The sequence below is a fragment of the Micromesistius poutassou genome, assembly GCF_964030765.1.
Source record: "Micromesistius poutassou genome assembly, chromosome: 23".
NCBI classification, from domain to species: domain Eukaryota; kingdom Metazoa; phylum Chordata; class Actinopteri; order Gadiformes; family Gadidae; genus Micromesistius; species Micromesistius poutassou.
The window spans coordinates 946412-1016411 of record NC_140293.1 but is presented as its reverse complement, the minus strand read 5'-3'; the positions used below and the strand labels follow the sequence as shown (position 1 = coordinate 1016411).

The window sequence follows — 70000 nt, the reverse complement described above, 5'->3', positions numbered from 1 at the left end:
TAGGCCTAATAACCAGGAACTGAATTGTAATTAATTGTGATTGAAGCTTTTGGAGCTACACACGCCTCTGCTCTGTAGAGTTGCTCAGGACTGACTGAGGAAGATGCTCTGAGGCTGGCCTTTTATATGTCCACGTTACCATGACACATCGAAAACGCTTGAGCTACTCAAATTCGGCTGTCTTCACCGACACCGTGGTCCCATCTCGATGTCATTGAACTCTAATACGACTGCTACACAACGGCATTGCGAGGGCTTCAGGTAGTCGTGGTGGCTTCCTAAGACAATCGGGCAGCTTCTTGTTTCCTTCGCGTTGTCTTCGTGAGGCGATGGCACCGATGATCACACAAAGTAAAGAGAACATGACACGACTTGACAAGATGCCATCACAATGGCCTTACGAAGGGCAAAATGGACACACAAATTCAACACGAAAATTAACTAGGGATGGGTCAGAATATTCGATTATTCGATTATTCACTCCTGAGGGTCAAAGTCGATTTTTAACATTTGGACCGTTCCCATTCAAATAAACAAGAATTAACGGACGGAACTAATGTTGGTTCTGTAGCACTATTAGGTTTTTTTTATTATTATTAATCATGTACAGAAAAACAATATACACAATACACAAGCATAAATATTAATATATACAACACAAACACTGATCACTGTTAAAGTTTGTTTTTTTTGCGTTTAAGATATTAAGTGATTTCTTGCCGATGATCCATGGCTGCCTTTGTGAATGTCGGCACACATCGAATAATCGATTATTCGTTCATACCACCCACTGATTATTTGACCATGAAAATTTTGAGTTATTGACATCCCTAAAATTAACCTTCACAAGGTCCTTTGGCAAATCTTTGGCATGCCAAAGATTTGCCACCGCTCACGAAGTTGCTGCCGGAGCCTGAGAAACTCCACCGGCGGTCATACGATGGCTTCAGATGCCTTCACGAATGGTCCGATGTTTTTACGATGTAGTGAAAGGTGTAGTGGTGTGAGTGTGAGTGTGTGTGTGTGTGTGTGTGTGTGTGTGTGTGTAGTGGTGCATGTGTGTTGTTAGTGGTGTGTGTTTGTTTCCTCTTAGTATCTTACGAGGCCTTGTAAAGTTGGACCGAGGGAGATCAACTTCACCGTTGTTGACACTGTAGCCGCACAACATGATCTCAAACACTTTCATTCGTACAGCAGCTCTTTGAAGAGACACGCACACCTTCATGTGATGGGACATTCCATTAAGACTGATAGGGGGTGATTGGGTTGAGATGTTGAAAGTCAAGTACGTGTTGAAAAACCTCCCAGGGCCCAAAAGACTTCAAACAGAATTTGAAACTGGGTTTTTTCGCATTTGGCAGTGAAACCGCTGTCGAACACTGATTTCAATAGGGTACAATACACTGTTTGTTGCATGATGTGAATCCCGCTGAAAGGAGACCCTGTCATTCCCTACATGGATTATTGATCCACTGCAGGCAGCGGCGTATTAGGAAGCGAGTTGGAAACGATTGACTGGGCAGAGTAGGGTTAGGGTTCACAAACTGAAGCGATCGAAACCTGATGCATGATTTCAGTTTGGTTGCAAACCTGCCATTTTAATCTTTTTTTGACTATTCATAGGCCCTTATAACCAGTGGCGGTGGGTCAATAGAGGGTGCTAGGGCGTCGCCCCTCCGTGAAGTATTCACTCGAATATATCTGCCAACTATGATGAATAAACCATTAAAAATACTAAATAAATCAACAAAAATACAAAGCGTTTATCCTAGTTTAATTGTTTGATAGTCCGTACTTGCCTGGCCAGCAACCATTGAAATGCGTCTGAATGTCAATTCTTTGGGCTAGGCTTGTTATTGGTCAATCAAAATAAAGTCAGGGGCGCCGGCCACGATGAAGTCTATGTGAGCTCACAAACTTTTTGCTGTCCATCAAGCAGAGACAGCTTTTCATTGGCGCATGAAAATTCCACCTCGGGTCGCAATTTTGTGCGCCCCAGACCAATGGCGTTGTTTTTCATATTTTTTTATCACCACATGATTGGACAATTCAGCGAATCAATCAAATAAGCTACCAGCAGCATTCACACATCACAACTACATGCAGAGAAGAGATAGATTGCTAACTAGCAGAGTTGTAAAAGCACTTTCCACACATTTCAGTGGAGGAATTGGACTCCCCAAGCAATGTTATACTTAAAAGGAGCAAGTAAGTTACATATTAATTTAGTCTTTAGCCTGTAGCATATAAACAAAATAAAGCAACTGTCCCATATTTCTAACTGCATTTGAAATAGACATTGACACTCATAATAAATGGACGCTATAGGACATTGATCATCATTTGCCTCAATATCAGAATAACAACAATGGGTAAGCTTGCAAGCTTGTCCAGGCCCTGCAAGTCAGGATGTAGGCTATGAACCTGAATGAATAGTAGGTAATAGGTAATGGCCATCCCCAAAATGCAGCAGAATACAGGAAATCAAATCTACCAAATTCATTTTTTTGGTAGATTTTTTTTTTTTTTTACTGCACCCCACCAACCATTTTTAGCACCAGCCACCACTGTTTATAACATCTAAGTTGTGAGCATGCAACAATGTATCAAATTGATCACTACTGACAGCTTTTGGAACACCTCGACTTACAGCTCAGGGTTACAGCCCAGTTACTGATAGTATCCCCGAAACAAACTGTGATGGGCATTTCTCTAATAACTATGAATACAGATTGACCTCCAAATGCAAAGAGAGCACAAGTATGATGCATTATTGAGCTCAGCAAAACAGCCTGCAGGCAGGAAAGCTAGCAAGTCTATTAAGCTTTTAACGTCGTTCAGTGGTGGATAAACCGCAATTAACACATAATAAGTGAGCTTGAGAAGTCTGAAGCATGAAAGATAAAGACTTCTTTATCACTCGCGAACAAGTAAGAACAAAGCCGAGTCGGTTTGACAAAGAACTGAAGAGCCTCTCCCTGGGCGTCTACCTATACCTCCATTCTGCCCGTACATCATCCATACATCATGACCTCATCCCATGCTCTCTTCCCTTATGTGGAGATTTACTCCGCTTTTTACCAGCTCCCATCAAGTATGGAACATGTTATCAACGCACATTAAAAAAGGTCAAGCCTGGGGTCATTCCCGAGGCCGTCGTACTAGAGGGAGTGGTATGATAAGATGATAAGATTACATATTATCATTAAATGTAAGAGTAAATCAGTTCCATCCTCTCCTCTCCGGCGTTTGCAACCTCATGCAACTCACCCAAATGCAACCTCAGCGTTTGCATTTACATTTTCTTTCTATATGATCTTTAATTGCTTTTTGTGCACAGTTTTTTTTCTTGTATTTGATGTCTTTTCAAAGTGTCTGAGTGTTTGAGTAATTAGAAAATAACTATGTAAGCAAAATCTATTATTATTATTGTGATAACGATTATGTGGGTTGTATTGTGTAAAATAAGTGACTTATCTTCACACGTTTCTCATTTCGTCAGAACTGTCTAACTGGTAAATTGGAAAAGTAATGACTGATAAGTGTATAATCCCTTATGTGCTGAATAATGACTGGATTGCTGGCTGTCCAGTTGTTATCTGATGGCTCTCTCTCGCCTAAAACATATCAAACCGACTCTCTCCTAACACATCAACCTGTGTCTCTCTCCTAACACATCAACCTGTGTCTCTCTCATAACACATCAACCTGTGTCTCTCTCCTAAATATATCAACCTGTGTCTCTCTCCTAAATATATCAACCTGTGTCTCTCTCCTAAATATATCAACCTGTGTCTCTCTCCTAAATATATCAACCTGTGTCTCTCTCTCGCCTAAAACATATCAAACCGACTCTCTCCTAATATATCAACCTGTGTCTCTCTCCTAACATATCAACCTGTGTCTCTCTCCTAACATATATCAACCTGTCTCTCTCCTAACACATCAACCTGTGTCTCTCTCCTAAAACATATCAACCCGTCTCTTTCCTATCTCAAACTGTCTCTCTCCTAACATACATCAATCGTACATCAGGGGTGCCCAATGAGTCGATCAGGATCACGGTCGTTCGCAAAGGTAGTGCAGGTAGATCCCCCCCCCCCACTATACATTATCTCGAGGTTGGGCGGATACCCCACCAACCTCACACTCCACCTCCTCCTCCTCTCCCACATCCCCCCACCTCCCCCACTTACATTACCTCAAGGTTGGGCGGGTACCCCACCAACCTCACACTCCACCACCTCCTCCTCCTCCTCCACCTCCTCCTCCTCTGTGATGCATTTCCCTGTCTCTCCCCCCGGAAGGTTTTATGTTCAAGTGCCACTTAGTTCCGCCAGTGTGTCTGACAGGGCCAATGAGTCACCTTGATTGAGGAGGAGACCCCCACGTGGAAAAAAAAACTGAATTAATTATAGTCATTTTAAAAATGTATCATCCCTATGGCATCTACCACTTGATTGGCGGGTGACGAGCCCAAAACATCCCGCTTTGAACAGTGAACCCATTCACGCCTAGCAGCTATAGAAAGCTACAAAAGCTATAAAAGCCACAAAATGACTCCATTATTGCAGGCTATGTGGAAAATGCGCCGACGTTGGCTCAGCCTGGCTCCGCCCTCTTCCACTACGTAGCTAAGATGGCTGCCGTTGAGTATGAAAAATGTACATCGATCCACACTTTGCAGTTTGACCGTTTTTGAGTACACCATCCGGGTCCTTTCAGTGCACTTCTTTTCGGCCCGTTCGTAATTGGAACGCCCTACGTACTCAAAGTATGGTAAGTATGGTAAGTATGGATAGTATGGATAGTATGGATAGTATGGATATCGAAACACAGCACTGGACTCATTTGTCGACAATTACTCACAAAGGAAAAGTATACAACCATGAGGAAATGTGCTACCTCCTTGACTTTATTGCATTATTTGGCTCTACTAATTAATGTGAGTCAGCCTTTTCTCACATGAAGATTACTAAGTGCAAATACCATTCCACCATCACTGATGGTCATTTGTCGTTTGTGGAAGCTTGCTTGGGACGAGCTACCAGCAGCTTCTGTCTGGACTGTGCAACCCTGGCTGACTCCATCCGGCGCAAGTCATCAGAGTGTGTACTCAGTATATATAAAATAAATATATGTTTAGCATTTTTGAATGTAGGTAGATCAAAGTAGCTCGCAAGCCGAAAAAGTGTGGGCAACCCTGCCGTACACACACACCGTACACACACTCACACACACACACACACATACGGTCGAACACACATACCATACACACACCATACACACACTCACACACAGTGATGAAATGCTAACATTCAATAAGCACAGCGGGCGACCAAGAGGAGGGCTATGTGTGCAGAACAGTAATGATAGCTGTGCTCTCTCCCCCTCTCTCTCTCGCTCTCTCTCTCTCTCTCTCTCTTTATCCCTCACTCTATCTCTCCATTTCTCAACCAACTAAAACCAATTTATTATTACATCTCCCTCTCTCTCTCTCTCTGTCTCTTATTTGAAGTCAACTTGTCCAGCATAGCAGATGAATATCAAAACCAAAGAAAAATAATGAATAATATTATCATAAAATGAACAGGCAATAGTACAAAATGGACTGAAGCAAAGATAAACGGTGTGATATGTCACAGTGTTTTTCATTTAAATTACAATGTTCAGGGATAGTTGCCACTAAATAGTGTACTGTGGTGCAGTGTGTTGGTCCAGCTTGACGTTTTGGTTTCACTTTCACTCTTCAAGGGGAAGATATGTGTGTTTATGGATAGATAGATACTTTAGGGTACTCCATTCACCCCAGAGGGGACATTTGGTTGTGACAGCATCATCACAGAAAATCAAACAATAATTAATAGATATTGAATATATCAATCTTAACATATCAATATAAGAAGGGTATTAATGTCCAAATAAAAAGGATCTGTTTCGTTCGTAGATTTGGTCATTTGTGCAGCTTCTTCTCTCTTTGAGCATATGTCCATTGGGATCGAGAAAGAGCTGTTGAATGTGAAGAGAGATTGCGGCTGGGTTCCGGTTTCGTGTGCGGCAGGCACAATGTCTGTCTTCCACTTGGACACCAGGCCGGAGTTTCACTTTCTTCTGAGGTACTTTGACGTTTCTGAGTTACTTCAGTGTGCAGTTACTTGCTATTTGTCTTACAGTTTTGTTTTGTATTCTGGTGGTGTGTGTGGTGGTGGTGGTGGCCAGAGCCTCAGGACATGCTGGCTGATAAAGTGTTTTTCGCTGTGTCTGTATCTCTATAGGAGGTGAATCATTTGTGTTGGGGTTATACGCAAATCAGGACCTTGGACAGCGATTGTTTGTTCACAGACACAGTTGAATCTGAGAAATGTTTGGTACACTATGCTGTTGAAAGGGTCCTCTCTTTCTCTTCTCTTTTCCGTATGCCTATTTCAGGGTTGTATCTCTCTCTAGGTGGGGTCTTATTTAAGGGTCTATCTCTGTTTAGGTTGGGGTCTATCTCTCTAGGTGGGGCTCTTATTTTGGGGTCTATATCACTAGTTCGGGGTCTTATTTTGGGGTCTATCTCTCTCTAGGTGGGGCTCTTAATTTGAAGCCTATCTCTCTCTAGGTGGGGCTCTTATTTTGGGGTCTATATCACTAGTTTGGGGTCTTATTTTGGGGTCTATCTCTCTCTAGGTGGGGCTCTTATTTTGAAGCCTATCTCTCTCTAGGTGGGGCTCTTATTTTGGGGTCTATATCTCTAGTTTGAGGTCTTATTTTTGGTTCTATCCCTCTCTAGGTGGGGGTCTTATTTTGAAGTCTATCTCTCTCTCTATGTAACAGGGGTACGCTTCCTGGTACTGTATATTGGACGGGACGTATCATAACTAGGGGCAACGGTGGTGCGCGAGGGAACGGAGAAGAGTAGGAAGAGTTAACGGAAAAAGAGTCAACAAAAGAGTAGGCGTAAAGACAGAGTGTACGACGCAAAATAAAGCAAAGTTAACGTTACGAATGCCCTAAGGAATATATTTCAACAAGTTGGTATATCGGGCAGTAGACGTCATCATACACTGTACAAATAGAATCTGATTATATTGTTGCATTGCTATTTCTATGGTTGAGTTGTTTGGTAATTGTATATTTATTGTAGAGTTTATAGTAAGTGTGAGTGAGGGGTATACTGTAATAGTTATTTAATATTTAGAGTTAGTATACTAAATTGTTTTTATCTATTTATTATATTTAATATTAGTCAATATATATATATATATATATATATATATATAATATCTTATTAAATATGTACTGGGCAGAATAATAAATGTTCTCTGCATTTTGCATTGGCGACCACAGATACTGGCCCTTGTGAGCAGTAGCGGTTCTACATTGAATTACGCCCCGGGCGAGACCCACATTCGTTTTTTTTTCTTGTGTGCTCGTGCCGCCCCCCCTGTAATGCCGCCCCGGGCGGCTGCCCGCTTCGCCCGTGCCTAAATCGGCCACTGCTTGTGAGTGTCTTCATTGATTAGGTTACACAGGTAACATACAGGGAAGTGGGGTCCCAGTAACACACAGTTTTAGTAGCGGATTAACACTCCCGCTACATCTCCGCTCTTATTTTGGGGTCTATATCTCTAGTTTGGGGTCTTATTTTGGGGTCTATCTCTCTCCAGGTGGGGCTCTTATTTTGGGGTCTATATCTCTAGTTTGGGGTCTTATTTTGGGGTCTATCTCGCTCTAGGTGGGGCTCTTATTTTGGGGTCTATATCTCTAGTTTGGGGTCTTATTTTGGGGTCTATCTCTCTCTAGGTGGGGCTCTTATTTTGGGGTCTATATCTCTAGTTTGGGGTCTTATTTTGGGGTCTATCTCTCTCTAGGTGGGGCTCTTATTTTGGGGTCTATATCTCTAGTTTGGGGTCTTATTTTGGGGTCTATCTCTCTCTAGGTGGGGCTCTTATTTAGAAGTTCTTGTTGTTGAGTGTGCTGCTTGTTTGTGATGTAATTTAAAGCTTGCCTTAGGATGGTTATTGTCATCATCATGCAGTTGTTGGTGTTGTGACTGAGTTGAATCCTAAATTGAGTTGAGGTATTCGAGCCTTGTGCGTGGCCCTCTATCGGAGCTGTGCGACAGATCCATGTGGTTTATGTTTTAACACCCTACTGAAAGTACATTCCTTCTTTTTCCTCTTCTTTCTCTGTCTGTGCTCCAACCCTCTGTGTCTGTGCGCCAACCCTCCCACACTATCGCTCTCTCGCCCTGCTTATATCGCTCTACTTCTCTCTCTCTCTCTCTCTCTCTCCATTAGTCTCCCTGACCCTCCCCCTTTTACAGTTTCTCTCCCTCCCTCCCTCCCTCCCACCTTCCATCCCTCCGTCCAGCACCCTCTCTCTCTCCCAGCCACTCTCCTCTTCTTCTTCTTCGTCCGGGCCTCTCTGCCCACCTCTCCTCTTCTCTCTCTGTCTCTCCAACCCCTCCTCTCCCCTCTGTTATTCACAGATTGAAATGTGGGTTGATGGGTGATCAATATCCCATCACCTGAGAGCTGGCTTTGTGTTTTTCAGACCGTGCATTAGTGTGGAGTACTCTCTCTGGGGTACTGGTACCACTGGGTATTCTGAATGTTATATTTCAGCAGTAGTGACATATACGAAATTGGTTGGGACATTCTCTCCCTCTCCACTCTTACTGTCTATCCTGTCTTTCTCTCGCTCTATTCCTCTAGCTCCCTATTAAGTTTTATTTAAAACACAAGTGGTACGAAGGTTAATTTGAATCCACGTCAAATTAATACAAACATGCATTTAAATTGTAAAAATTGATGTACCTACATATATTACAATGAGTAGTACTGATATACAAAGGCTGCACATTGTGTTGTATATAAGCACTTGGTTATCACAATGTAATCCCGTTATCTTATTTTGCCACCTCCTCACCCTCCTCCCCGTCGCCCTCCTCTCACCTCCACCACTGAACTCCTCCTCCTCTCCCACATCCCCCCACCTCCTCCCCCACTAACATTACCTCAAGGTTGGGCGGGTACCCCACCAACCTCACACTCCACCACCTCCTCACCCACCTCCTCACACTCCACCACCTCCTCACACTTCACCACCACCTCCTCCTCCTCCTCCTCCTCCTCACCCACCTCCTCACACTTCACCACCACCTCCTCCTCCTCCACCACCTCCTCACACTTCACCACCACCTCCTCCTCCTCCTCCTCCTCCTCACCCACCTCCTCACACTTCACCACCACCTCCTCACACTCCACCACCTCCTCACCCACCTCCTCACACTTCACCACCACCTCCTCCTCCTCCTCCTCCTCACCCACCTCCTCCTCCTCCTCCTCCTCACCCACCTCCTCACACTCCACCACCTCCTCACACTTCACCACCACCTCCTCCTCCTCCTCCTCCTCCTCCTCCTCCTCTGTGATGCATTTCCCTGTCTCTCCCCCCCTGAAGGTTCTATGGTCGAGCGGTGCTTAGTTCCACCAGTGTGTCTGACAGGGCCAGTGAGTCACCTTGATGAGGAGGAGACCCCCCCGAGGGGGGGTGGGGGGGGGGGGGGGGGGGGGGTCACACACTGCATCCATCCACCCTGGTCTGCGCTGCTGCACAGCCACGCACACATTTTAAAAAGTGTAAGCGTTCCAGCTCACATTGGATACGGCCATGAGGTGTTAACGAATGCAGTGCGACATCACGAAAAAAGTTGGAACGGTACAGTAGAGCAATGAATCAGGAGTCAGGGTCTAGACCCTCGAAGACATACTGACACTAACAACAAAACATGATTTTGGGGTGCACCGCACTTCACCGCCCAGATTACTAAATAAAAGAGTCACGGAGAAAAGCCCCTGGTGGGAACGAGGTAATTAATTATCCTGCCTGGCGCGCACACTGTTGGAGGGCAAAAACATGACTACTAAACTAAGCTTTGACAAGACTCACATACACAGGCCAGGGCAGACCTCCGAGTACTGAACGGATCCACGTCGGCGCAGTACGAAACAGTCAGTCAAGAAAGAAAACAGCTCTCCGGCACAGTCTATTTCTGCGTTGAACGTCGCTGCTTACGGATTACACATTGGCCAGTTTATAAGATAAGATAACACTTGGCTGGAACGGCAGCGGGGACTGAGCCAAAATGCAGAAAAGAGACCCAGCAGCTGGTCAATATCAACTAGCGAATAACAAATGGGTTCTCGGGCCCTTTTTGCAAGTGGGCATGGAAAACTCGATCAATACCACTGTCTTTATTTCGACTGAATAAATGATAAAGAGGACTTTTAAAGGATCAACCGGGTTAAAAGGTCAATACACTTGCACGGGGTTATTCGAGGCCCAGTCTGTTGATATAATGTTCTCCCATGGAAGCACGCACACAGCGCCGACACACCGAGCTGCCCGGAAGAGGTCGCCGGCCGGTGGTGAAAAGCACACGCTGTGTGTTCATGTGATCGAAGAGAACTTTATTGATCCGCTGATAAATCACAGGGGGGCTTCCGGGTAGAGGTGGGGGGGGAGAGTCCATTGCTGTACCTGAGGGATAAAGACCTGTAGGTAATGCTTATTGATGGGGTGCTACCAGCCCCTGGCTTATTGATCAGGGGGGAGGGGGCACTGCGCCAGGAGAGAGACCCCCAACGGGGTCTTGATTCTCGGCGGTAGGAAACTGTCCAGACCTGAGCGCACACACACACACACACACACACACACACACACACACACGTGAACGCACACTTGTGCTTACACACCTACAGACCTATCACACACGCACGCAGAAAAATTATCTTTCACTACCTCACACACAGACACACACACACACACAAACACGCACACGTGAACGCACACTGTACTAGCACACCTACAGACCTATCACACACACACACACACACACACACACACAGAAAAATGATCTCCCTCTATCTCACACACACACACACACACACACACAGATTTCCACAAGGGTTTGCCGCCCGTAAAAAAAGGTATTGGCTGGTGCCAAATGAAAACCACCAGCGCAAATATGATTTGAGAAGAAATAGCCCTACCACCCCGCCCAGCATGTCTCCAACAGCAACTTCTCAAACAAAGTGTTGAACTGGCAGAACTCCAACGTCTTTTGACTTTAAAAACACTGAATTACAACCGTAGCATCATTTTGCGTCATGCACTGCCTCGGGCCGCCTTAACCAAACTGAATATTTCCAGAAATAATAATAATCACACGTCTGGGACGACGGCTAGAGACACACACACACATCAGCAACGACGTCACCAAAACAAAAGCAGAAACCTACGCAGATCTGCCCTAAGAAGTGAAATAAGACGGGGAACTGACTGCAGTATAGAGGAAAAGTCAATGGGTTCTAACAGCAAATGACCCTTCACGCTCTGTTTCGCAGCATAGATTGCGAGCGACGCACAACCACTACAGTTAGCACTCAAGCTAGTGAAGTAGAGGCTTCTTTCCTTACTACTCTGACAGAGTTTGCACAAGGTTAAAGTAAAGGCAGACATGCTATGAAGTAGGACGTGACCGGATACACTCATTCTCTTGGTTGTTCAAGGGGTTTCATTTATTTAAGCGTTATACCTAGATATTTTTGTTTATTTTATGGTCCCAAATAACAGGAACAATTACAGATTTTGGTCATATAAGGTAACTTGTCGCTTACTGTACGGGGACCCATGGTGTTTACTGCTTATTCACCCCCTAAAGACCCCTCCGCTCCGGAGCCTCAAAAACCATGCCCCCCCACACACACACACACCACACACACACACACACCACACACGCCACACAGAAACACACACCAATCAGTCACCATCCTATCATGATTATGACATTTTTGGTCAGCCAATAGTATTAGTCATCAAAGGTTATGTTGTCTGATTGGTTCGGATCGAGAGATAGAGAGAGAGGGAGAGGGAGGGAGAAAAAGGGCAGAGGAACTGATAAGACAGAAAACAAGGAACACAACATTCTGAATACTGACACCTGACATCTAAGTGTTTTGGTTTATGTAAGCCTGTGTGTGTGTGTGTGTGTGTGTGTGTGTGTGTGTGTGTGTGTGTGTGTGTGTGTGTGTCACATACAAAGATGTGCTTGGGTATCTATGATTATGTTTTTTACATGTTTACACCCGTATGAGTTGTTGAACATATGTGTTGATGTGTTGGAGGGCATACGTATCCCCCCCTCCAGCTCTCACTGTAGTTAAGTCTGTGCTTGCGAGTTTGAATGCGCATACGTGTTTGCATGCAAATGTACATGCATGTCTGTGTGTTTTCATACGTTTGTTTATGTATCTGTGTGTGTGTGTGTGTGTGTGTGTGTGGGTCTGGTGAGCAATCATTGGCATTCTGTAAAATGTTATAAACACATGGTCCTGAATCTCCACCCTTGCCACTAAAAAACCTCCATCCCTCTCCACCACCGTCTCTCCCTCTCCACCTCTCACTCTTTCTCTTCAATGCTCTCTCTGGCCAGTCCATCCTCCTCTCCATCCCACTCATTATCTCTCTAATTTCTGTTCCTCCGCCCACCTTTTTCACCATCTAACTCATAACATGTATTTCATCCCCCCACCCCCCCCCCACCCCTCTCCATCTCTCTGAAATACCTCGCTTTATATTTTGGGGGGGGGGAGGCTGAAATGTCAGGCAGATAAAGTTGCTTGCTTTTCCGGTCAGTTATTCTGTCTGCTCAGTAGGCCACCCCACACACACACACACACACACACGCATGCACACACCCGCACACACAGTCAAAAGCTTGAAATGTTTCAAGTTTATCTGTAACTTTCTGTGTTTATCTTATTAAATCTTTGACCTGACGCGACACACACACACACACACATCTATGGGGTTGAAAGCAGCAGCCCTCTTGGCAGGATACTTGGGGTACCAAGCTCCAAAAGAGTTGTTTGTTGTTCAGTTTACTGCAACCACAGGAAAACAAAGATGGATGGAACGTGTTCGACAGGGCGAGGGGGGTCACGCTCCTGGCAAAAAACAGAAGACCATTATGAATCCAGGCCATTAAAAGAGCGGATTGGGGACCCCGTGGTCCTAAAGGCGACCAGACAATGCATCGCCCACGTCCTGTCTGGTTTGTTGTTTGCAAACATAAGCTAGCTATGTAATGAGTAAGTTAGCACTGTGTGTGTGTGTGTGTGTGTGTGTGTGTGTGTGTGTGAGTCATACCTATGATACTGAGGTGACTAATAGAGCAAATCCATTATTTTACTCTAATGAGGAGAACCGTCCATGGATGTTGACGTCTCATCGCACCCAAGGCAGCACAACAAAAGTCTGTGTCGTGTCATGTGAGCCCCTCAGTCACCACCGGTAATATCCTAACTGCATCGCTAGTTTAGCATCTGAGCAAATAAGCTTTGTTTGTTGGCTTTCTTACGGAGCCCCCCCCCCCCCCACTCTCCTGGGGTCACATGGTAGACAAAAGACCTTGATGTGTACATCCGTGCGCTCGGATTTGGTGTGTTCTAGCCCAGCAGGGATTCCCCTGTGAGCAGTGGGGACGGCGAACGCCATCTGATTCAGACCGGCGCTCTGCCAATGTACGCAGCATGACGTCTCTACAGTATGAATGACGTCGTATGAATCATGACGCGTGTAGAAGACCGCTCTATGTCATGAATGTTGTAACACGTCGATATTTCTGTTTCATTGTAAACCAAATATTGTTTCGTTTTTTTTTATATATTGTTGAGTTCTTTGAATCATGATGATAGTTGAATGTTTGCTAAAAAAAATGAACTAATCCCTTGACAAATCTGGGAGGGGCTCCGTACCGTCATGTTATTGCAATGTTATTGCAATGTTATTATTCTGTTCAGCTTGTTAACTCAACTCTTTAGCGCTTTGTTTGGTCGAAGACATGAAAGAAAGAAGGCAGGATGAAGTGAGGGCCCCTGTTACCGGCCCCAGGGGCCAAACTGAGGCAGGTCTTCTTGAGTCCTCTGATGGTAGACGAAGCTGTGAACACAGAACCTGAGGCCACACAGGAAGAGAACCAAAGACTGACGGAGCGCCTTGAGCGGTCCAGCACCGGGTTTCATTCTATAAAGCGTATTTACAATCATTGATTGCAGTGGTTGACAGTCATTGCAGGTTTTCATGGGGTGGTTGAATATTGTAAAAAGAAGCACAGTGGTGCTTAAGGGCGGGTCAGGCTACCAACAGAGGCCGAGCCTAAAGATCAGGGCTTCCGTTCTCCACTGTAAATCACTGTAAATCTCATAATAGCAACATCGCCATAGAACCGCCCACAAAGCTACTTCGACTTTGCGCTTCACGTCTGCATTTGAGACCATCTAACTAGGGCCCTGTGTGTGTGTGTGTGCGTGCGTGTGTCATGAACACATGGTCCTGAATCTCCACCCTTGCCACTAAAAAACCTCCATCTCTCTCCACCACCACCGCCTCTCTCTCTCTCTCTCTCTCTCTCTCTCTCTCTCTCTCTCTCTCTCTCTCTCTCTCTCTCTCTCTCTCTCTCTCTCTCTCTCTCTCTCTCTCTCTCTCTCTCTCTCTCTCTCTCTCTCTCTCTCTCTCTGCTGGCCAGTCCATCCTCCCCTTATTATAGGGTTAGTCAGAGTGTGGATCCACTGTTATGCTCAATATTTAACTTTGGCCTGGTCGGGATGCAGTGAGTGCAAACATGCCAGTGTTTTGGACTCAAAAGATAGGGCGTCAGTTTCATGCTGCTGCAATTTATGTGCGCACTCAATTAATGATTTTCCTCACGGGCTATATTGTTGCTCCCACAAGCAAAGATATACTGCTTGCGAGTGCAGTAAAAGTGCTTGCAATAATCATTTTTGAGCTCAGATGTATTCGTTGTCTGCTTGGCAAAATATCTTTTTTTTTCCCGTGACAGCTGAAAACCGTGAGAGTTGCGGGTTCATGCTGCCTAAGCTGTTTAGCAACACTTTCAACTGAGGAGTCCTTGCATTTTACAACCCACTGTGAAAGCTACTGCCCGTCATACGGCCCGTTCCATGTACGTTCTGTGCATCTTTAGTCACATCCTGTAGGTGTTCCCGCCTGTTGCAATCTCAATTTGCCATAGCTGGTTTTGAACTTCTCTTTAAGGCCAGCAGATGACAGGTCCCTAGCAGAGTGCCAGCGATTTCCCCACTGTCAAAGACCTAGCTAGCCCTATCTAGCTGTCATGCGTGTCTCTGTGGCTGTCAAAATCAATTGTGGTAGGTCGTAAATGTCAGGAAATTGTCTTGCCTGGCCTGATGTCGTCGAATAAGGGGAGGATAAACAGGCTTGACAACCAACAAAACCGACAAACAACAACCAACAAAACAAGGGAAGTGGAGCGAAATTCATTGTGCAAGCTCCTCACGTTTTATTGCAAAGGGGTTTAGCCTCTCGAATGCGTGCACACAGTAATGTTTGTAGACAAGAAACCCAGCTATACTCCATCTCCTTCACTTCACTCATCACTAAAGTCACTGATCTCTTCCCTGTCGCTATTTCCTGTTTTGACGTGGTACTGTTGCATCCTTGAAAGAACGACTCAGTTTTCTTTAGTTTGACAACTCTATTTTCCCCGGCCTGTAAATATATTTTTTCGGAAAAGGTTTTCACAAAGCAGCCAGACTTTTGTACAGCTTTTACAGTCTTATTCACGGTCAACTTAACACCACCGCATTTCAGGAACCCTGCCTGATGATGTACCAAGTCATCTACTTCCGCTTTTGAACAAGAAAATAAAGTTATAAAATAACATTTGTTCAACTTGTTAAACCATGTTTCCAATACATTTTTTGCTCAGTGAAACTCTGGATGTTATATTTCTAGGTCACCGCGGCACCGTCTGCCAAACTGTTCACATTTCCCCCTTTTCTCACAGCCTCTTTCAGGTTCATCTGCATTTGACTGGCCAGAAGCTTCTCGGGGCTGTGCTTCGGTTGGACGCGCTCACAAACTATCTATCCAACGTCCTGGGTGTCAAATGTATCACGGACGATGCGCAGTGAACAGCCTACATCACACTGCCTTAGCTTTGACCTGGGGACGGAAGAATAAGTTACGTCGCACAAAGGCACTGAACCCCCACCATAGCCGTGATACATGGCAAGCTCGGAAGGTATTCGCTGAGCTCAGCACATCCCCCCACCACCAACCCCCCCCCCCTCCCCCCGCTGCCCAGTCCAGGAATTACAGTTCCCCATCAATGTGACTCTTTTTTCCAATCGAGTAAACATCTCGCCCTTTCTCATGTCTGCTGCTGCTGTTGTTGTTGTTCAGACCCCCACATCGCCGTCCGATCGTCGAAGTAAACGAACCTGCTGAGTCATGACGAAAGGAAGTGACAAGTACATGCCCGGTGGCTGTCTTACCGCGTCGACGTGGAGATTAACTCTGCGTGCTGTAAATCAGACCGCCCTGGCGGGGCGTGGTTTTATTGGCCAGGGCGGGTTGTATTGCGGTGTCGTGTTTTTTTTTTTGCCGCGGGTTGCAGTTGTTTTATGGACACGTGTTGCCGTGAAGACGGTGTCCTTGGCGACGGCGGTCAGTCAGTGGACCGCACCGACGCAGTCCGGGGATTAAGAGGGTTGTTCATATCTCAGCTTTGATTGGTCCCCAGATTAGTCATCGATTGGACTGGTTTGAATGAGGTCCGACGTAGCGTGGTGGACGTTTACAACGTATCCATGGTGATCGCAGCCCCCGTCTCCTCTCTCTCACAAGCCTGTACAACCTGGAAGTCTCTCACCCTCCGAAGGGAAACAAAAAGGAGTATTTGTAATAGTATACAACCATATTGACTGCATTTATATAGCCCTTTTATCCAAAGCGCTTTACAATATTGCCTGACATTCAGCCATTCATGCACACATTCACACACCGACGGCGGAGTAGACCACGCAGGGCAACAGCCAGCTCGTCGGGAGCAGTGAGGCGTCTTGCTCCAGACTCGGCTAGGAGGAGCCGGGGATCGAACTAGCAACCTCGCGGTTACCAGCCATCCCGGTCTACCTCCTGAGCAGCATACAGTAGCATACATATAATATGTATACTTATTACACGGCTCATCTCAATGCTGTGGAACGCTCCGTTCACTTGCACGGGCCTTCCCGACTTCCGGCGGTGAATTATTTTTCAATAATGACCGTTGCTAAGCATATAATGACCGCTCAAGGAAAGTGGATTTTTTCACGTCTCTCGTATCACTCCACAAGTAGTCCGGTAACTTATCAACCCCAGCGGATTTGGTTGCTAAGCGACGTCAACGTCTTTTGCAGAATACTTCTCTGCTGATCAACACTACAAACTGGTAATTGTAAAAAGACACCGTGTGAAGTTATTTTTTCGTTTTGGCAAGTAACCGTGTAATAAGCGGGATAATGTATAGAACACAGGTCATTATCTAAAATAATCCAATTTCCAGATAATGACCGGCGTTCTATACATTATCCATTACATATATATAACATTTATAACATGGATACTTCACAGGCTTTCGGGCCTTTAATGACAGAACAGCAGGGCCCACAGGAACGTGGGTTGAAAGAGAAGGCGGGGCACCACCATAGCGTACGGCTACGGCTGGGAATCAAACCTCAACCCCCCCCGTCGAAACGGTTAGCGGCGCGGTGGGTTTGATCCGCAGTGCCATCCCAGAATGTTCTCTTCTTGAAGGGACCACCTCTAAAAGCCCGACATCACACACCTCATCCTCCCTCTAAAGCTGGCCGGCCGGTGCTCCCGTCAGATTCCCGTCAGACTCGAAATGCTTTCATCCCTGGGGTCTTGCCTCAAGCTTCTATCGTGCCCCAAAGTAAATTCAGGCTTTGCTCCCACCCCAGAGTCCACCCCACATGACTCTCCCCCCCCCCCCACCACTGTTCATTTCCAACCCTCATTAAACCCATCCAGGGAAATGTCTCCTCAAACCATCAATAATACACACTGTGGGTGTGTGTGTGTGTATGTTTGTGCATGTGTGTGTTTTTATAGGAATGTGTGTGTGTGTGTGTGTGTGTGTGTGTGTTTGTGAGCGCGTGCCAGAGTGTGAACGCAATCTGTGGAGACTTGACCGATGGGGGGCTAAGTAAAGGGGGGACGAAGTTTCTACTGAAGTTTTCCAACTGGTGCCAACAATAAGCAAAAATCGGACAGTTCTTGATGGAAACAGTATGCATTCACACCTTTGCAGCCCTGACGAATGGGTCCTCAGTTTCCTCCAACTGTTACCCTTAAATCACTATTTAATAGTTGTCTGTTTTCAAACAAGAATGTACCACACAGAAACGATGGCTTTTTGGGTATGTGTGTATTTGAGCTGAGTGTCTAGGTGTGAGTTATGTCTGTTTGGTCTATGTGTGTGCCTCAGCGAACGTGTGTTTGTGTGCGTGCGTGTTTGTGTGTGCGCGCGTGTGTGTGTGTATGTGTGTCTAGGTTTTTACCTTCAATTGAATGGCGTCTAGCTCTGAAAGTTGTGGAGGTTATTGCTGATTCCTCACAAAGCTGTACGAGGTCAGTCCCTCTCTGCGGTGAGAGCAAGAATAAAAAAGAAATGGTCGCTAGAACTGAAAGTATTTAGTTGTGCTTTGTTCATTCTAATGCAGTTGTGCTTGATGTGTACAAACTGGAATACATATATCTAAGTCCTCACTAGGATATATCATATGTATATGTATACATCATTTTTATATTATGAAAATATATATATATATTATGATCATCATATCATTTCCTGTTAGCTAGCCTACGTCCAAACTGTCCCATTCCAAACAAACCTAGCCTTCATTAGACGTTAAAAGATAACGTAGAAGGCCTGTCTAAGCATGGCCTTCTACGTGTTTGGTAACCATAGCTAGATTTGGCGGTTGAGATTCGTGCAGTGTTTAACTGAAAGTCTCACTGAACATTAAACACGGAGGTTTCAGGAGGTTCCCCGACACAAACACAGACATGGAAAAGGTATTTTTGAGTGTCCCTGGCTTTAACGTAATCTTAACGTTCGGGGGATAAGTCACAGTTTATACACAACACAGACACCGAACAATCAGGCCTGCATGTCTTCAGAATCTATTTTAGCTAACAAATAAAGAGGGTTGGTCTCTGTTTTGGCTGAGTGTGTTTTTCGGCTCTCTTTGAGTGTACGCAGATGGAGTGAGTGTTGTATTCTCCGGCAAATAAAGATTCTGTTTTGGTTAACAGATAGAGTGTGCCTGGTTCTATTTCAGTGACCATATACGGGGTACATTTGTTTCTGCTTTAGCTACCAGATACATACACATAAACGTTTGATTCTGTTGTCGCTAACAGATAGAGTGGGTTGTGGCTTGTGTTTTGGGGAACCGTTTGGGTGTTCCGTGTTGCCTCAGGTAACAGATAATGTGTCAGGATGATCTGGGACAAGACATCAATTTCGTTGTCGGGGGCAACCTTCCGCTGACGGTGAAAGGCATCGGAAGAAAAGGAAAAACAGCCGTCTTTTAAACAAAGTTTGTTTAGGTCGAAGGGTTGGTTTCATGACCCACACACACACACACGCCAAACACACACTCTTCAATAATCAGGTCCGAGTTGCCTTCAGTGGTTCTCATCGATCTATTGTTTTACCCAGAAATGTTTTCCAGGAACAAACTTCGATGCACTTTTTCACACGAAAATTCAGGCATCAAACGAAAATGGGACTCTGCAGTTTTAGTTCTAGCTCAGTCTCCCAGGAACAGTCTTGGCCCAGACACAAAATGTATGAAAAAACAATACTAAGAATTATTAATCTAGCTCTAGTCCTAGTTTTACAGATTGCCCGTTGCATTTCTAAAAGCTACAGGGAGAATTACTGCACTTCTCTCAAGCCCGACCGACACCAGATAAAAATCAATATTAATCCCCCCCTTTAATCCGTCTTATCCTTAAAAGAAAAACCTATAAAAGATATATAAAAAATGCAGCGCCAGAAGTTATTAACATTCTTAAGCTCACATAAGAAGATGAGAAAGGTTTTTTTAATAAGCGTGCGTGTGCCTTAATGCCCGGAAGGCGTGCGATTGAAGTTGCGGCGAAGCGATCTAAAATCACTATGGTACCCGCTGCCGGAATATTCCATCCAAACAGCCCCCTTGCGGTTCTGTCGACGCAATGCCCGACCAATCAGAACACTGATCTGGTCGGTTGGAATGGATCCAAGAATATACTGGAAGCCCTCTGATGGGTATGTGGTCATCAGAGGACTTTTATTGTGGTAGTCATGTATTGTGCGGGCGTTCAGCAGACTTTGGAGGACTTTTACTTTGGAGGGGAAAAACTCAGTTTAAAATGTTCAGACATCAGTTTAAAATGTGTATCCTTTGAGTTATTCAAGATAGCCTAAAGACATCCATACAGGCACAAACTCTCTCACACACGCAAACAAACACACACACAAAGACACTACATTACTATGCACAGACACACACAAGTACAATTTTGCTCAGGTACCAAGTTACACACATACAAGACATCGGCGCGCACACATTCTAATGACAACCACAGAAAAAACAACAACATTAAATTAGACTCATATATTAGACAGTACTAGGGTGCCTGCATGCACGGCTGAAACAGACAGACAAACACACACACACACACAGGCGCAACCTTGGCTACTGAACCAGAATGGTATTACTAATAACCTCTCTACACAATAGACACACCTGAATTATTCTTCATTACAGTGTGTGTGAGCGTGTGTGCGTGTGTGCGTGTGCATGTGTGTGTGTCTGTGTGTGAGTCTGTGTGTGGTTGGGTGTCAATCATTATCTCATTTTGTTTCAAATGTGATAGAGAGGGCCCGAAAAACATGATTGAACAGTCATTTAGGGCAGGGTAGCTAATAGACACTGTTTAAAAAACTCTTAACGTCACAGACAATATATTAACAATGCAACACAGAGAGAGAGAGAGAGAGAGAGAGAGAGAGAGAGAGAGAGAAACCTAGTATACCAACACAGAAATTTGCATTACCAGACTTCCTGCTTGAAGGCGTGTTGATGACGCGCTTGCCTTGAGTTGATGATACACCAACACACACACTTTTAATGCCTTTTTAGTTTTATATTATAGCCTACCGTAAAATCAGTTTGATATATGATTTGAGACATTGTATATATTTGGGTTGGTTCAGACTGACTGAACACACACAATGATAACCGCAAAGACAAATTAAGCTTGTAGTTTCCCCAGTTTTTTCTTCCTAATCTCATTGAGAGCAATTTATTTCAGTTTAGTCTTGTTTACTCATTGGGCAATGATGCCACACGATGTCCTTGATATTAGGAAAAAGACGCGTTGAATATCAATATCAGCAATCTATTAGTGTGAAATATTGTCTTTGGCCCAAGACTAATCCGAAAGAAATCTGTTCCATTTCACCAAGCCGAAGGTGAAGTCATCAGAAGTAAAACTTTCTTTTAAATAAAGTTTGTTAATAATAAAGTCAAAGCGATGTATTCAGGACACACACACACAGGCACACACACTTTTCCATTATCAGGTTAGAGTGCCTCATCGGTGGTTCTCATAGATCTGTTGTTTTACCCAGCATGCTCTCTGTCTTGCTTATATGTGTGACAGTAAACCCTCCTCCCCCTTAATGTTACAGATAGCCTTTGTGGATTTTCCTAATTCAACCTTCCATGAACACGCATTTTACACTTGAAAAAAAATTAATAAACAATTTCATAACCTAGTTTAAGTTTGTAGTTGTATTATCTTCCAGGAACAAACTCACACTTAAAAAGTAACTTAAATTAATAAAAAAAAATACAAATATATAAAATACTAACATTTATTAATGTAACTCTAGTCCTAGTTTTACAGATTGTCCAGCACAATTCTAAAAGCTACTTTATGTGGAACTAAATAATTTTATTTGCAACAACATATTTGGTTTTTCCAGAGAGTATCCTCAGACTAAAATCAGTGTGGTGCGCTTTAATCAAACCTCCATTACCCTTTTAAATTAGGCTTGTATAGTTATAGCAATGAACCAATAGTAAAGAAACGAGCTGTGGAGAACTCCTCCTTGCCTCATACAAACGAAGGCACAGTTTATTGTATCTTTATAGATAGACGTCGCCACAGCCCACTTGGAGGCGGGGCCGGCCCGCTTTGGCCCCGCCCTCAGACACGGTCCGTCCCGGGGCTCGGCACGGAGAGACTGACAGAGGGAGGTGGACAGTATTAAACCAGTGTACTGGAATAATGTATGTAGTGTATATGTGACTGCGCGTGTGTGTGTTGAATTATTGAAGCATTCATAATTTAGCTATTGACCGACTGATTTTCATACACCTCATTGTTTCACATCACTCGTGTCTTTCTCACGATTACAATTCTGTTCTTCCCGCCTTTGGGGTCCGGACGTTATTCTGATGTGGAGGAGGGGTAAATGGTAAATGGACTGCATTTATACAGCGCATCTCATTTTTCATACACATGTTCACACGCCGATGGCGGTGTCAACCATGCAAGGCGACGGCCAGCTTGTCGGGAGCAGGTGTCTTGCTCAATGGACGCCTCGACACAAAAGCTAGGAGGCGACATTATTGATCACCTCGACAAATGAGACATTGGTATGTGCCGTGTTCACCTCCCTGGTTACGAACGCACTATAGATAATGAGCAGGGAGCAGCCCACATTATCTTGCCCAAGCCTAAACTTTGGGACACAAACTAAGTTCCGTCCAACAAAGGCACTGAACACCGTAGCGGTGATACATCACATGCTGGAAAGGTATTTTTCACTGATCTATCAAATCACATTTAAATTAAGTCATTCATCAAGTACAAATTCCCAACATCTTCAGTTGCATTTGTTTCCTGGCCGCAAGTCTGATAAATGTGCCGTTATTTGGGAGATCTGATAGCCTCAATGATGAATCGATTAATCAGAGAAAATAATAATGAATGAATAAATAATGAAATTCATGGTGAGTTTGCAGCCCTGGTGATAAATAATAATGACTGATTTATTATGAGTGAACAGGGGAGTGAGATTCTCCTGAAGGACGTGTGAGGCGTTCTCCTAACCTGATTGTTCCATTGAGCTGCTCATAAAGCACTCTCCTCACCTATATCTTCCTCATCTCTCGCTCTACATCTCTCATTTTCCCTGCTCTCTTCTTCCATTCTCTCTCCTAACATCTCTCTTCCTCACCTCTCTCTCTTCTTCATCCATTGGCTCTTCCGTTTCTCTTCTTCCCCCATCTCTCTTCACCTCACTCTTCATTTCTCACTCTAATCATCTCTTATTCATCTCAGTCTCTTCGTCTCTCGCCCTCTCCTTCATCAACGTCTTCCTTCTCTCTCTTCCTCTTCATCATCTCTCGCCCTCTCCTTCATCAACGTCTACTTCCCGTGTCTCTCTTCTTCCCCTGCTTCTTCATCCCTCTCTTCCTCTCTACCTCTTTTCCGCGCACACGCACACACACACACACACCACACACACACATACACGTATCTGTGTAAGTTGTATTGGCTGTGAATGTGCAAGAGAGAGGGAGAGAGAGAGAGAGAGAGAGGAAACAGAAAGAGCAGAGACAGCAAGAGGGGACAGATGGAGAGAGAGAGGACATAAAGAGTGAGGAGATAGAGAGGAGAGAGAGAAAGAGAGAGAGAGAGATAAAGGAGAGAGGAGAGAGAGAGGAGAGAGAGTAAGGAGAGAGAGAGAGAGGAGATAACGAGTGAGGAGATAGAGAGGAGAGAGAGAAAGCGAGGGCAAGCAGACGATTATGACATGGCTTATTATGAGCACCCATAACACTGCAGTGTCAGTGCCTTGCTCTGCATTCTAATCTGAACAGGTGATGGAACCCCAAACCCTGGCAGTGCTAACGCCTTGCTCTTTCTAATAAGGCAAAGCAAGGACTGAACCAACAGGAGTGCTGTACGGGCAAATGGGTGTGGTTAATGTGATGCCAGCTGCCAATTGGCCCGAATGAATTGCACACACATCCTCTCCAGTCTGCAAGAAGGAAGTGCACCAGGGAATTGAACCAGCAACATGCTCCTAAACACACAGCCCCACATGCTCACAATGGCCTAGTTAAGTTTTCTCTCGCTCTCTCTCCTTCTCTCCCTCTATTTCTTCTCTAACCCTGCCTCCTCCATCCGTCCCTCTCATATCTGACCCTTCTTTCCTCTTTTCTGCCGTTTGTTTTTTCAGTATCTTAATCTGCATCCTTCATAATTCTTTTTCAATCCTGTCTCATTCTGTCTGTTCCAACCCTCGCTGTCTCTCTTTCTTTATCTGGGTTCTCCTGCCGTTCTGTGATTCACTCTTCCTCTCCGAAAATGGGTGAGAACTGATCCTCATCTAGCCTCTAGGGCATCTCTCTCTCTCTGATTTGTGGTGTTTCTTTAACCTGCAGTGATCTCTGTCTCTCGCTGATAGGGTTACACACACACACACACACACACACACACACACACACACACAAACACACACCAATGTTTCAAAAGTGTTGCGGCAGGCCAGCATCGTTCCATACTATAAATGATGATAATATAATATAATGCAATCATTTAAATAAATGTGTGCATTGATAAAGACTAAACAGTGGAAGTAAACATGAAAGGCAAAACATCAGGTCATTGTCGCCAGTTCAGACCAAAGGGTACCCTTTGGGAACCAAAGGGTACAAATGCAACACAGCCCCATGCAACGCCGCTCTATGCTACGCTACGTTGCGCTGCGCGTTACTTCCACCCGAGAAAATATAGGCTAGCTAGCGCTTTTAATGAGGAATGAAGTCTGACCTACTCTGTGTAAAATACAAGATGTAATTCAATCTTTCACTTAACGTATGCGTCACGAGAGTGGGCGGATGGCTGAGCAGACAACCGCGCCATGTTTAATAATGGATGCTTTGAACAGATTTAACAACCTCACCCTGGAAGTTAGTAAAAAAAAAAAAAAATTCTGGATAATACCAACACACACACACTTGCATTCACACACAGTGTGTGTGCAAATGTGTGTGTGTGTGTGTGTGTGTATGACACACACACACACACACACAATCACACACACACACTGACCAACAGACTAGGATGATATAGTAAGAGTAATTGCACTCAGTTTTGCCTACACATCGGTATTCAGATACAAACAAACACAAAAATGCAGACACATAATGGAAACACACACGCACGTGCAAAACTTTGGGTTCGTTGAATACCAAATAACGCTCGTTTTGATGGTCCTGTAGAAGGGGTTGGTAGAACGGAGGCCGGACCAGGTGCTTCAGCAGCAGCCATCTGGTCTTCCGGACGGAGAAGACTCAGGCACAGGTGCAGCATGGGCAGCACTGGCTGGGGATAACTTGCAGACTACTGGTGCAGAGTATAGTGCGTTTTATTATGGGATTGGACAATGTATTGCATTATTGAATTGTGTAATGTATTGTGATTGACTTGCATTGTGTTATTGTGTGATTGAATGTATTGTATTATGTCCTGTATTTGTGTTGGGTTTGATTAAAAGGATGTTGAAGGTCACACCTGGACCTCCGGTCAGAGATGTCTGAGGGGTCCGCAGAGACATGCCTAGACCGCGTGGTCTTAGCGGCAGTAGCTCAGGAGATAGAACGGGTTGGCTGGTAACCCCGAGGTTGCTAGTTCGATCCCCTAACTGCTGCCGACGAGCTGGCTGTCGCCTTGCATGGTTGACTCCGCCGTCGGTGTGTGAATGTGTGCATGAATGGGTGAATGTCAAAAAAAAATTAAAACGCTTTAGATAAAAGCGCTACATAAATGCAGTCCATTTCCATTTGGTCTTCTGGGGGAAGACCCGCTCCCCTGCTGTGTCCAGCTTCTGGGTCACGACCCACCGCTTGTGAAAAACACACACCGCTCTGAGGACCGGGCGGAGGGGCCGGACCCTCTCTGACCCGAGACAGAGTCGTCAGGAAGGCCCTGCCGCTAAGTCAAGTGGGGGGGGTGAGAACCGATAAGCTGATGGGGGAGCAGGCAGAGACCGCCCACCATGCTGCCCTCTGCTACAGTGAGCAGCCAGGGGAGAGAGCCCTTCAGAAGGCTGTTATGGACCTCCAGGGCTTATTCTGGAGGAGGGGTATTGATTGGTCTGAACACGGCAGAGAGAGAGAGAGAGAGAGAGAGAGAGAGAGAGAGAGAGAGAGAGAGAGAGAGAGAGAGAGAGAGAGAGAGAGAGAGAGAGAGAGAGAGAGAGAGAGAGACTGTTATGTATGTTGTGAGCGTGTGCAATGGTTAACTGAGTCAGGTAGCGCTGCATCGACGAAGTGTAAGTGGTGGGGACGGCGGCAGCAGGCGTTGAGGGGATAAGTGTTGAGTCGGCTCGGAGAAGAGGATCCTATAGGTTCAAACGTCTAAGAGGAGCACGGAGGGGATATAAAGGTTTAAATCAGGTATCAACCCAGCTTAACCCGAGACCAGACTTGAATTCAGATGGGTTTAAACACAAGGTGGGGAGTCACAACCCTACTTACAACTGTGTTAATGAGGACCACATGGAGTTGAAATCAGGTTAAACACGCCTTGAAGGCAGGAAGAAACTAGGTTGATGCACGGGCTACAGGGGCATAACCGGAGGGGTAATGTAGAAGGTTTTGCACCACCAAAGGACCCCCAGAGAGGGAGAGGTGTCTGAGGACTGAACCTGACTGGAAGGTGAACCCACAGCATGGGTGTTTATAGACAAACAAACGAAAATGAGTAAATAAGAATCCACTCCGAGCTCTTGTTCAAATGAAGGTGAGAGGGTGCTGAGGAGTGACTAGGGGTGAGCAAGAGGAGAACAGAGATTTTCACGTTAACGTGGAGTTGATGCATTATTTAGCACACGCCTTTATCCAAAAGCATGCAGTGTCTCGTGGGAAATATTTTTTCCCGCAGCTCTTTCTCAAGGGATGGCGTCACATTTGTCGTTGGGCTGATTGGCTAAAGGAGTGTGTCTGTCAAAACAAGTAAACCAAATATTTATGACACCCCCCTTGACCCAAGCCCACCAAAAGGGCAAGAAAAAACTCCCTTAATCAGCAAGGTATGCTACACTAGTCACATGACTAGCGTGACATCTCAAGGGGCCGTGGACAGAAGGACACACGCGGAAAAGAGTTTACAATCGGAAGAAGAGCGAGACGAGGGAGTGAAGGGACATGATTGGGAAGGCATCGCTGTCTGTCCACCAGGGCCTGGTGCAACAAGACACCCAGGGGCGACCGTGGCCTCGCGAAGCGGCCGATATTATGTCGGCCACCCCCTGGAGCGTCTCTCCCGGCCCTGTACATGTTGTTGTTTTGTTTCCTGGTGTGTGGCGGGTTGAACACCAGAGTGGGAACATCGCTAGCCCCCAGCCTCCCTCGCTGATTGAACAGCGTCTGTTTAGCATAATTAGCAATCGACAAAACCTCCCGTCTCACCTCCTCCTCTCCATCTCCGTGGGAACACCGCCTCCCATACACACAGACACACACACACACACATATTGCACGTAGACACGTTACCGCCCGAACACACGCGGAAACGCACACACACACACACACACACAAAATATACCCCCAACGTTCTTGTTCTTTGATGATAAATCTAAAAGAGAAAAGTTGTTAATCCAAAGTAATTAGCATCCGAGACAGACGCACAAGTATGTGCACAGCGGGGGGTGTTTGAGAGAGAGCGTGTGTGTGTGTGTGGGTATGTGTGTGTGTCGTTGAGTACAAATGGGTTTTTGAAAGATTGTCTGCCTGATTGTCAATGAACATTAATGATATGTATGTATGTGTGTAATGTGTGTATGTATGGTGGAGTGTGTGTGTGTGTGTGCTCTGTATGTATTGTTGGTATGTGTTTGTGCATGTTGTGTGTGTTGTATGTATTGTGTGTGGGTGTGATGTCTATATTGTGATATTGTGTGTGTGTGTGTGTGTGTGTGTGTGTGTGTGTGTGTGTGTGTGTGTGTGTGTGTGTGTGTGTGTGTGTGTGTGTGTGTGTGTGTGTGATGATAGACACACTACTTTCCAATAATTAATGGATAATTAATTAATAATTAGTGACCAACTTAAAATTAAATATAAACTATAACAGGACAAACAAGTTACCTTTTAAGTCACCCATGTTTCTGCGGGGGCACCAGCGTTGGTGGCCTGACCGGCAGCACTCTTACCTCAGGTAATCTGTAGGTAGTAATGTTGCTTGTGCTCATCCTCTCTCCCTACACTTGGCACTGAAACGCCCATCTTAGTGGCAGACTCATGCAAGCTCCGGCGGTGAAGAAGATTGATCTGACGATTATAATCATCACGGGAATAAACCCGTAAACTGTCTCCTGTCCCCTCTAGCGACGTCAGATACAGAGAAGATATGAAAGGGCGAGTTTAAGACGGATATAACGTTGCCTAAACGACCTGTCAGTCTTTTCATCCACGACAATGCTTGACAACCAAATCACCACCTAAACACCATCTAAACAACCTCTTATCCACTGACCTAATATATGCAGGAAAAACAACCACAGCATTGCATAAAAAACCAAAACACACACCAGATAGGGAAAGGGGAGTTTTAAACTGACATATTAACAGCTACTAAACAACTAGATCTGCCTTCAGAGAAAATATATACCAGAAACTAAATGACCACTTACAAATCTACAGAAAACAAAGAAACAAGACACATTAAAGGGTTTCATCCATCGGTCGGAGGCGACCAGGGGGGGAGAGATGACGAATGACTGCATGCATCTTTCAGAGCATCCATCTTGTTAAAAGACATGCAGTGTTGGACACACTACTGTTGTCATCTGACATAAACATGAATAAATATTGTCAAGTGTTGAGAATAACATCCATCCGTGTTTGATACAGTCTGCTATTCATAACAAATATAAATCATGTGTTAATTGTATTATTATTATTGAGTTTAGTGGTATTGTCTTCCGATCCGATGCAATACTTAATATGAAATGAATCCTCCTAGCTGGGATTTGACCATACCAGATACCGGTAGAATGAAAGGGGTGAACGGCTTGTTACAGAACGGAATCGTAAGAGACAGACCAAGAACTGGCTGACGTCACCGAATCACACCCACCCCTGCAATCTCTAAACATGTTCTCAGTGTTTCCCTGGCATGCCCCTTCTTCATCATCATCATCATCCTCCTCCTCCTCCTCCCCCCTGCTGGGCCCCGTCGCCCTCGTCAGGGAGTGTGGTGGAAACATCAGACACTCTCCGAGCACACTGTCATTGTTGCAATCGCTCCTGACACAGAAGCAGACTGGTGATACCTTGATCTCTTTTTTCTCCTCCTCCTCATCCTCTTGCTATGTCTACGGCCCAGCGCAACTGGAATTGCGAGGAAGGGTCTAGAAACATCTAGATCGACTCATCCAACAAGACCTAAAGGTCTGGGGGAATCCACTGGGTTTAGTTTCTAAAGCAAAATAGCCATGGCACACTTTTTGTAACCACATGCAGTCCCCATTTAGCTGTGAGCTATCCCAATTATTCCTCATTCAGTTCTTCACCAGTCACGGTCATTTAATCACATCCATTTGTTCATCCATCAGGTTGTAAACCAAGCACCACTATTTACATTTCAGTTGTAAATCACAATACGTTCAGCATTTAACCAATCACAATGAGTTTAGATTCCCTCTTCAATTAAAGTCATTCTCAGTCATTCTCTCTCTCTATCACTGTTAAGACCTCTGTGTGTGTGTGTGTGTGTGTGTGTTTGTTCTTCAGACATTGTGTGTGTTTGTGATGAAGTGCAGACATCACAGAAGCTGCTGCTTTCTGCTGCATTCTCCAAACAAACAATTATGTGGATTGAGTCCTACAGCCCAGACCGTATAGGGCTGTGGGTTTAGTCCTACAGCCCAGACTGTACAGGGCTGTGTGGGTTTAGTCCTACAGCCCAGACTGTACAGGACTGTGTGGGTATAGTCGTACAGCCCAGCCTCTTCTCTCCCTCTCCTCCCCCCTAACTCTGCCCCTGTCCTCACCCCCTTCACATCTTTTCCCTCTCTCTCTTTCCACTTTGCTATTCTCTCTTGTCCTGAAAGCTAGGGACTGGGGATGGTTCGGATGAACATGAAAGGGTTCAGTGAAGCATTAGGCTAGTGGGTAATGAAAGTGAGTAGGAATGGTGGGGTAGAGACACTGACTTGACTCCCCCCCCCCTCTCTCTCTCTCTCCCTCCTGGGAATGAGGGAGGAGAAAGAACATGAAAGAAGGAAAATGGAAATCTAACAAGGTTGTTGAGGAAAAGGTTGTTTTGTCACTCCATTCTTCTTCCAACTGTGGGAAATCCATACAACTACAAGTAGACGTGTTCACTGAACTACAACACTGAAATGTAAATCATACTACAAAAACCCACTGAACTACAAATTTTCATTATTTAAAACTACAACCAGAACATTCCACTGGACCAGAACATTCAACAAAACCAACCCTTCTACTGATCTACCAGAACTACCAGAACTACCAGAACATTCCACTGAACTACAACCAGAACATTCTACTGAACTACAACCAGAACATTCTACTGAACTACAACCAGAACATTCCACTGAACTACAACCAGAACATTCCACTGAACTACAACCAGAACATTCTACTGAACTACAACCAGAACATTCTACTGAACTACAACCAGAACATTCTACTGAACTACAACCAGAACATTCCACTGAACTACAACCAGAACATTCCACTGAACTACAACCAGAACATTCCACTGAACTACAACCAGAACATTCTACTGAATTACAAGCAGAACATTCCACTGTACAACCAGAACATTCTACTGAACTGTGAACAGAACATTCTACTGAACTCTCAACAGAACATTCTACTGAACTGTCAACAGAACATTCTACTGAACTCTCAACAGAACATTCTACTGCTTTACAACCAGAACAACTAGAACCAAAACATTTAATATAAACGGGTAATCAGAACATTTAATAAATTCAAGTGAAATACAACTACAACATCAACTATAGTCAATTATTAAAGCAACATTCCAAAAAAGAACAAACAGAACAGCCAGAATATTCAATAAAACATGTACAATAATTAACCGTTCATTAGCATTAGTAAATGCAGTAATAAGCATTAATTAACAATAAACAAATCAATTAAAAATTATTCAATGGTATAGTAATTTTAATAACGGTGTTCATGTTAACTAGGTATTAATTTATAGATTAAAAGAGTTAATAAGTTAATAAATGTTGTGAATACCTTAGTGACCATAAACACTATTACCTTGGTTAACATGAAAACTATCAGGGAAAAAACAAAACTGTTACTAAATTATTACTAGAACCATAGTTAATTGTGAATGCTTATTACTGCATCAACTACTGTTAATTCATGTTAAATGATTGATTCCTTATTGTTAGTGTGTTGCCAGTGTTACTACAACCAGAATATTAATACTAACCCTAATATTCCATAAGACTACTAGACTATTCCATAAATCTCTAAATAGAACATTCCTCAAACTGGTTACAATGGCCAATTAGACCATCTCTAGGGACCTATCCATTTCCAGTCCAATTGCCATCTGTGTTCATTTAAATAAAGTCACCTAGCCAGCTGGAACGCAAGGTGAACTTTATTTAAATGTGTTTGTGTACACGAGCCAGCAAAAGTTCCACATAGTAGATGCATATATATATATATATATACACTGTATATACATACACACACACACACACACACACACACACACATATACATACATACACAAATATATATATATATATATATATATATATATATATATGCATACACCTATAGGGAGATAGAGTCAGAGGTAGATAAAGTAAAGAAAATAAAGAATGAGGAGGTACGGAAGGAGACAAATGGAGACATGTCCAGGTCAATGGAGAGGCCGAGAGCGAGATAGCCATAGATAGGGAGGTAGAGTAAGCATGTTGCGGCTACCCGGCTGTGGTGCATGTTGTTGTGTTATCTCTTTGTATTCCTGCTGCGTCTCTGTTTGGGCCAGATAAAACACAGGCCCAGACATCGCAATCCCCGTCGGCATCATAGCTGTGTCTGAGATTAACCTCTTCTCAAACAAAAGGATAAGAGAGGGTTGAGGATGATGTACTGCAATCCTTTCTCTCTCACTCCCTCTCACCACATTGACCAACTGATAAGAGTCAGGGCAGAGAGTAAATCCACTCATGTCTGCCTTCTCTGAATCCGTCCCCTTGTGGTCTTTTCTCCCTCTCTCAATAGTATCTCTACATCTTTCCTTCCACTATCTTTACCCCAGATCTATTCCCCTCACACTCCCCCTCTATTCCTCCCCTCCTTTCATCTTCACCCTCTCTCGTCACCTCCCTCTCCTTCCTCCTACTTCACCTCTCCCTCCCTTCTTTCTCCTTCTCTCATTGTATCACCTCCCTCAACCTCCCAGGAGTGAACTCATCATGTTCGACAAAGAAAACCCAAACACAAATACAGTATAAACAGTATTCGTTGTTCACAAACAAGGCGGAACAAAAGGTTCAAAAGGCACACAACAACCTCAACAACGGTTTGCTTGGAACACACAGAAAAGCACATGCTAAAATACACGTTAAAAAACCATTGGCTTTCTCCCTCTCTACTGTTCTGTCTGTCTGTTATGGAGAGAAATAGTCACGGGTCACTGTAGGGTCTTCTCTCCTCTCGGTCATGTTCTCTGTAACCTCTCTCACTCAGCTGGTCTCTCTCTCTCCGTCTGCTCTCCTCCTGTGTCTCTCCCCTGGTCTCCCTCTTTGCTTTCCTCATCTGGCCCTCTCCTGGTCTCCTCTCTCTCTGTTCTCCTCCTGTCTCTCTCCCCTCTCAACCAAGAGCAGGTGTTCCTGTAAGGACAGATTGCTTTATGAAACCAAGGCCCACCCGTGTGTGTGTGTGTGTGTGTGTGCGTGTGCGTGTGTGTGTGTGTGTGGGGGGGGGAGGAGGGAGAGATAGTGAGGCTTTTTTTATATCCAGGGTAAGAAAAACAACAAGTCTAATTCTATTTTTTTTATTTAAATAATGCTACGAAAAGCAAAACTGCAATATCATGTAAGTGCTGTGTGGAGGAAGTCAGTGATTTTCAGACAGATCCACTCACTGTTCTGTTACTATTTATTTCAAGTGAGTGAATCTTACTAAATAATTGCAACTAGACATCATTACAGTCTGAAAAGTTTCAATGGGTACTGTTATTACGGCACAAAATATTTTTTTAACTGAATGACAATACATACATGCCCTGAACCGTTATTAGCGAACAGTTTTAAATTTACTTGAACTGTTCCATCCCTAATGTATATATATATATATATATATATATATACACACACATATATATGCAAGCAGAGCAGTGCAGTTCACAAGTCAGTCGGCATGTTATGTGTCTCACTCCACTACTCACTCCAATTTTTCTTCTTTACATTTATTTTATTGCTGCAATCAAATTCTAATTCAGATTTATTTCTTCGTTCTTATTATTGTCCTGTACTTTCTGTGGTGACACAAATGTGGGATTCATAAAATACATTTTATCGTATAGTAGTGATCTCTTTTCATTATCACATTACATATCTAATTGGTAGGTTAACCTGGGTCCAAAAGCATCTATTAACAATATATTTCCGAATAACTTTGTTGTGCCGCTTCTGCCAAAGAAAGTGACAGTCAGGTCTTAGTGATAAGACATTTTTAAGTACTTGCAGGGCGATTCACTGTTTCTTGGTCCCCAACCTCTCTACTGGCACAAAGGATTCCAAGGATTAATGTGGTACTGCTATTGTTTATATCGCGCTTTGGCAGAATCGGCACAATAGGGACATTTTGACAAACTATAATGTAAGGGGTGTTTTAGTGAGGCAAAGGGACGGCTACGATGGTTTAATCATCCAGATAGTTATGGTCCTTCAAGTGCCCCCCTGTGGCGACATATGCTCATTGGGTACTTGTTAGCGGGCTATTAGATCAGAGCTCATCAACAACAATCACTTCATTAGCAAAAAAGAAACGGACATCATTATCTCTAACTGCCATTGTGCATACTAATCAAAGACCTTGTGACCGCACAGGCACAGCGGTGGAGGTTTGATCGTGATAAGAGAGGGACAGAGGAGAGGGGGAGAGAGGAGGAGACGAGACCAAGGGAGACCATGTTGAGGATTCAGTGAGTTGAAGTTAAAGGACAGAGAGTGAAAATGATGCAGTAGAGAAGTGAGAGGGGGAGATAAGAGAGAGAAAGAGAGGGTGAGAGGAGAGAGATATAAGAGAGTGAGAGTTAAGATAGAGTGAGAGAGAGTAAGAATCAGAGGCAAGGAGAGGAGATAAAGGAGAGGGAGAGATAAAGGAGGGAGAACGGGAGAGCCTGAGCTCAATGCTGTTAGAACAGGGTAGAGAGTTGATAGATCAATAATGATCACACCTCCTACTATAAAGATAGAACAATATATAGGGAGAAGGATGTACTGACAAATACGGATTAGATGCATAGAAATTAGGACTGGGCGATATGGACAAAAAGTCATATCTCGATATTTTCAAGCAGAATTTTTTCAAGCCCTGTACGGGTCTTATTTTGCAAACCTGCAACCGCCCATACGCGCAATACTTACAACCGCATCCGACCCATGTTCCGACAGTAGCGCGAATTACATTCCGCACCCGACCAGACCCGCTATAAATTGATACAGACGCCGGACCCGCACCTGAAGCAAAATTAGACACATTAGATGGAACGCCTGGGAAATACACTGTCTGGTGTTTGGCGTGGTGCTTTAGATTACTGTGCAAAAAAGCACATCATCCACTGTTGACGGTTTTAGTTGACTCGACCGCTCCTGAATATCATATCAAGCACCGGAGAAGTCTCGCTGGCTTGCTGCGCTGGATGCACTGAACAGGGATGGGGAGGATAAATCTGTCAATCTGAGCAATATTGGGAAATGAACGACTGTGCTCTCCCCACCACGATAACACACCAAAAGAGTCATCTTTAGGTGTTTTGTAATCAATGTAAGCGGCAACTTCGTCCCGATACTGCAGAGCCTCATCACTGGAATCCTCTGCGTCCGACCCGACCCACACCTGTGTCCGACACAGTACATTATTTTTCACCCATTTCATCCAAATTGTGCGGGAACCCGTACAGGACTCTGAAGCAGAGTGAGGCTTTTTTTGGAGCAAATGCGCTGTAATTTCAACGCAAATGAACTATATTGATGTTGACAATAGCGTCTCGTTCCATATCTCGTTTGAAAAAATATCTATATATTTCAAATAACGATATACCGCCCAGCCCTAATAGATATTTAATAGGGGTGCGGTGCAAACTGGTGATGGCCCAAAAAGGTGACAACATTTTTTTGGCCAGAAAAGAAAGAAAATGAGGAATGCACAGCGCCCAGGCCACTTCCTATGAATCATGCCACATTTTTCTAAACAAACTTTGAGTCAGTGATTTTCAGACTGCTTCAGTTAGCACTTAAGTTAGCACTGAAGTAGTCCATACAATAACAAAAATAAGTGACGTTTAATAACCCCCCTGGCCCGCAAGCCCATTACTATGTGCCTCACTTTGGCTTTCCTGTCCTCCTACACAGCAGTCTTCCTGCTTTGTTATACATTTTAGCAGAGCAGCAAGCTGCTCTTGCTTCTCCTTGTCCAATGATTTGTATTTTAAGAGCAGCAAGAGCAATTTTTTAATTAAGTTGACTATATAAATGGTATAATATTCCACTGATAACAATCAACAAATAACAAGATTTAAATTCAATAATTAATACTCCTGATATCAATAGTGAGTTACGTTTAGAAGGAAGAACACAGCCTTGTTTAACCTTGTTCATGACAATTAGCAGTAACACTAACCAGTCTGCAGGCAACACGGATCAGACATTAACGCTTGTATCTGATCTGTGCAGGTCCATGGAGAAGCGCAATAGCAAACTAAAACCGTTTTTGTTTTTTGTTTTAAACAAGGTAATTTGTCTTATATGATTGTCAATATAAGAATCTATGCCTTTTTATCACTGACTGAAATAAGTCCCTAATTTAGAGAGAAAAGTGGTAAAGTCATATGCTTTTGCCATTCTTCTTGTAGGTGGCGTGTGTAGACGTGTGGAGCAGCGGTGGACTGCGGCGTCTGAGAGAAAGTTGAGCTTTTTGGACTGAAGTATAAACCTGTATAAAAACAGTGTGGGTGGATGGTGAAGCTCCGTCTGAGCTGTGATTTATTTAATGTGTGTGTCTGAGTGAGGGTTAGGCTTCCTGGACACATACGGGGTGTGGAGCATTTCACATTTAACTTCGCTCATTGTAACACACATACACGACGACAATGCTGAAAAAAGTATCCTAAAGTTTTCGCGTGTCGTTTGTTTAAATCCCAGTTTTTGAAATCCAGCTTAAACAGTTAGCTGATCACTGGCTCTTTGAGTTGACAAGCTAACCTTATCTACCGCATAATTACTTGTATAAAACAGGCTGCTTACAGTGTTTGTGCTCTCCACGCTGCCCAGAGGTGGAGCTAGTAGTTTGCATTCTATCAGCAGCAGCAGAGTTTAGAGAGACGGATAAGACTGTGGTTGGTTCTTAATGGACTATACATGACAATCAAGGCATCTGATTGGCGTTACATGGAGTTTTGCTGTAACAAAATGTTTTCCTGTCACCGTTTCCTAGTCTGCATTCCTATGAGCTCTTTAAGCTCCTCCCTGATCCAGAAGGTTTAATTTTGCCTGACTGCAATTAAAGGATGGGTGTCCCAAAACTACTTGCGGCTTAACACATGGAAAACCATCTGTATGTGTATACGTGTGCATGTACAGTATGTGTGTATAACGGTGTGTGTGTGTGTGTGTGTGTGTGTGTGTGTGTGTGTGTGTGTGTGTGTGTGTGTGTGTTCCTACCGTCAGTAGAAGGGGGACTGCAGGGGGGCGTAGAGTCTTTGGGAGAGGGAGGGCAGTAGGGGAGAGAGGGGTGAGTGGGGGTACGGGGAGGTAAGACAGGGGGTCAAGGCTCTAGAGCTGTAACCCACCCCCACAGCACTTAGAGGGGGAGAGAGGGGAGCTGGAGAACCAGGACCATTATCAACCAGCCAGGAACCGTCTGAAGAGAGAAAGAGAGAGACAGAAGGGGAGATAGCGAGTGACAGGGAGAAAGGGAGAGAGAGGGAGATTGGAGAGACATTTAAATTAAGATTGATTTATTGATTCTCGGTGAAATTGTTTCTGTTGCAATCGCTCTGCTCAAGATAAAAGGAAAAAGGAAATAGAATAAATGAAAGTTAAAAGTATAAGTATAAGTATAAGCATTATAGTATATTTTATAGAACTTTAAGCCAATAAGCATATATAGCATATATTATTTACAAAATGTTGAAATAATAAAAATCTGCAAAGAAATGTGTGTACATACACTGAAGTGGACATAAAGTATGCATATACTTAAAATATACATTACTATACGATTGTACATGTACTTAAATATATGAATTTGTCATTCATTCACCGACAATCAAATTAGCCTTTTATATGTAGGCTACAGATCTTGGAACACTCAAATTATATAGATAATTAGGTTATAAGATTAACTATTAGGGCTGCCCCCTAATAGTCGACTAAACGTTAGTCGATGAGAAGAGTCTCAGTTTTCAGTTTTCATTAGTCGCACAAAAAAGAAATATATATATTTTTTTTTTTTTTTTAACTCCATCAAATCATACCAATCAAATCTAACTAATTATAATATTGACAATGTCGGATATGGCTGAGAGTTTATCTCCAGCTGAAGCTGCTCAGAGAGAGGATCGTTACAGCAGTACAGAGGAAAGTGAGCCCTGATGAAGAGGAGCAGCCAGAAGGCTCCATTTTGGAAATAAATTTACAAAATGTTCAGTCTCCTTGCTGGTTGTTCCGACACATTCAGAACCAATACCGCTTTGCTGTTAACAGGCGGCTCGCTTTGTGCGTGTGCTTGTAAATGTATTATTTTAAAGGCTCATTATTATGTTTTTTTTATTTCTCTGTAATGTAGCACAGTGTTAACAATGTTACTTATAACATTCTTTCTCAGCCCTGGAACTCAAACCATTTTCTGATGCCTCAAAAAAGAAATTAACGTGCAACGACTAATCGACTAATGGCTTGTACTAACGACTACTAGTCGACTAACAAAATCTTTAGTCGGGGGCAGCCCTAACATATATACATTCATATATTTTTTAGGAAAACCAAATGAGGCAGGGTTATGTTTTATTGGGTGAAGATAACGGAACGCTAACAAGACAAGCTCAGATTGCGAAGTCATCAAGTACGCTGCTGTTCAAACTGCAGAATGACGATACTTCCTCCCCATGTTCTCTGGAGTTTGTAATCCCCAGTCCAACTGGCCAATAACAAACTACCAAGTATGCAAGACTGAACTTGGCTGAACCGGAGTCCACAGAACACTTTACAGAATACTAGGTTTCCCTTTCCAATACTTACCTATATGTCTAATAGGTGGTATATTGAGGGGGACAAGAGTTTAGTTTCCAACATATTATAGACCAAATTCCCGTTGACTTTCCTCCACAAGCGTGATTTAACCACCAAGTCAGAGCCGTCAGGTTAGCTTAGGGTCACTACTTACACATGTGGGAGAACACACAGTTTCTTTATCATTATTTAGTGTTCATCATACAGCCTCTGTGCAGGCATGCCCTCAGGCTGGTTCTGGTCAGTTAGCATTAGCAAACTGACAGGCTAGGCTGAACCTCCCCGCCCACACACACAAACCTCTAATGTTCCCTACTATGGTAAGGTACCGCTCTCTCTCTGACTGCATATATTATTCAACAATCTGACCTATGTTTCCTCTCTTTTAGCTGCAAGCACCACAGGAACATCCCATTTCCCCTCATGGATCAATAAGGTAAAATCCTATCTTATAATTCATACTCACTCATAGAAGATGGACTGATGGAGCCTGAAGAGAGACGGATAAGACTAGGCCTGTGGTTGGTTCTTAATGGACTATACATGACAATCAAGGCATCTGATTGGCGTTACATGGAGTTTTGCTGTAACAAAATGTTTCCTAGTCTGCATTCCTATGAGCTCTTTGAGCTCCTCCCTGATCCAGAAGGTTTAATTTTGCCTGACTGCAATTAAAGGATGGGTGTCCCAAAACTACTTGCGGCTTAACACATGGAAAACAAGATGTGATAATCATCAGCCACAAGCAACAACAAACACGGTTTGAAGACGTGACACTGTGTTTTGAGGGCTCTGCAATATTCCTGTGCGAAAAATATCACTTTTTATTCGATATTCAAATATGCATTGGAATATGACATATCCGTATTCAAATATAAATAATCAAACCGGTTTTTAAAATGCCATGTTGTGTAGCGCATTTTTTACAGTCTATGATTAAACCGTTTGGTTTTTATTAGACCGCTTTTTATTTTATTGGTTGCCATCTCATCCATTCGCGGGCGCTCTAATCAAGCGAATAATATATCCTGATTCCAAAATGGATAGGCTAACGCACAGAGCAGCCAGTCTGAGTGGTAAATTGGGACCCCAGGTCATCCCCGCAGACAGCAACACGCTGCATTGGTGGAGACTGGAGAGACACGGGCTGCCACAAATACCCGCTTCTCTCAACATTGGGGCCTCATAAATATTTTAATATATTCAAATACATTGCTTGATATTCGATATCCGTTCGAACTTGATGTTTCTCAAAAGTGACCGCCCTAGTCTGGTTAAACCCTATGCCTTCTTTTGATGAACACGTAAAAAGTATTACCAGAACTGAATTTTGTTAATCTTAGAAACAATGCTAAAATTAGACCAACGGTATCCGCAGAGACGCTCATCAACGCATTTAAATCGTCTAGACCAGATTACTGTTATTCTCTGTTCTGCGGTTTAATGAACTACACAACGAAAAAGCCTCCAGCTTGTGCAGAACGCCACTGATAAGACTCCCTAGAAACAGAAAATGAAGACCACATGATTGCTATTCTCTCCTCCTTCAACGTGCTTCCAATTAATGCCATGTCAGATTCTAGGTACTACTGCTTACCTATAAAATCCTACACAGATCAGCACCATCCTGCTTGAAGGACCTTAATATAGATGTTCATTTTTTTTTAATTCCTCTTAAAATGTTTGCTTGTAATACTTCTATGTATGTAAATTATGGCAGTACTAAGCATTCCCCCACTCTGCACTTCTTTTCAAGGTGTCTTCCTTCATAATTAAGTGAGTTTTTTTCCTCTGGGGGCTCCTCTCCTTGGTTAGGGGATGTCTACTGCCTGTGAAGCCCTTTGGGACTGTGTCTGTGATTATGGGCTATACAAATATAATCAACTTGTCTTGACTCTCTCTCTGTTATTAAGATTACATTTCTTATCAGGGTCGAGACCTTCACCCGGTGTTGGAATACAGCCCAGCCTGGAGATCATAATCTAGGCCTCTCCCTGGCTTATCAGAAGACTTAATGAAGCTCTGGGTTATCTCCACTAATGTTTAACTACCTTGAACTCAGAATACAATGTGTGGGTCTGTGTGTTTCTGTTCATGTGTGTGTTTGTTTCTAGATGTGTTTATATATCTGTGCGTGTCTGTGTCTGCATGCATGCTTATTGCCTGTTTTACCATGTTACAATAACACGTGTCAAATATGACATCCACGCAACATTATACACAATGTGTGTGTGCGAAGATTATATAACAGCATGAATTGTATGTAGCATGTTCTATTCAAATGCAGGCCCTGAGGAGTGTTGCTGTTTATTCAACAACGACAGGACCCAAAACCCATCCTGGATCACAACCAAACTCCCACATGCAGCCAGGGAGCCAGCACTGCTGCACACAAGCTGTGTGTTCAGTGTGTGTGTGTGTGTGTGTGTGTGTGTGTGTGTGTGTGTGTGTGTGTGTGTGTGTGTGTGTGTGTGTGTGCGTAACGTGTGTGTGTGTGTGTGTGTGTGTGTGTGTATATACAGTATGCGTGTATGCGTATATGTGTTGATGTGTAGTCATAATCGCAGTGTTTACAAAGCTGATGTCTTGCTTTGGGCAGGGGGGTAGTTTAGCTTACTCAAAGTCTATAATGACATGATTAAAAAATTAAAATTAACTTCCTGTGTATTAAATAGGAAGTAGCTTGTGTGTGTTTGTGTGTGACAGAGGGGAGAGAAGTGTGTATGGGGGGGGTGTCAACATGGACCATAGTCTTATGATGAGGGATTTACCAAGGTTATTTAACTTTATTATCAAAAACAACAACTAAACGTTTGGGGCATGTGCCAACCCAGGACGCCTGGACATGCCCCTAGATTTGGCTGGAGACGACACACAGACAGACAGACAGGCACACGCACATTCTTGAACTGAAGTATAATTGCAAAAACACACGTACACATACATACACACACACACACACACACACACAAAGACAGACAAATGCATCTTGACAAAAAGAGAATCACGATTTTCTTGCTTAGAATTGAAGTCACGATTCTCTCACAATTTGCAATAAAAATGATCCACCTGATACAGAAGGAAACAATGAAAGTACCTGATAAAGGACCGGCATATTGGATCCTATCATAATTAAGAAGAATCCTATCATAATTCAAACCTGAAAAAAATAGTTTCAAAGGCCTGTAAGTCTGTGTTTGAAAACTCGACACCTTGTAAAAAAGGTTTTGCAACATTGAAAAAAGAGTTTATAGCCTAAAAAAGTTTCAAACATCTACAAACATGATCTTCCATCACCATCACCATTTTCACAAACAGATTTTCATAGTTAAAAAATGTTCACCAGCACATTTGAAGAGTTTCAAATCTGACACTGTTCTGGCAGTGTATTATTTTGTTTCCCGGTTTTGAAACCTTGTAAATAGAGTTCTGCAAACAGGTGTTCATACATTGAGAAATTATTTAATATTAATAATAATAATCATTTAATATTTATTCAGAACTGAGTTTTCAGCACTGACATTTCAGAGATTTGGCCACAAGGGGGCAAGTTTACGAGTCACATGATTATTGACAGTGTTCTGATTCCTTTTGAAACTCTGACACTCCGAAAAGGAGGTCCTGTCTCCTTGTTCCTGGAGGCGGGAACACAAAAATAGAACACAAAATCATGTTTGCAGATGTTTGAAAAAAGTTTTCAGGCTATAATCTCTTTTTTCAATGTTGCAAAACCTTTTTTACAAGGTGTAGAGTTTTCAAACACAGACTAAAGAGGCCTTTGAAACTATTTATTTCAGGTTTGAAATTATGACAGGATTCTAATCCCATACCGGCACAGCAACTTCGGACAACAAAAAGGGAACAATCCAGGGACCCACACACGTCCAGCATTTAACCAATACTCAAAAATAACAACTCACAGCATTTAAACAATTATTATCAAAAATGCTTGATGATTTAAAGACCTGCTGCTACCGACATTTATTTTTTAGATTTTTTTCAAAATAGCTCACAAATGTCATTAAGTTTGACAACAGCCCATGTAATTATTAAACAACCGTAGCATATCATTTTCATTTATGATGGATTGGGATTTATGACTGCACTCATAGAAACAAGTTGGACAAATCAATTTAACAAAAATTACAATTAAAAAGACAACATAAATACTCGTAATAATGTTTGCAAACGGAGTGTAAACAGTTTCAAGTCTTCCCTCACAAGCTCAGCCCGGAGGTCCAGCAACAGTGGACAGCGCTGTTAAAAGGTCTACGTTTCAAGAAAGCCTAGTTTCGATTCCCATTGAACTATGTTGACATGTCAGTACTATGGCTCTAACCGTTTAGCTACGCAACGCTTGGGTTATGCCATTTAGAGAGATAATTCTTTTGGAAATCAACCTCGCTCATCTTCCAAGCAGCAGAGCCAGCAGTTAGTTTCACATAAAGCAGAAGGAGTTAGCAAAAAAATGCCTTGTCCTATGGGGTTATAGATACTTTAATAGTGTCAACTACCATGGGGATGTGTGAGTAATGTTATTATTATATCTAATATATGCAAATCTACAAAATAAAACCCACAGAAGCGTGAAGCCCGCTTTCCAGTGAGATGCAGGCTGGTTATACTGTATCCTATAACCCAGATCAATGAAACAGGCTATATGTTTGCATTTAAGTATAGCCTTTATTGAGAGTCCGGACAATTTTAAGAGGAATAACGTTAAATGCAGGACAAGCATTAATTGACTTAGTGACTGAACATAATGAAGGCGTGTCTTGTCCACAACTCAACTTCTGCACAATCGTTGTTCGAGCCACATGATCGACTCCAGTAATTGTTAGTTGCCACCTGACAACAAGGTACTGCTCCTCTGCGCCACTCGTCTCTCAATCAAATGAATGTCTAGCGGGCGCACATGGCCCCTGTCTAAAAAGGACAGTACCTGCATTAATGCAGAAAGAATATCTGCTGTTAAAACGAATTTACGTTATTCGCCGTTATTATTTAAATTATCGCCCAGCCCTACCTAATAACCTTCAACACTTAGAACGCTAGTTTGTGTCCCAGAGTTGCACAGCCAGTTAAAGTGGACGTAATGCTTTTCATTTGGGGTTGTCATGGAAATTATCTGCCTACTAACAGGGTGGGGCTCTATCTTACACATTGTGACTTCATGTTATTACTTCTGCCAACAGACTACTGCAAGACAGCCATTGAATTCCCGCCCTTGATGGGGCGAATAAGGATAATTTCCGCTGCTGGTTGCAAAAATCTCATTCCCACTATGTGAAATTTAAGGCTTCATAACAGTGGTGTGCAAGCAAATGGGTGCCTATGTGGGATGCGTCTATGTGGGATACACACGCACACTCAAAAACACTTTATATGCAAAATATATCATGTCAACAATAAACACAAATTAAAAGAGACATACGACAACAACTCGCTAACACACACCTACGCTGACAGGTTTGTGTACGTTTCAGTGCCAGTGTGAAGTGTATGCGTGTTCCTCTATATGCTGTGTTGACACTGAATAGGATCTCATACACACAGAAAGCCTTATTTATTGCTGTAGATTAAATGAAAAAATGATATAAAAAATACTTATTGATTCCGAAAGAAATTGAGCCATCCAATAGAAGACAATAAATTAAAATAAAATGAGTTAAATACGGCAGTGTCAACTTCAAGAGATGTGCAGCAGTGTCAAGTAGTGTCAAGCAGTGAAAAAATGATAAATCTAGGTAATGCCCTTTAGCAACATAAAGAGAGAGAGAGTACAGCAAGGGAGTGTGATTAACTACTGACAGTCAGAACTAATTCAAGTCATTCAAGTCATGCAATCTCTCTACTAAACAAGACCTGATGAATTGCTGTGATCAAGCACCACTTATGTGGGATTGTTTTAGGTGCGTTGTGCGTGTTTGTGTGCGTGCGTGTGAGCACTAGTACAAGGCTTGTTGGAATGGGTTTCAAGAGTCTAAAATTATACTAAACGAATGCTGAAATTACCATTCAGATGCGTGTTTCCTTTTTTAGTATAAATGTTTTGGCTAACGTAAGCGAATCTCGCCCTTCTCGCCTGGGCTTACTCGCATGTGAAAACGAAATGCTTTTGATACCTCACACCTGATGAACGATAAAGTTTTCCACACACTTTTTCCACACACCAAAATATTTACATTATCCGTGATGTGCATATTACGGCCTATTCCAATAATAATCGCACCGGTGAAAAGACAGATAGAATACTCCTATACAGCCTAGTTAAGACAAGCTTATGCTCCGTCCTTTCACCAACATATCCTATGTATTTAGAGTATTCAATTCATTGGAGTTTTACTTTTTAATCTAAATAGTGTAAGGAATGGCAGTTGGCGGATGAGGGGGATTATGTTGTGCATTCTTTAATAAATGCATGTTTTGGATCCATTTGTTTTTGAGGTTGTTTCCCTGTTAAAAAAAACTCTAATAGCCTTTCACATTTTGGTATAAAAATGTAGAAAAATTGAAGACAACTGCACACTCACATGTTCTCCAAAGAAACCTATGTGTTAAGAACTGTTAATGTATTCTTGTGTGAAAATAATCACAACATACCAATGCATTCTATGTAAAAGAGCCTTCCAACTTGCGTCGTGAATCAGTGCTCTCCATCATCCCGGACAACGAGGATAATTCAATTAACAAGGATAATTCAATTAATCAAGACCACATTAGTATAATATCATTTTGTGCCAAATATTATTTACTTAGCAAGGAAGAAATGTTTATGAGTAGAATGCTCTCTAGTAGACAGAACGTTTAACAACCACATTCTGAAGTGGATACAATTTGAGCATTCAAAATTTTAATATGATTTAAATATTAAAAATAATAAGGAATACAATTTGAATGGGATTATAGAGGATGATTGACAGCACTAGCGCAAACCTAAATTCCAGTTTTCCAGTGCATGTGTGGCAGTGTTTGTCTGCGTCAGACAGGGATGTCTGACCGGGGGGGGGGGGGTGCAACCCTTTTATACAGGTGGTCCATTTATGCTTATTGTCATGCAGGCTGTCAGACTGTTGCCCTGCAGCCTGATCTTTACAGAGAGTGTTGTGAGTAAATGAAATTATTGTTATTATTTTTTTTTTCTTTTGATGTTGTGGTTAAAGTGGCAGCCGTGTGTTGCTTAGGCGGCTGCCTAATGTGCAAAGTGCTGTGGGAAACCCTGGTGGGTGTGTGTCCAGAGTGTGTGGGTGTGTGTGCGTACCTAGGCTCCAGAGTGCGTGTGTGGGTGTGTGTGCGTACCAAGACTCCTGAGTGCATGCTGTGCGGCCAGCTCCTTTGCATCCTCCACCAGAGCACACAGCTTGTCTGGCAAGTAGCTGTTCTGGGTGGAGACTATCACCACCTACACACACACACACACACACACACACACACACACACACACACACACACACACACACACACACACACACACACACACACACACACACACACACACACACACACACACACACACACACACACACACACACACACCAGAGGGAGTGTGTGTTGATGGATTGCCACAAGTATAACATATGAGTGTGGTCATACATCACGGTAGAGTAATGAAGGTGCAGACAACAGGGAAACATAGATGACACATGTTCACCACCACACAGTAAACCTTACGCTGGATATCCGATCTGCTGTTGAAGATTTACATCACGTATGTTATAAAAATGATATATCTTTCTGAATTAATACACTCTCAATCTTGATATATTTATGATCAGTAGTTGATCTTTGCTGCCAGAGCCTTGTTTTTAGTAGGGACACTAGGGACAGAAATGCCTAATCAAGCTGAAAAAGAATATAAAATATGGTTATTTATCAAGACATATTGTACAAATGAACCAAGTCATCTCTGTCCTCTTACAAAGCAATACCAGAGGTCTGCTGAATGGGCAATTGAATGAACTGCAATAGCCGATCAACAACTTCCTCTGAAATACTAGCTGTCTCATTCCCTCTCGACTGTCCGTCTGTCGGTGTGCCCAGTAGTGTACTTTCTTTATATGTATAAATAGATAATATATAATTATATTTTCTATAAGAAGTATCTTGGGTCTCAAGGTGCAGGACAGGTAGTACTATAGTTATGCTATGTATTAACCTTAAATATAAGCAGTATATCTTGTGTCTCAAGGTGCAGTACAGTACTAATAGTAGTAGTACTAAAGCTCTATAGTTATACTATATATTAACCTTAAATATTAGCAGTATCTTGGGCCCAGGGGTAGAGAAGAGGTAGTAGTCTGGAGGGCTCCAAGAGTTCAGATAGCAAAAGTGTTCCAGGAGGCTGACGGCACTGGTCATCTGGCCAGGCTTCAGGGCCTGCAGGCTGCATGGGGAGAGGGGCATACCTGGAGTGAAGGGGAACACCCTCTGAGCCCCATCTCCCGACCCTGGCGAGGGACAGGCACAGGGTTAGAGATTTGGACATTATTATCTCATTCAGACAATTAGCATTTAGACACTTTTACTCAAAGGGACTTTCAAGTAATACTGAGACCAAACAATGCATACAATTCAACAATCTTTATCTGCATTTCATGTAAGTGACGTAGCATAAATTTTATTTTCTTTAATTATACACACTTAATAATCAACACTTCAATTTCATGTAATAAATAAATAGATAATAATTCATGTTGGGTTAAAAGGTTTAAATGTTAATATAATGTAACTGAACTGATGTTAATGTGCTGCAAGCGCATGGAACTAACGTTTTGTTTAACGTTTTCCCTACGTCATTAGTGTTGGTTGAATTTATGTAAAAAAGCATGACCAAGCGTGCATGAATGGCGCTCGTTAAGTGCAGCGATACCATAAGTTTGCCTCTGAAGTTAGAGCAGACGGCAAAGATACAAGCACAGTAAATAACTTAAACCTCTTTTCACAACAAGCGGCCAGAGAGGTATTTTATTTCACCATTTTAATGCATTTTATTTCCTGTATTACACGTCATTTTCACGTGCCAATTAGTGTCATATTTCTGTGTTTTATTTCGTGCTTATGTAAATACTGTATCATTTGCTGATGTGGCGTTTTATGATGTTTATTTGTGATAGTTTTCACGGCGTAAACACGTAAAGGAGTAAAGCAACGTGCCATTAAAGAACGCCGGTTTCAAAGAAGACCGGTGTCTGTGTGTTGTGATGAGAGCTACATTTCAATTTGGCCAGTTTGCCAAGACCCGATGTTTCGTAGGTTTTTCAGTAGCCAGTCCATTGCAACCAGTGGGTCGAAGCATTAAGAAGTCCACAGTTTGATCCAAAATCTACAACCATGCTTGTGACCACGACAGTCAAGAATTCTAACTGCTCAGTCTGTCTCTAAGGCTGTTAGCATGCTAAGTGGCGTGTGAACACAGAATGCTTATGCTACATTCTATTGATTGAAAAAACTTACCCTTGCAACTTATTGACAGGTTGCTCTTCATTTACAATTCAGAATCAAAACGCCTAAAACACAGCCATTATCACAGCACATAGGCCTGTCACGATAACTATTTTTGTTGAAATAATTGCTATAAACTATATTATTATCATTTTAGGCCCATTATCTGCCACTGATTTAATGATAACAGCTTAATCATGCTCGTTCACCCTGTCAAAGACCAATTGGAATTGGAATTGGAATGTCACATTAACTTTTTTAGATTTCTTGTCAAGATTTTAACTTCATGGGTGGAATTATTCAATCCTCATGAAAAAAACGATTAAAACACCTATGAGCCCTGAGTATCACTATTATCTTCACCTGGCACTGTCAGCCTTGTGTATGTGGAGGCGCTGCCTGAGCCCAACCTCCAACTCAGAGAGCAGACGAGAGGACAGACGCAGCATGACTGACAAAATTGTTGTACGTAAAAGAAAGACAAAAAGAAGAATAAAACAAACTAAATTAATTTGGTCAGAACATCCAATATGAATCGTGTAAGTGTAAAGGCCATTCGACCCTGAACCTAATATTGACTAGTGAAAAAGAGCTTATCCTCTGTTATTTCACAAAAATAGATTTTATTCAGAGGATTCAGAGGAATTTAGAGTTTCACTACTTAATCGAGGGAGTATTATTGATGGTGTGTTTTGGTGTGCATTTGGAGCGTTCCTTAATACATCCATGTTTTGGTGACGTTAGTTTTGAGGTTGTTTCCTTAAGGTTGACTCTCTTTCAAGAATGATAGCCTCAGTCTCGCAGTGGTGAATAAACACAGAATCGAAACTTGTGGATATGATCATTTGTGGGCACTATTTGAGAAAGCCACCTAGCCAGAGAAGTTAGAATGCCCATACCTGGGTTGGACCAAACAAAGATACAGCTATGGGAGCTGCTAAACACTGGTTTTAGATAAAGTGGATGTCAGTGTTAAATCCTGTTTCGTTTGATAGCAAACACCACCAAGCCAAGCTAGCCTCCTGTTTAGAGAGGATTTGATTCTCTTAGCCCGGCAAACCGATGGTTAGAAGGTAAAAGGATCCATTCTAGCATAGTTCCTGACCAAGTGTCCTTGGGCAAGGGTAGACCAGGGAGGTCCGCGCAGCAGACAGAAGCTTTTTAAGCAGACCAAACATGGAAGTGGACTTAACTTGTCACGTCTCTAACAGCAACAGACAGGTCATGGCGGGATAAACACCCGGGTTGACAGCTATGATAGGCTGGCTGGGGGAAAAGCTGTGATAATCTCTTCTCAAATATCACTCATGTGTGTATCTCATCGCGTATGAATTCATCTCGTATGAATGGGCTAACACGTACTGACACACAAACACACAAACACCCACACACAGCGACAGATATAACGACACACCAATACACACACAAACACATAACTACATACCTTTACATGCACTCGCAAAACACACCCACACACATACACAACTCAACACTCCCAACACGCCCACCTACCTACCAACACACCGATAATGACATACCAATACATATACAGAAGCACACACATACACACATTAATACCTACCCACATAACTCATTATCATGGATGGTATCTACAAATTGAGCGTTCTTTAGACCAGGCAGAAAGAAATACTGACAAAGATAAGATTGTAAGATAGGCTGTTCATACAGAGGCAGGCATGAGTCAGTGAAAAATTTAAGCTTACCGCACGATTCATCCCCTCAGTTCGTCTGGATCACTCACTTCCTTTAATCATATTGTCCCGTCCCTCCCCTCCCCTCTCTTACTTTACTTCCATTTCCCTCTCTCCTATCATTTTCTGTGTGGAAATTAGGGGTGTAACGATACGCGTATTCGTACCGAAAATCTTCGGTACAGGTCTAACGGTTCGATGCACGTTTCATTTCGGTACATACCGAAAAAAAAATACATATATATTATATATTATTATTATATTATATATATTTTTTTTATTAAGATTTTATTGATTATCACACACTTATCCTCAATTGTATTTGATGTATTTTCATTGTGTAAGGCATTTGTTTGATACAATTTAATAAATCAAATCTAAATCAAATTGTTTAATAAAAATAAAATAATAAAAACCAAACCATGACTTAAAAACCGAGGTACGTACTGAATCGTGACTTTTGTGTATCATTACACCCAGTGTTTCCACCTAGTGGAAATCTTTTATCGGTTTATAATGCATCATGGGTTGAAGGGTAAGAAAAGTCTTTAGTCGACACCCGTGGAATAAAAATATATGAAAACATGTCTGTCCTTGCGACAACGAAGCGAAGTACATACAGAAGCAGGGTCGGGAAACATGAAGCAGACTATTTAAGCCCCTCCAATGACAGAGGCAGAGGAGAGCTGAGAGAGCAAGACATGGAGCAATAAAGGGAAGACCTCTAACACACATCATTCTTTTCCTCTTAACTTCCTCTCTCTACCCCCCCCCCCCATCTCTCTCTTCCTATATCCTTTACCTTTCTCTTCCTCTCTCCTTCTCTCTCCTCCTCTCTCCCCTGGTCCCTGCTCCTCTCTCCAGCTCTACTCCTCTCTCCCCTGGTTCCTGCTCCTCTCTCTCCTTCTCTCTCCTCCTCTCTCCCCTGGTCCCTGCTCCTCTCTCCAGCTCTACTCCTCTCTCCCCTGGTTCCTGCTCCTCTCTCTCCTTCTCTCTCCTCCTCTCTCCCCTGGTTCCTGCTCCTCTCTCTCCTTCTCTCTCCTCCTCTCTCCCCTGGTTCCTGCTCCTCTCTCCTTCTCTCTCCTCCTCTCTCCCCTGGTTCCTGCTCCTCTCTCTCCTTCTCTCTCCTCCTCTCTCCCCTGGTTCCTGCTCCTCTCTCTCCTTCTCTCTCCTCCTCTCTCCCCTGGTTCCTGCTCCTCTCTCTCCTTCTCTCTCCTCCTCTCTCCCCTGGTCCCTGCTCATTTCTCTCCTTTTCTCTCCTCCTCTCTCCAGCTCTCTCCTCCTCTCTCTAGCTCTCTACTCCTCTCTCCCCTGGTCCCTGCTCCTCTCTCTCCAGCTCTCTACTCCTCTCTCCCCTGGTCCCTGCTCCTCTCTCTCCAGCTCTCTCCTCCTGTCTCTCCTGGTCCCTGCTCCTCTCTCTCCAGCTCTCTCCTCCTCTCTCTCCTGGTCCCTGCTCCTTTCTCTCCAGCTCTCTAGTCCTTTGCCCAGGTTTTCCCCCAGTGGTTTGCAAGCCTGGATAATTGCATCGGTGATTCTGTATATGTTTTTTATTATTTATATTTTTTAAGATGTTTTTTCAACTAATTAGAGTGGGACGCCCGCTGGGAGCATGGAAGTAATGGTTGGATAGCTCACCAGTGACATCAGTTATTAACGGGAACGGACTAAAACAGCAGGTCTGAGATTTACTGTCTACCGAGAGCACACGTACACTCTGCTTGAGCATAGTGTCTGGCTCCGGCCTATTATTTCACCATTAATTGAACATAGCGTAGAGGATATCTAGTTTCCCATTCACTGCTTCTGATGCTTGTCAAAATCCATAGTAGCCCAGGCAGGTAAACAGATTCTAAAATGTACTTTAAAGACGCGTTTGACTGCAAAACACCTTGTGGCAAATGTGTGAATGCATTCACTTTTCTTTGTCTTTTCAAGCTTCTTCTATTATCACAGAAACTATTGGGCCCTACTTTCCTGCCATTAGTCTGTCACTGGCAAAGAGAAGTGGGGCCCAGTGCCTGTTCCACCCTGCTCACATGGTACAGTCTCCTACTCCTTTCTCCCCTTATTCTCCTTTCCCCTGCCCTCTCCTCCTCTCTCGCCTGCTCAATCCTCCTACCCAGCTCTCTACTCCTCCTCCCTCGACCCCGCTTTTCTCCTCTACTCCTTATCCCTCCTCTGCTCTCATCCCTCCTCCTCCTCTGCTCTCCCCTCCTACCTTGCTACTTCTCTGTCACCTCTTCTGCTACTCCTTAGTGAAGGTCTGCTACCATCCGTCATCCACACATGGACATAACACCACTAACTACTGCTGTCACTCTGCACCGCTTTGAGACATTGTATTTCAAATAGGTTTTGTCAGAAGGGGGGACATACGACTGGCTGTCAGTAGACGTTTTTACACTGCCAAATATGCCCATCTTATGCACGCCTTTTTCCCGGCATGGTCCACGCGTTTACACTGCCCGAGGTAAATTGCCTGCTTGAGCTAGCACCCCAATTTACCCTCCCGGACCCTACACACATTGGCGGTTTCTGGCGGGGGCTTGGGTAGAGGTGTTGCTGCGCTGTTTAGACAGCAGAGACAACACAGCGATATCAACACGAGTAGTTCTAACTGGAGAGACGGTGACATCCGCGAGCTGCTGACCATCATGGGAGAGGAGGTGATGCAGTCGCATTAAACAAAGATGATAAAAGATGGTGCGATCTACGAGAAAGACGCAGAGGAACTGTCCTGAGGAGGCTTTTGTCGGGATAAAAAACAAGTGGTCAGCAAAATAAAGAATAAATAAAATTTTGGCGTTTTTGTACTTGTAAATAGTTAATCGCGTTTGTAGCCTAGACTCAGACGTGAACACATTCTTGCATGCGGGGGTCTTATTCATAAAAAAATAAAAACATTCTGGAGTACAATTTCAAGACGGTGAAATTGCCGGATGTGCCAAGCCGCAACCGAACCGGCTTGGCAGTGTAAAAAGGCCTAGTGGCACTGATGCCATGGAGCATTGAAGCCAGCGTTGACGCTACCCTGGGAGTAACGTAATATTAAGTAATATAACGCTCAAAGTTTAACCAATTATAACCTTGACCCTAGATGCTGACCTCTCGAACGTCCAATCACCTTACAGCTTTGTTCAACGTTCTAAAGCCAACTGCTCTCTGGACTTAGTGACTTACAGTGATTGCAGATACATACATCTCATAGGACCAGGTAGGGGTGAGGGCGCCTCATGCTCTAGGATGACTCCAGTTAGACTGTGGACATTGGGTATCAAACCCAGAACCTTTCAGCTGGGAGTCAAACACCCTTACGACGACACTATTTTTCCTCTGAGCCATACATGAAAAATACAGGTTGATCTCCTCACCTCCTCCTCCACCCAGGTACACAGGGTTTCCCAGGCATGGCGGCAGAGGCCCTGGAGGCCTCGGGGAGGTGCATCTCCTCCCCTCCACTCCTCCGTTCTCGTGCTGAAACAGAAACAGGCTGTCTCCACCTCCTCCACCTCCCCCGACCATGGCAGGGTTCCTCCCCACGTAGCCTCTGTTCCCGCCGCCGTGCCGCCACGTGGCGCCGCCTCCCTCCCTCCCCCCCGCAGGCTTGGCGAGGGACACGGTGACCAGTGCGCCGTCGATGAGCGTGCCGTTCATGAGGCGCAGGGCGTCCAGCGCGTCCTGGCGGCTGCGGTAGTGGACGAAGGCATAGTCCGTCAGCTTCTTCACGCGCTCCACCGAGCCGGGGCGCACGCAGGAGAACGCCTCCTGCAGCGTCTCCTCACTGGTGCTCAGCATCAGGTTACGCACCTGGACACACGCAGAGAAACACATGGTGGGGCGACTCCGGCAAAGGTAAAAGGTTGCAAAAGCATACATACATGTATATATAATATTTCATATCAGTGTTGCACCAATTGCCCTCCCTGTTCCCGCCAGTCCAGCGATATGTTCTAGCGCTGTGAACTTTTCTGTCCACATCCATGCTAGAAACGCATAACCCTCCCCCAACTCATTCTAGTCAGAAGCAGAGCTGCGTTTATTGTGTCCGATGCGGGCATTGGCAATGTACGTGCAATTCCCGGCTGCCTTCAGATCTACACAATTGTTAGTGTGGTATGGCGACGCTGCCAAGGGCCACTCAGCATCTGTCTTGCTGGATATATAAGGGTGTTGGCTTAGCCTACAATCAGCAGGGCTTAGCATAAACAATGGGTGTAAGAGCTCACTCGTGGCCGCAGACGTGCTGTGTGTCCCTGCCTCAGTAGAAGTGGCCACTTCTACGGCTTTACCTAAGGGTGTAACGGTGGCGGACATTTGCACGGCTGTGTCATTGTCTTTCCCGGCGCCTTGTCTGCTTTAACATGCTGGACATGACCAGGGGCTCACTCGGCCACTCCATGTTGGAGTCGGGGGCTCCTTCAACAGCTTAGCATTAGGCTTGTCTCTCTGAGCTGTTCCGATTCGTAAGGTTGCTCTTCGCTTAAGCCTATCTCTCCGGTCACCTGGTGGTGGGTTAGGCTGAGATTAAGAGTGACCGGTTGTTCCTTACTATGTTCACGGATTGTACCCAGCATCGTCACTATCCTGTCCTCTAACCATTGATAATGTGAGAAGGTTATGTGTGATATCATGTGCTTGTGTGGACTTTTATCTATCGTCGCATACTTTCGTTGTCAGTGTACGGTGTTCACCGGCAAGCTAGAGCTTCTTCTTTGCTTTCGATAAAGCCGGCTTATGCTGCTCTGTCAGTTACGCCTGCTAGCGGGACCCTCCACCCTCCCTTCCCTTTGGGAATGGATGTTGAGGGGCCTTGTTGCTCACTGCAGTTGGCGGCTTGGGTTTTCTAGCACGCAGGAGAAGCCTTGTAACTATGCATCGCCCTCTTTTCATGGATTCTATAAAAATGCAGGTTGAGTCAGAGGTTACGGACCCACTCTATTCTCTTGCTCACCACTTTGCGTGTTCTTAGGATAATTTAAGTTTTTATTTTAGCTGTTGTGTTTTGCACATTCACAGCTAATTGAGTCCTGAGCCTTGGGTCCAGCAGGGGTACATTCATCAGACTCCCCTTCGCCGCTTCACCTTAGCACATAAGGTGAAGCCTAAACCCATAGTCTACATGAAATACGTTATGTTAATATAACTCTTGCTCTATGATTGTAGACTTACATCATATCCATGTCAAATAGACAGCAAACTAGTCTTAAATTCACTCGTCCCTCCTGCTGAGTTACGGGGCTAAGCTGGTGGAGGATTCTGCGGCACCAGAAACATATTTCAATTTACAGTAGGGTGCAGTTATTGGATATTATGTTTTAGGACATCTTAGTTCTGATATTACTCCATCAAACGAGCTTACGCAGACCCCGTCTGAACGTAGCATGCCACCACCTGCTCATTATTTCACAATTGATCCAAGCAGTGGTGGTGGAGTGGTGGAGTGTTAAAAGTAAAACGTTTGCAGAGCACTGCATTCAGACCGGGTCTACGTGTGCAACAATATCTGAATAAGTAATAAATAAGGACAGCTCATTAGCTTGTTAGCTCATGAGGTGTTAAGAGAGAAATGCTGAGTGATGCGTTTCCTATGATGTCGTTAGAAAATGATTGTCGCTCTGACATTCAAATTGATTGATCTAAAAAAACTCTGATCAATCATCATCAATCCAATATCAATCAATTTTAACTTTGACCTGGTAAGGGATACAGCATTGATACTATTATATACTATTTACTATTGATACTAAATTATTGTATATATAATTATAATTATAAACTATTGTTAGCATCTAAACTGTCTTTATAATTACCATCACTTTGGGTGTGTGAACATGTGAAACTTCAGAAGCAGCACAGTGAAAGGTCTCCTACATCCTGATGAGTACTGTAGTGTAGTACATAGGTAGAGTGAGGCAGGGACACAGCGGCTTGAGAGAAAGACAGGGTGGGTAGAGCGAGACAGGGACACTGCATGGAGAGAGAGACAGCATGGGTAGAGCTAGGCAGGGACACAGCAGGGAGTGAGAGAGAGACAGCATGGGTAGTGCGAGGCAGGGACACAGCATGGAGAGAGCGAGACATGATGGGAGGAGAGCAAAGAGCGATCACAGCAGGGATTGAGGAGCGAGAAATGATGGTAGAGTGAGGCAGAGACACAGCAGGGTGTGAGGAGAGAGACATGATGGTAGAGTGAGGCAGAGATACAGCAGGGTGTGAGGAGAGAGACATGGCGGTAGACTGAGGCAGAGACACAGCAGGGTGTGAGGAGAGAGACATGACGGTAGAGTGAGGCAAGATCACAGCAGGGGGAGAGAGCGCATGGGAAGAGATTGAGGCACTGACACAGCAGGGAAAAGGAGACATGATGAGGGAAAGAGAGGTGGTGGTAGAGTGAAGCAGGGACACAGCAGAGGGAGAGAGAGGTGGTGGTAGAGTGGGGCAGGGACACAGCAGAGGGAGAGAGCATGGGTAGAGTGAGGCAGGGACACAGCGGAGGGAGAGAGCATGGGTAGAGTGAGGCAGGGACACAGCAGAGGGAGAGAGCATGGGTAGAGTGAGGCAGGGACACAGCGGAGGGAGAGAGCATGGGTAGAGTGAGGCAGGGACACAGCAGAGGGAGAGAGCATGGGTAGAGTGAGGCAGGGACACAGCAGAGGGAGAGAGCATGGGTAGAGTGAGGCAGGGACACAGCAGAGGGAGAGAGCATGGGTAGAGTGAGGCACTGACACAGCAAGGAGAGCTAAGAGTGAAGCACTGAGACGACGGGGAGAGAGAAACATGACGGTAGAGCAAGGTAGGGATACAGCAGTGTTAGAGAGGTGTGTATGTGCAGAAAGTGAAAGTGGGATTTGGATGAAGGCGTATATAAAGCAGCATGCAGAATTAGGTAGCGATAGCATCAAGCGTTGGATCTTCCGGCATCTTAAATGATGACTTCAGAGCCCTGCTGGAGTCCCCATGACAACAACATCACCAACAGCACTTACAGAGCACATCAAACAGACTCCATGTTGGATACTGCAGGATCCAAAGCCCCTTGGTTTTAAAGCTGGACCAGTTATGTGGCCTCAAACTGATACTTAATGGTGGTACATTTGTGTGTGTGTTGGGGTTGGGGTAATATGGCCCAGGGCCATTAAAAAGTCACGTCGGGACAACAGCACAATAAACACACTGGCCCAATCAGGCCAATCAAATCCTTGCGCGCACACACGCACACACACACACACACACACACACACACACACACACACACTTTATTAAACCCGGAAACCAAGCTCAATGTTTGTGTCTACATACACTATTACATGCAACACGTTGACAGGTGCGCATTGAAACGCAAAGAGAAATGTGCACGTACGTATAGGACCCTGACGCGCTGCATGGTCTCCTCATCCACGTCCTTCTCCGGCTCCGCCCAGTCCACCTGGATGTTGAGGCCCCACAGCTGCAGTGTTTCTGGTGTGCACACACACCACCCACACACACCCAGGGGACATCAGCACGTGTGGGTACCAGATTGTGGTAAAACAAGGCACAGTAACTCATCTCCCCATTGCTCATAACCCTGGCAGGCGGAGGAGCAATTTAAGAAGCTTGGAGGATTACAACCGTCAGGCGGTTAATGTGCTGGTGAAATATGGCCTTCAGCAGGTAACCAATCAGCTGCCTTTCTACCAAAGGGAGAGCCAACAGACTGTAGTGAGTGTGTTCTGCGTAGAGTAAATTTAATGGTCTCGCTCCAAGTGAGCGTGCGTGTGCACCCAAGCAGTTTAGCACACACTTTTAGATGGGCTTACAGGGGTGGTGCACGCAAATTGACTGACTTAGAGAACAGGGGTAAATTCCCATGTTTTTGCAAATCTTTGCCAACCAGTATGTGAACATTCTGCACGCAGCTAGTGTTATTTTTGTGACATCAAATTGCCTTTTGGTGTTCTCCTCGACATCACGACCAAGGGACACCGTCGGCGAGTATGTGTGTTGGTCCGTCTGGGCCGAGGTTTTTGATGATGGCGTCAGAGAGGGTTAAGCCTTTCACTCTTATAGTATAACGCCACGTGTATGGACATGTGAAGCTCTTGTCTTCTCTGCAGCTGATTTGATGTTCGCTTCACACTTCTCAAAGATTTATAGTGCAACACCATGGTGTGTGGTGAATTTCATATACAACTTTGCTCATTATAACGCAAATACACAACCACGTTGGGCTACTAAAAAAGCATCACAAAGTCGCCCCGGGTTGTAACCATGGGGACAACATGCCCCCTACCATCCTTCCTAGACCTCTCAGCCTAATATGCATTATTTTAAATCTGAAAGTGTTAAAATTAAAATAATAATAAATAAAAAGCTTAAACAGAGGGTCCACTTCCACTTAAAAGTCCCCATAAAGATCTAATGTAATAGACTATCCTCTGTCTCCATCTAGCAGATAACCGCAGGTACTGCTGAGCATTACAGATGCTGGTGGGTGTGCATGACGTTTATCAGGCATCACACACAGTATACATTAGGGCTGCCACTAACATAGTATTCTATTGATTATTTTATCGATTTATCTTTTAATCTCAACTAAAATTATAACCATTTTCATCCAACAGTGCATAGCATTGAGTAAGATTGCTCTAGCTGGTAATGCTCTACTGTTGTAGAGCTAGTGGGACATACTTCTAAACTATGAATATAATCCATTGGGAACATTTTGAATAGCGATATAGCTCTGTTTTATTGTGTTATTTAGTTAGGCTTCTGTCTATTGTCCGGACAGCTTTGCTTGGATGCCCATCACTGCAATCAGGAGGGTAAATATCTGTTGAATATCCATGTCTTTCTAACAAAAAGCAAAACAATTTCATCCAAAGATGAAAGCTCAGCACAGCACACTGTAAGACAGGAAAACAACAGTATAGCGGTCTAATTGAATGCTGTGTGATCGGCCCACTGTGTTTTTGCCTTTTCTGTCGTTCCTCCTTCCAGAGTAGCACCTGTACACCTTGTTTCCAGTTGTTGGCGCATTGTAGTAGTGCAGCTGGGAAATGTCATTGACATTTTGCACAGGGAACAAACTGACACGTTGTTGTCTGATCATTTAAAGTATTTCGGTACTTTTGAGGTTTTGTCTGCGGAGACCTTGACACGCAACCCGTTTTGAAGCACATTCGGGTGCAGCAGCCACTAGTTTATTTTATCTGTAGGCGTTGACAGGGGCCGATGGGTGGGAGCCAAAAGCGGCTGAGGTTAACACAGCAGTTAGATAATGATATTCAAGTAACACATTTAGGATAACAGATTTAATTTTAATTGAATGAATTGCGTCTTAGAAATAAAGAAAACAAATGTAAACATAGACATAATGATGAAGTCATTAAAGAGCAAGACTTTGAATCTAAACTACCAAAAAACAACCCCCCCTCTCTGCTCCCTCCTTTCTCACCTTTCTCAATGACATGCACATGTAATAGGCAGGATGAATTATCTGACCCAATCAGGAAAGAGATGCCCTTATTGGTCAGAACTGAGCCGTGAGCGGTGCATGGCTATGTAGACTCATACAGAGTATTAGTGTGTATTAGTGTGTATTCTAGAGTGTTACCTGGTATGAGTTTCCTGCGGGCCATCGCTGCAGCCTTGTGGGACTCGTACTCTATGAAGGCGAAGCCTCTGTTCCTGTTCTTATCAGTAGCACTGGGATACACTATGACATCCACAACGCCCTCTGTTACCTGCCCAAACAATCACAGTATCATCTGTCAATCTGAATACAGTAGGATGGGATTGCATTAATTACATCACATTTAAATAGCTGACCTTTTTGCCCAAAGCCACTTACAATAATTGCATTCAACAACGAAGATGTAACCCAAAAATAACAAAAATTTGGGTACATACAATTCATAAAATAAGCAAAGTAACTGCTTAAGTGCTACAATATAATAACAAGTATTGGACCGTGTTGAGTCTGCAGTATGGCTTTGACAACCATTCAAGTAATCTCAAGAAATCAAAGATTGCAAGAGTGCATGAGTGAGTGAGCATGTGTGTCTGTGTGCATGTACTGTGTACTAGTGGTGGATTTCATGATTTGTTTGCTTGATTCAGTTTGCGTCGGTCAGTTTGCCAAGAAGAATCGTTTGTTCGTTCGTTCGCGTTTCCGGTAGCGGTGAATCACAGTTCTCAGCCGAGTCGGTCAGACTCAACTCCTCCCCCGTTCTCATTCTCAAACGAATCACGATTGTGCAATGGTGCAAACGGTCATCAATCAACACAACATCAACTAAGTTCCTTCATGTTCGGAATCGGGATGTTGTTGCCCGGCTGGCTCTCATGACGTCTCAGTCCTCGAGTCTTCACCTTCACTTAACAGTCAGTGAACGAACAGCGACTCGCGACTAGTGGGTGGGTCTGGGGTATGGGGTTCGTATGGGGATACGAACGAGACGAACTGAAACGGGGAATCAGGTTGGTTCGTTCTTGTTAAAGAGTCGTTCATTCTAACTGATTCGTTCGCAAACGACCAATCACTACTGTGTACCTTCTTCATCTCCTCCATTATCTCCTCTTTGTTCTTGTCTTTGGGAAGGGAGCCCACAAAGAGACGGCAGTTGTCCAGACTCACACACACTCCGATGTACTTCCCCGATCGGATCTCATAGTTATCCAGCATGTGGATGGCCTTCTGCGCCATCTCTCTGAGGAGAGGAGAGGAGAGGAGATAAGAGGGAAAAGAGAGGGGAAGAGAGAGAGGAGGGAGAAGAGAGTATATGGAAGAGAGGGAGGGAGGAGAGGGGAAGAGGAGGATAGAGAGAAGAGAGTGGGAGGAGGAATGAGAGCAGGAGAGGGAAAGGAGAGAGTAGGAAAACAGGGGAGAGGGGAGAAGAGATAGAGGAGAGAGAAGGGAGAAAAAGGTGCAGGGATAGGAGAGTAAGAGAGGAGAGGGTAGAAGAGGAGAGAAAAGCAGAGAGTAGAGAGGCAGAGAGGTAGAAGAGGGTGGGTGAAGAGGGAGGAGAGGGTTAAGGGGAGAGGAGAGGGGATAAGTGCAGATGAGAGGATTTGAGATAATAAGAGGAGAACAGAAAAACACAAGGGAACAATATGTTACAAATTGACTTGAACTTAATCATAAAATGACCATGATATGTCAGCGGTAGGGATGCAACGGTTCAAGTAAAACATCTGAACCTTTCAGTTCGCTAGTGACGGTTTGGGCAATGTATGTATTGTTCGGTTCATTTGTTTCAAAAAAAGTGTTGAAGCGAACAGTGAAATTTGTCAACTGTTCCACCCCTTGTCGTCCGTAATTATAGAAACATGGTTTGTGGAAATACTGGCTTCCCTGACCTCAACATTTCATCTTGCGCTTGTGTTCTTTCAGTGTCCTCAACCTAGCAACCTGTTTGAGCTTAGAGTCTGAGGAGGATTAATAATCTCTCTCTCTCTCTCTCTCTCTCTCTCTCTCTCTCTCTCTCTCTCTCTCTCTCTCTCTCTCTCTCTCTCTCTCTCTCTCTCTCTCTCTCTCTCTCTCTCTCTCTCTCTCTCTCTCTCTCTCTCTCTCTCTCTCTCTCTCTCTCTCACCTGTTGGTGTACATGACGAAGGCGTAGCCGCGGTTCTCTCCGCTGAACTCCATCATGAGTCTGAATGTGTAGATGTAGCCGGCCCTCTCGAACACAGGCACCAGCTCATCCTCATACATGTCCCTGGGAATCTTCCCCACGAACACCTCGCTGCCCCTGGGCGGGGGCGGGCCCTCCCAGCCTGACAACCAATCAGGATAAGGCTCTGTTTAATGGGGGGGGGGGACTACAGCCTCAAACAGACCAATCCTAGTGGATGATATGCAGCTTGATCGAATGACTTAGCTTATTCATCACAGTTTTAATTTAAGTTAATAAATTAACGTTAATTCTGGCCTTCTGGGTTAGGGTTAGTACATTTAAAAGGCAACATTCATTTTCTAGTGTTGTGACAGTGTTTTATTAAAATGCTATTACCAGTAAAAAGAAAATAAATATCCTAGAAATAGACTTGGAAATGCAAACTCACAAAACACATTATGTATTAGAAAGGATAAATAAATGAATCAATGATAATTCGGGAGTGTAAATGTATCTAAAAGTCATCTATAGTCTGTCATCAGTTTGGCATTGACTATTCAATGGACTCATTTTCATTGGGGAGCAGTAGACACACACTCACAGACTCATTACAGCAGTACACACTGACATTCATTACACCAGCACGCACATACTCAACAATCCTTACAGCAGTACAGATACACACACACGCATTACAGTAGTACACAGTCTCACACACACACAGCAGTACACATATGTCTATACTGTAAACATATTTTAAATACAGCAGGATATGAATGTGTGTACCTGGGGGTGGGCCGTACTTCCGCTGGCCGTTCTCCTGCATCATGCCGTATCCCGTCTTCTTCATGAGGTCGAGCAGCGCCGCCTCTTTGGGCTCCGCCTGGTTGGCGTCACCGAGCAACCGCCCGTCCATACCACAGTCCCGCTCCATTATGACGATTTCTGCAACAAAAAAAAAAGAGCATAGTAAGGTTAACTTTAACGTCAAGTAGACTTCAAGGTTAGAGTAAACTCTATAGTTAACCTTACCTTAAGGTTGAGAGACAACTCTTAAGTCAAGGAACCTTTCAAATTTAAGGTGAAGTTGATCATTTCTGCTGCTAGCAGGTCTCTCACTCAAACAATGACAAAAGAGTAGTTGGAAGTAGCGTGGAAACATGGGAGCGGTTGTCTTCCCCACCATTCCCTGTGAAAATCGAACTCATGTTCACGGATGAGTTAATGTGTAAAAGTTGTACTAACGTTACTTTTAGTCACGTTTATAACGTATTAGATGATACTTGTAGTGGCAGCTGAGGGAGGGGTTGAAATGTTTTTTGTTGTTGTTTGTTAGAAGTTTTTAAGATATTGGATCGTGTTTATCCGGTCTCTCTCTGAATCACAGCAATGTGCCACGGGGAACTAAAGTCGCCATCAATGACATCAGTCCTGTGTGTCTAGCAGTGTGTACAAGGAGGCTGTCTCGTTGTTGTCCGGTGTGAATGTTGTGTACCCGTACTGTATAATTCAGGTTAAACTGACTTTCCAGGTGAAAAAAAGCACCAACATAACGACCACATAAGTATTCGTGGAGATTAAGACACCGTTTTTAGGTTTTTGAATGATTATACTGATTATTATTTGAATACATTAATTGACTTTGTCAGCATTATTCTTTGAGAGGTATGGCAACAAACAATTTAAACTATTTTCAATAGTACGACAATTGTCAATGAATGGCGTCGCCCTCGTTGACATAGTAATAATAATAAATAAAGAAAGAAATTACCCTCCAAGGTAAAGTCTATGCGGTGGCTCCAATGAGCACAAGCCTGTTCTGTATCATTACTACATTATTATTATTATTATTATCATTATTCACAGTGATCTTTACTGATAATGAACCTCACACCGCTCACGTGACTGGACAACGGTTGGTTTCCCGGGAGCTGAGGGCTCAAGGGTCAAAGGGCACACGACCCCATTCAGTCAAGTTAAACGAACCCAAACCAAGAACTCGCTATGAAATATACATATTCAACAGAGCACTGTCAGACATTAAAATACGAATGTATGAAAAGTAATTACAAAGTGCGGGAACTTATCGTAAAGTGAGCTAACGTTAGCTACGCTCGCTGATAAGCTAACGCGCATATCGGGAACGTTTTCCAACGTCTTTATTCAGAGAACACGTTATTATACCACCAAGGTGTCTCACCACAAAGTGTTCACCGACTGGCTCTTGGGTGGAAGTGAGTCGCCTCCCGAGTGTAGCGGCTTATTCATTAATAAACTAACGCAAGTAAAGATATAAGCAAAACACCCCAACTTCTGGTCGACGAGGACGTTGTGGTGATTGACAGCCACGTATCGGGATCTTCTCACGTGCCTAGTTGAACTGGTGGCGAATGTGGACCAATCAGCGGGCTTTATTTAAGGGTTAAAGGCGGGATGATTGGGTATGCTGTAGTTTATGTGCCAAACAATTTTAATTAAAAACTCTTATTGAAAAAGTAATACTTTGAATCGTACTAATAGCAAAATACGTCAAAAATGAGTCGACAGAGGATAAAATCGAAACATTTTGCCATTTATTTATCTCCATATCTCCAACACTTGGGATAATTACATTTTACTTCATTCGTTTCAGTGTGTGTGTGTGTGTGTGTGTGTGTGTGTGTGTGTGTGTGTGTGTGTGTGTGTGTGTGTGTGTGTGTGTGTGTGTGTTTTCTAGGAGGCCATCCAGATGATGAAAGGCAGGGTGATGGCCGGCAGGAGAGCGCATGCGGACACCGTCCTGAAGTAGAGCAGTAGACTAGCCCCCACCAATGCTGTCACCTTGGCAACGCGGCGACTAAGCAACACCTTTCGCACCGTTTTACAGAACTGGGAAAGAGAGAGAAAATAAATTGCAGCGATGTTGTTGTCATACTTTACCAAGAAAGACAGTTTAGTTGCATTTAATTGAAGTCAATTGAATATAGAGAAGGCCGTCAGAAGTAGGCCTACTTTGAGATGAATACACGTGGAGAAAGTAGTGTTAGTATTTCATTGTGGCCAGCAGATGGTGCCACCTTACCGGAATTGTCCTTATAGAGCAATTGTTTGGTGGGGGGGGAAACAGCATTTATTTTCAACCCATGTAAAATTACACTTACATACTCTCTCTATACAGAGAGAGAGTCTGTATAATAGGGAAAAGAGTTGCCAGTGTCTTTGAAAAACAGCTGGTCTTAATTTTATCAGAATATATTTGTGGTCATTTGTTGGTGATTGATTGTGAAATTATTAGTCGTTATGAGGAGACATTGCTTTGAAAATGCTACAGCGCTACGTGGAAAACAATATGTCGATAAGTTGCGGAATATTACATTTTATTTAGGATTTACCATTACTACAACTCTCTCAAGGCTACAACTCTCTCAAAGTAATGTTAAATGATTTACTACAACTCTCTCTTCACAATGCTGTCTGATGTACAAGCCCTATAGCAAGGGCAACATTTTACATTAAAGCAAACTTTGATGTCCTAATGCATGGTTTTATTGTTCTCAGCCTCACTTTGAAGTTGCTTTGGATAGAAGAGTTTGAGGATAAGCAAGTAAGACACTGATGCTTAAGATAAGCCTAATTTAGTTTCAAGTTCAGCTACAACCAATTATTTAAACGCTGAGTTGAAAACTAAAATAATTTGACTAAGATTAATTAGAAGTGACGGTATAAGTCAGAAGTTAATTTAGATACCAAGCCAGCTAGAAGATGAACTAGAAGTGAAGGTATTGGTCAGGAGTTCATTTAGATACCAAGCCAGCAGCTAGATGATCGACTAGAAGCAAAGGCATTACTCAGAAGTGGAGTGAGGCCAATGTGAAAGGGATTTCACCTGTTTCAACTTGAATTCGAACGCTATGAAATTAAAAAAATGTGTGGCTTGGGAAACATTGGATTTTATTTCTGTTTCCTCTTATTTCAGTGAACAGTGACACAATGGGATTCTACGTTGAAGACCATAAAAGACACATAACCACATACAAAATCACAAAGGAGTGGGGTTCACTTCCCCTTTAAGCCAGTGTGCTGATGTGTTGTAACGTCACAGCAGTCACAGTGACCGGGCTGGTGGCGCGCGCCTGTGGGAACTTCAGGGTTGTGACAGCGTCTGGTTGCAGCAGCGGTCTTTGGCTGCCTGTGGTCTCCACCGACAATAAGTCAGACACAATGGAGTGTTTATGGAGAGCTGCGCCGCCCCAGAGGGGCTAAGCAGCTCAATTAAAACAACACCCAGTTCAGTCTGTGGTTGTGGTATTAATCTCCACCAGGGCAGCCCAAAAACTAGGATTTGAAGGCTGAGGGCCCTGGGGCACAAGGAGGACACATGGTTCTGTGTGTGCTTGCGTGTTTGGGATGTGTGTGCGCACCTGTGTGTTTATGTGTGTACGTGTATTAGGATATATCTGGGCAAACTCAAATCCATTACATAAGCGTGTACTGTCTTTGTGTGTATGTGTGTTTGAATCTATCTATCTTTGTTATATATGCGACTTAAACCTCTATGTATGTGTGTGTGTGTGTGTGTGTGCGTGTGTGTGTGTGTATGTCTATGTGCATGTCTTTGTGTGTGTGTGTGTGTGTGTGTGTGTGTGTGTGTGTGTGTGCGTGTGTGTCTATGTGCGTGTCTATGTGCCTGTCTACGTGCGTGTCTATGTGCGTGTCTGTCTGTGTGTGTGTGTGTATCTGTGTGTGTGTCTGTGTGTGTCTGTGTGTGTGTGTAACAGGGTTCCTGTGGATAACGATGAAGGGCGGACCCACCTGAAAGGTCTGGAAGCTGACCAGGGTGCCGTAGCGACAGTACATGACATAGTGCTCACAGTTGTACCACAGCAGGCTGTAGCGCACCGAGCCGCGTAGCTTCTCTGCGCGCCGCGCCACCTCCTCGCCCCGCAATGGCGGACGGCTGCACACCTGGCCCACAGGGAACGCATGGAGAGCAGAGAAAAGGGGGACATTTTGGATCCATTGGAAAGTACTGTAAATATATACACTGTAGAGTAGACTCTGCTAGCTTACTGGAGCTAATACAATAGACATAATAAATAAGAATAATATTCATATATACTGTATATACAATATACATTTATTCATAAATATAATTTTATACAGATAGAAACATAATATATGGGGTAACGGGTTCAGGTTATTTGTTTTGATACATACAACATATGCGTGTAAACTATATGGGACCAGGTAACAGGTTAGTGTTGTGGGTTTTGGACAAGAATTTTCCTCCTCTTCTTCTTCCTTCTCCTCCTCCTCATCACGTACCTGGTCCAGCCGGTTCACGAGGATCTGGGATCCGTAGGCAAAGTCCTCTACAGAGTCCACCCTCACACTGGCACACTGGGAACACAAAGGTCTGTCACACACTGGGACGGCCAGTCTGTTTATATCATCGCTTTGAGTTCAAGTGCATGACCACTGAGACAGAATGAGGGTTCCAGTTTGTATAACAGGTAACAAAATATATTCAGCCACAACCCCACTAGTAAAAAGGTCAAGTTGGCTCTTTTTGGGCTTCAGTCATCGGCTGTAGTGACAGTGGAAAAGGAGTACAGGGGAATATAAAGTCATACGTTTCTGCTCAGCCTGATATCAATATCAGATCTGCCACATACCTTGACCAGAACTCCCAGTATGAGTCTACCGTTGGTGACCATCTTCCCAATCTTCCCCTGGTCCTTAGAGAACATTGGCAGGATATCTGGGATGAGGTGAGCCACACTGGAGAGAACGGAGGAGGAGGATGACGAAAAATAATCAAGCAGATAAAGAAAGAAAATAATAAAGTAACAAAAATCAACCGTGACGAGTGATAACATGCTCTTTCTTTAATGAGAAACTTACCAACCAAAGAAGAGGTACTTTTAAAAGCAATATGATATTTAATTAACTGACATGAATCAAAATTAAATGTAAAACTACAAATCCAGTCAATTGTTACAGGAAAAAAAAGGAGTAAAAATACTGTGAGCTCATTACTGATGACCCTATCACTGTGTTCATCAGTTCATCAGTCACAGATATGTACACACACCCCCTAGCACTACGGGAATGTGTATGTGCGTGTGTGTGTGTGTGTGTGTGAGTGTGTGTGGTGTGTGCACGTGTGTGTGTGTGTGTGTGTGTGTGTGTGTGTGTGTGTGTGTGCACGTGTGTGTGTGTGTGTGTGCACGTGTGTGTGTGTGTGTGTGTGTGTGTGTGTGTGTGTGTGTGTGCGTAATACTGTGTATATGCGTGAGTGAATGTATGTGTGTGTGTGTGTGTGTGTGTGTGTGTGTGTGTGTGTGTGTGTGTGTTTGCCCACACTCACCGTCCTCCTCCCAGGTAGATCCCAAAGTGTGTGAAGAGGGTCCGGGGGACCTCGAGCAGGTCGCCCCTCTGAAAGAGCAGGTCGCCCTCTGTCTCCTCCTCGGACCCCTGCTCGCCCGCCCGCCCCCTCTCCTTCCCCCGGGGTCTCTGGGCTGCGATGAAGAGCAGAGGGAGGAGGTGCAGAGAGAACATGGTCGTCTAGTTGACGGACAGAACGAGGGAGAAGGACAGCGGTGTGGGAAGAGAAGAGAAGCAAAGAAGCTATCGATGCAGCGCTGTATTGATTAATGCTCTGGATTATTCCCCGGGGGTGGTGAGATGGAGAAAGAAAGAGAAAGTAGCAGAGAGAGAGAGAGAGAGAGATGGAGAGAGTGCGAAATAGAGCGTGAGAGAGGGAGAGAGAGAGAGAGAGATTATTAGAAGTATTGTAGAAATGGCATCCAGCCTAAATCAGGATCAGTCCTGTGTATTTCAGCTCTGCTGTGTCTCAACCTCCATAGTTGTAGCTAATCTTGCTCAGCTAGTTAACAACCCACCAGATGAACAAAAACTTTTCTTCGGGCTCTGTTCATTCTGCTTGGAATTATGACTAATTCAGTACAACATTTCACAACATGACACACACATGGTTGTTGCTTCACAAACATCAAACTCTGTTGTAAGTCAAACAGTGTTTGACTTATAACACATAGACTGATTAATGGGGTCAAAATTGTCGCATGTTAGATTCATAACCCATTTGTGTGTGCACACACACAAATGCAAAACTCTCTCACACACACACACACACACACACACACACACACACACATACACAATGTGTTGTCCACAAGTTTGAATAGCATGGCTATGCTGTAATTACACATTCCTTAACAAGACTTTGTGATAGAACGAGCATGACAGAAGTAAGGGAGAGAGAGAGAGGAAGAGAGAGGAGGGAGCTAAAGACATAACTCATGGACTGAAATATATACAATGTTTGGAATTATTTTTATGTTTTATTGACACTCACTAACACACCCACATGCTATTCACAAACACACACACACACACACACACACACGCACACACACACACACACACACACACACACACACACAGACACGCACACACACAGACACATACACACACATATACACACACACACACACAAACATCAGTACTTGAATTGTCACACGATGCAAAGACAAGATCAAAATCTGTTGAAAACAGTTTATTATTTTCTTTGATGAAAATACAGTATAAAGTGTTAGGATATCAAAAAATATATAAAAAATCTACAAACTTCCGTTTGACTGTTAGAAAACAATCAAAGTCAAAGAGTGATTACAAATATTTACAAAAGCGCTTTGTATGTCCCATCGTCGGATAATATACGGACTGGATGTAAACAGTATACAACACACAAACACTATTTACACACAACACAAAGCTTTCACACAACGTCCAACCCCCGGAGAAAGAGCACTTTGTGGAGTTCATGTCTCGAAGCAGCTCCGATCTGAACGAGTCGATGCTGCTCCTCTAGAGGAGGGCTTCCTAACCTGTGGTGCGGGGGCCGTACGCGGCCCCGGGCCGAGGGCCGCCGTTAGCATTTATTAAAAATTATATACATGCTAACTACACGCATTGGATCACGAGTAGGTTTGAAGGCCGACAAGGAGAATCATTTATGGACGAACAATGTACACAGAGAGACGGTAACGATGTCACTTTTCTTCATACCAACTTAATGGTCCCTCCTGAGGGACGAGTTGTTCTTGTTGTTGAGAACAACAACAATTCCTTGTTGTTGTTCTCAGGGGACGAGCCAGCGCTGGGGGGGCCCTGCTCTGGAGGAGACGGAGGTGAGGGTCTGCATGAGAGGCTCGTTGAGATTTCATGGACTGCTCCGAGGTCAGAAGGTGGACTGTGAAGGGAGACCGAGGAGAGTGTTTCCCTTCCCCCGTCTCCCGGCGCCGCAGTCGTGGCTTTTCGCTCCTGGGCCGAGGCCAGTCCAACTTCCTGGGAATCGGCCAATCACACAAGGGTGTTTTGGAGGTTTTTTTTTTTTTTTTTTTTTTTTTTGGCGAGTGTCAAACAGAGGACACACGTCTACGAGAGACGTACGTTTGTGAAGATGGAAAACAAGTATCGTGATGATGTCATTCGTTCCTTACACCCCCCCCCCCCCTCCCCCTCTCCACCTCCCTCCCCTCCTACCGATGATGACCCCCCCCCCTCCAGAAATGTCAGGTCAGCATGCGTACGCGACCATCTTTGTGCCTCACGAGTCTAGTTTCCGTGTAACCGTGGGTAACCGGGCCTAACTGACCATCCACAGGGTGAAGGGGACGAGGAGGGACGGCAGGGCGGTGCCCAGGGATACGCCCAGACACACCATGGACGCCATGCCCAGGACCAC

General features: G+C 43.9%; 3 protein-coding genes across 3 annotated transcripts in view; 1 reads left to right on the top strand and 2 right to left on the bottom strand.

Annotated features, from left to right (window-relative positions):
• Positions 1-36933: 36933 nt before the first annotated feature.
• On the bottom strand, positions 36934-62182 carry rbm46 (RNA binding motif protein 46; the record flags this gene model as incomplete). Its single annotated transcript, XM_084487459.1, has 9 exons — positions 36934-37130; positions 45800-45902; positions 46748-46947; positions 53025-53460; positions 57014-57111; positions 59249-59378; positions 60188-60344; positions 61228-61408; positions 62035-62182. The coding sequence occupies 9 exons, from the start codon at positions 62180-62182 to the stop codon at positions 36934-36936; spliced, it is 1650 nt and encodes a 549-aa protein (XP_084343585.1).
• A 1759-nt stretch (positions 62183-63941) lies between these two features.
• On the bottom strand, positions 63942-67788 carry LOC311368261 (lecithin retinol acyltransferase-like; the record flags this gene model as incomplete). The annotated part of the gene is made up of 5 exons (XM_084487056.1): positions 63942-64116; positions 66040-66192; positions 66553-66627; positions 66903-67008; positions 67598-67788. The coding sequence occupies 5 exons, from the start codon at positions 67786-67788 to the stop codon at positions 63961-63963; spliced, it is 681 nt and encodes a 226-aa protein (XP_084343182.1). The 3' UTR covers positions 63942-63960.
• A 2036-nt stretch (positions 67789-69824) lies between these two features.
• trpc5a (transient receptor potential cation channel, subfamily C, member 5a) overlaps positions 69825-70000 on the top strand; it is a gene marked incomplete at both ends in the record, with an annotated part of 38104 nt that continues 37928 nt past the window's right edge. The window contains 1 exon segment of the mRNA XM_084487458.1: positions 69825-69891. Coding sequence (XP_084343584.1) covers positions 69825-69891 — 67 coding nt within the window.